Source organism: Gastrolobium bilobum, unplaced genomic scaffold (genome assembly GCF_033153095.1).
Source record: "Gastrolobium bilobum isolate Gb01-03AN ecotype WA unplaced genomic scaffold, APGP_CSIRO_Gbil_v1 utg19044, whole genome shotgun sequence".
NCBI lineage: Eukaryota > Viridiplantae > Streptophyta > Magnoliopsida > Fabales > Fabaceae > Gastrolobium > Gastrolobium bilobum.
The window spans coordinates 117264-189352 of NW_026896951.1; positions in this window are offsets into that span (position 1 = coordinate 117264).

Here is a 72089-nt window from a genome sequence, read left to right on the forward strand (position 1 = left end):
AGGGTTAGTACATACATAATGGCTTTGTGCCCAAATTAATAAATCCATACATCATGTCTATATGTCCTCATCATATGCATCTAACATAACTTGTAACAATTACATACATAATCCAAAAGCTTAATCAATAACAATCCTGAGCATTATTACATACAGCACATAGTCTCAAAATAAACTAACTAGGCATGTCAAAACACTACACACGCCACATAACAATGTAACACATAAAATAAACAGCAGTCACAATCCAATAATCCGTAGTTGGGCCCTTTCCCTTAGACTGCACACTGCTACCATGGGTACTTGAAATGATGTCCCCAAAAAGGGGTGAGATAACAACATCTCAGTAAGCTCAAGATTCATAGAGGATCCTCTAACCCCTGAGCTCACTTCCTGCATGACAAGTCAGATATAAAGCATATAATACAGACATACAGCATAAACATAACATCATCATATCATCCTTGTGTAACCCCAGAGTCAAAGCTATAGACGGTTACACATGTGTGACTTCCAGGGTCAAGCCATAGACAGTCAACACAACCTCAGTATGAAATAGCTCCCAGAGTCAAGTCATAGGCAACCTACATACCATGATCACTGGCCAGGATTCTCATAACATATATCATCAGTGCATCATCATAACATCAAGAATCATATAACATCTATATGAATGTGAATGAATGCACATATACGTCATACCACATACTTTCATACAATACAATCATAATGTCCCCCATCATAGTGGGGCTACAAGAGAGAAGATGCAACTAGAACTAGGAGCTTACCTCAGGGAGCTTAGCACAAGCCCACACTCCAATATAATACGTATGCTCTAACAAAATCCTCAAGTGCACGGTTCTCTAGGCACACCTAGAGTAGGAACCATTCACATCATTAATTACATATTAATTAATCAAGTCAAATTCACGAATTAATCATTTAATGATTCCACTTTTCATACTCATATACCAATAATATGCCAATTACAAGTCTAGACCAATTATTACTTATTACATATTTTAGTGCATTATTACAAGCCACCTAAATCTTCAATTACTTACATAGATTAGAATCACATGCAAGGCTCACATAGGTAAATTAGATTATTTTCAACCCATCCAAGTCATATATATGATTATTATAAGTTACTAAGGGTTCCCCTAAGCCCACTTAGCTTAAATATCACTTTTACGGTTTTTCCATTATTGTACATGCTTCTTTTTTTCCAGTCACTGAGCGCAACTCACTTGTTATAAAATTCTCATCTTTTATTATGTTAATCTAGACTCAATTACCTTTCCAACAAGGTATCATATGCCTCATTTGGAGTTTCCTAGCTCCGGTTATCATCATTTGAAGTGGGACAAACAAAGTTGTTTGCCAACTCCGAACAGAGCCCTAAACATCCTTTACCATTTATGCAATTCTGGAAAATCTACTAGACCAATTGCTCTCAAATTTTAATGCAGACAACTAGACACATTTAGATTTAATTAAACATATTATGAGACTAATTTAAATAATAATTGAGGGAGAAACAATTCGTGGAAGTTGCAGCCATGTACAGCCCTTGCACATGGCTTCCCTGGACATTCCTCACTAAAACGAACATACAGAATGGAATACATCTTCAATTGGTACCAAATTTTGACACCACATAGCTAACATCTCAATCTTCAATTTGATATAAGGAAAAACCCTATATGATATCAGTGGAGTGAGATATGCTCTCCCCAATTTTGCCTAAAAACTGATTATATAGCCCTAAATGTGTTTACTTAACAAACCTTAATTATTTTTTATTATAAATCCTAATTCACTTTAATTCTTGGATTTTTCTATTATTAAGTCACATTATGAAATCTTCTTAGTCCCATTATGTCATGATACTTAAATTTTATCACTTACTTAATTAGTGTACCTAAACCCTACTTTAGTCCAATTTTAGAGTTAAATCTTTAATTACTTTTGTTAATTAATTCCTACCCTTAATTAATCCCATAATTCATCATCTCCTTAATTTTAACACAACTAAACCTTTATATGCTTTATGGGGCAGATTTGATGAGCTATTTTTATTAGGGTTTTTAGCCATTATTAATCATGATTAGTGAACTTTACTTAGAGTTAACTCACTTAGTTAATCTTTCTAATCATTTTTCCACACTTAACAACTTAAACACATTTTTTTTGTCATCAAACCCTATCCATCCTTGACTTGGCTAAATCATACAAAGTCCATATTGGGGTTCATAGTCATCTTTTTACATGAACATTACTCAAAGGTTCAAAGGTGGCACCTTTAGCCATCCAATCCATCATTCCATGGTTCACAACACACACACACTTAAGGATCACCATCAAACCATGACATAAATTTTTTTTTTAAACAATATTCCTTAATAACATCACAAAACCGTGGCACACTTAGGCATAAAAGGGAAGACTTTTGAGTTGTTTTGCTCCATGGAAGCTTGCATCTTCAAGGGTCCTCTTTTAGCTCAAGGCTTCACCTTTTTCCACCAAGAACCCTCCTTTGAGCAAGGACAAACCTTCATGAACATGCTCATGAGTTAGGCTCAAGAACACAAGAAGAAAGATGAGGTTTTTCATAAAAAAAAATAATCAAGAGAACTTACCCACAAATCACAAGAATCAAGCAACCAAATGTGATTCTTCAAGAGAGCTTAAGAACACAACTCTATGGCCTTCAATCCACTCAAAAATGTGGTTGTAACAAGGGTTAAGGACCACGAAATTTTGGCTTCACACCATAAAAATGATATGGTTGTGAAGAGGAGAGTGAGGGGAGTAAGTTTGATGAAGGTGGTTTAGTGTTTTGGAGGTGTTTAGGTGATGGAATCTTAGAGAGAAGTGAGAGAGTTTTCAAAATTTGAAACTTAGAGAGAGGAGGGAGGTGAGGAGGCGCTGGTTTCTGGTCAGCTAAGGGGAAGGGTGGTGCCCTAATGTGGGGTGCCATGTCACTTAAGAGACATTCGTCCTTTAGTGAGACCCGATATAATTTTTATCTGAACCGTCGTCAAATTTTTACACGGAAACCTCCAAGACTCTAACTTTAAGTACTTAACATTAATTTTGTCTGATAATCATGTTCATAACTTAAAAATTTAATTAGTAGATCACAGATCCACTAACAGTTGTTTAATTGCACTGTACTCTTTATCGGTGTTCTTATCTGTACCCGGATTTCATAATCTTCTTAACTTTAACATTTTTGGTTTAATTATGACTTGTTACGCATATATTGGTCTTTATTTCCATTTTCTCATCTTTTTCCCGTTTCGGGATTCTACCGGCTGCTGCTACAGCAGTACAAAATACCCGGCAGAAGTGACTTTTCAAAAATACCTCAATATGGGTATCAATCTTCATCAAGTTATATCCTAACGTCATTCATGATGTTTATATCATTAGATTAGCTCTCTAACTATAATTTGCTAACTTGGAGCTATTTTACTGACTGTTATTACGTCAGCAGTCAAATTTAACATATGAAAATTCATCTGTGCATAATACCCTCAATAAGGGTATCAAAATTCTTAAAATTTCATCCTCATTCCATTTATGACCATAAGGTCCTCATTATAATCCTCTAATTTAAAAGTCATATAATTAGGGTTATTATAAGTAGCGAGCCAAAAAATGGTCCACATGGCTTAACCTACTTAGGTTGATGAGTTAAACAAATTATTCCACCAAAAATACTGCTTGTGGATTGAAATGGAATAATTGAGTAGGGTTGTTTAGTGAAAAAATACTAGACTTATTAGTTTAAAGTGGATCAATTTAAATAAGGTTGTTTAAAGTAAACTAACTTGGTACAACTTACTTTAATAGTGAATCAAGAAATAATGAACCCAAATCAACTTACTTAATTTTGTGTGTTAAATGGATTAATCCATTACAACTCAGTGTTGGAGGTAATGAGTTTGAGAGAGAAGGGTTTTGAGGTACTTGACGTATTACACCAAGAGATATCAAATTTGGAATGCTCAATAATGTTACCTCCAACTTAGAAAATCCTAGAGATAATGCAAGCTTTTGGGCTCCAGCTTATATGGATCCAAATGACCATGTTTCACTTATTGGGCTTGTATGTGAACATATTATTGGATTATATTATTAATATATCCAACAGTCTCCTCGTATATTCACCATACAACACAATCCAATAGAGTGACCAGTATAATATTCAAACAAATATGAATCATTCACATCCAGTCCAAGATAATCAACTTGGATCAGTGAAAGAGTTTTAATAGTAAGATATTAAACTCAATCATCATTTGCAATCTAAATAAATAAATCATCATTATTATGAATCTGTTCTGAGACTAACATACCAAAATAAATATTTAGAGTTTTAGATTCATTCTAAACTCATCCAAATCTCAACATCCAAAATAAGTCTCAAAATTAGTTCACAAACAACAATGTTCATAAAATAAAGATAGAAAAATGTAAGTCTCAAATAAATGGACTCCATACAAATGGGCAGTAACAGGTGAACTATCAAGTCCTCACACACTCTAAATGATATATTCATTCATCAAAGAGGTGATCTTGGTCAAGATCCCTCTTATTAAGCTCTCTTCCATCTCTACCTTCCCCTGTAGAATATCAAATATGAATTTCATATTATCATGAATTCAATCAATTGAATAATCTACAAAAGATGTCTAGTTCTACTAAAAGAACTTAACATCATATCATCAGACAAAGAAGAACATATATTAATATCATAAAGCATCATAATATTATGTTCATAAGCATCAAGCCAGTTTCAAAAATTATGAACAAGGCTTAAACAGTTTGATTTGCAAAGAGCTATCAACTTAAGTTTATTTGTAAGATAATAATCATTGTTTAGTTTCAATGAATAGGTCCAATAGTTAAGTCATTTACAATAACCTAGTCATGTGATGTCAAGTTTCAATTAAGAACAAAACCCATAGGCTTCTTATACAAACAATTATTTCAATATTTCAATTTGGAATGTCACAATTACTAATTACTCAAAGTCAAATAATCTAGCATCAAGTTTGGAATAAGATCATTTAACCAAAAGCATGGTCCAACCTAGTTGGATTGTACCATCAAGTTCGAAATGACACAAGTTTCCTAGGTAGAACCTTTGAATTAGGTTCAAGTTATCTTCATCAAGTTTGGAACGAGACAACTTACCCTTTTCAAATTAATCGGCAACCATGAACATCGATGAAACATATAAACTGTGATTATCATTTTGGCCAACAAAAGGAAGATTCGATAATTCAAAACATACAATTAGAAGGTAAGTAAATGGTAATTAAGGCTGGTCTACATAGTATTTAACCCAATTTTCCCCACTGTTTTGAATAATCGATCTTTAGGCATACCTTTTATGAGAGCATTGATTAAGTTATCCTTAAACCTCACATTGATCAAGGTGATAACTCCTTGTTCAATCAGGTAATTTAAAAACATATGTCTCAGTCTCACATGTCTTCTCTTTGAATTAAAGAAAGCATTTTTAATAACTTGGACAACGGCTTGATTATCACAGAACAGGCATAAAGAATTAATTTTTAGCCAAGTCAAAGGAATAGCCATAATCAGATTCTTTATCCACTTTGCCTCTGTAACACCCCGTTACCAGACTGGTGTGCTAAAATTGATTATGATATTAAGTGCAGTTACAATCACAACAGTTTATTTAAAAATACAGAAAAACTTTTTCTTTTTATTACGTATGCGATTAAAACAATTGTAAAACACAATGATACAAACTGTGATCGCAACTAAAATCTAAATGCGAAAGTAATATTCTAAATGCCTAATTATCATACAACACTTATTTTAAGTTACTAAGAGGTTTCCATAAACCAACTTAGCACAAAACTCATTTTTCCAACTTTACCAAAATAGAGTGTGCTTTGTTTTTCTCAAAACTGGGCATGATCTACTCATAAATAAATTCCCATATTTTATTATGTTAAACTAGACTCTTCAACCTTTCCAAAAGATATCACACGCCTCATTTGGAGTTCTCTAGCTTAAGTTATAGTCATTTGAAGTCAGATAAGCAAAACTGCCAACTGAACTCAAACAGGGCACCTAACATCCCTCTCCGTTTTTCCAATTCCCAACGTTCTACTTAACCAAATACTCTCAAATTTTTATACAGAATATTAGACACCTAGATCTTCAATTTGATATGTCAAAATCCTAATTTTAGTAAGAATTGAGGGAGATATATTTTTTGGAATTTGATACCCGAAGCAGTCATTACACAGGCCTACACTGGGCATTCCTTACTCATTTTAACCTACAGGATGCTAAATAACTCTAAATATCACCCAATTTTGGGATAGTATAGTTGACATACTAAGATTTAGAATGAAATATAGAATGCCTCATTTGGACATCTGTAGGGGGCGATATGGTCTCCCAAAGTTGGTCCAAAAACTGATCATTTTCTTAAAAATTTTGACAACATATCCTTTGTTTTATTAACTAATCCCACTTGCTCCAAGTGTGTTCTAATCCTCCAAATTGTACCTAATTGAACAAGGTTGGAACACAAGGTTCAACGTACCTTGGTGCTCTTACAACAACATTTGCTCAATTTCTTATTTAACTCATAAGTGCCACTCACCATTTACTTTTGTACAATTAATAAACAATTCAATCACATGATCCATTTACATGCATTCTCATAATTAAACAACATCATAACCTAAAATGGGCCTATTGCCCTTCCATCACATACATTGATAAATAATTATACAAGATCCTTAATCCATCAATTACATTTAATCCACTAACAAATAAACTATTACAACATGATGTCCAAAATAATATTACATACATCATCACTAGACTTAGCCCCAAAATGCTACATAAACAACAAGGCATGGTATACATCACTCATGCAATCCAACATGTTAATGTACCAAGTCTAGATGTCAAATGAAATCCCAAAATGCAAAAGATGCCAAATGTCATGGTATACTCCAATGCCTCTACTCCTCCTTATCTAGTGGGCCTCTTGCCCAACAGTCCTGCACTGCTACATGAACCTGAAACATAGCCCCATAACGCGGGGTGAGATATATGAATATATCTCAATAACCCAAAGGTTCTGGAGGATCACTTCCCTCAATGACTCACTCTGATGTACAATGACAATAATACAGTATAAGTAGAACATGCAAAGACATCCCTACCCCAATGGCCTACAACATACGATATACGGCAATCTCAATTGGGTCCACATCCAAGAATATACCCCAGGATATAATTCAAGGCACCCACAACTATAACTCCCGAGATATTCCTAGAGTGCTTCTCAATGGATAACAACTCTATGGCTCCCGGCCAGCTGAAACTCCCTACGGAGGCCTCTCCAATATAAGTCCCTTACGGCAAATACTATAATCTATCTATTGGCCAGAGATACAGGTATAAACTCATATATACCAATCAACATACACATGCATGATCATGTTATAACACATACTATTACACCCAACAACTTCCAACTACTACCCCACTGGGAATGGTAGAGCACTCACATGGATTAACCCCAGTACCGAGAGATTACCTCTTTGAAGCTCCCAATCTAGGTAGTTTCAACCACAAGTTACCTCAAGCTTCAACTTGCACAAGAAATGCTACAACAAACGGTCATTTCAACAATCATTATATGCAAAATGATAACTCAATTGGTTATCCATACACTCACACCACCAAATGATTCAACACTTACCAAAATCCTTTTGGTCAAGAACCAAAGACAATCCACAAGCTCCAAGCTTTAATCTTCTATGATTGTGTCCGAAGGAGGCAACCTACAATTATCACACACACATGATCATCAATCAACTTGTCCAGCAAGTCAGAATTTAAGACAACACAATCCCCCCACCCACATGTTCATTAATGCTTCGACCATTAAGGCCATTATTACACAATCTTGTTGTTAATTTTATTCAACCATCCTTATGGTTTCCTTAGCCATGCACAACACCATATCAACTCACAATTGCATCCAATCCTAACTTTGCATAATTCCCCCCCAATACCCTATATGGTCGAATGTATAGCATCAAAGGGGCTAGGAATTTTTCTTGCCTTTTCAATGTCAAGGTGCATACTTAGGTTCACATTAGTTGATTCAAACACCCACTACATCAATTCATCAAACCAAACACAAACTTGCATAATTTTCTTCAAAAACTCCCTATATGGCCGAACCTATGTCATCATGAGATCAAGTGATTTTTCTCTCAATCCACATGCATTAAACTCTCATACAACCTAATTATCAATGATTCAAGTCCCCAACAACTCAATTAGACAATTTTGCACAATTGTACTCATAGTTCCCCTACATGGCTGAACCTATGTCTTCCAATGGCCAAGGGATTTTCAATTGATTTTCAAGCGTCCAATACATCATTCATCGTGTGATTAACTACTCTTACTAATTCCCAACTCAATTTTAACTTCCACATTCATGAGTTCATTTAATTTTCTACACAATTTCACCTAAAATTTTCACTTTGTGTTATGACATTATGCGTTAAATTATTAATGGGTCAATCATCATTTGCCCTCCTAAGCATTTAATTCCAAAGGACATATACCATTTAAGGCTCACAACCACATCAACCAACCACACACATGCCTTAGGTCATAAATTTCGATCCAAACATAAATCCAAGAGAAGGTGAGAAAGCTTACCACAAACTAGTTCCAAGGCTTCCCAATAGTGGTTTTCAAGACATGGATGGTTCAAAACTGCCACCAACAACCCTTGTTGGCACCAAAACCATAATCAAACGGGGGAGGAGAATATGCTCTTACACTTGCTTCCAAGGCAAACTCAAGAAAGGAAAGATGTTCACAAGATGATTTGGAATAACTTTGATGTTTTACTTTTTGTGATTTGGTGTCTTGAATGGAAGGAATCAAGATTTCAATTCGTTGCCTTTGTTTCCCATGGAGGCTGCAAGTGTGGCTGTGCAAGCGGGGAAGAAAAAGGCTTTCACACTAATTGGGACATGTGCTCTTTTGTTTACTTAAGTGAGGTGGGCCCCACAAATGCCACCTCAACTTAAACTCACTCGTTTAACCCACTAATCTCTAATTAACTCATGAACTATCCATTAAATCAAACATTTAACATTCACCAAAATATTTTAATTACCCTTGAACAAATGAATCCAGAGCTTCCCAGTAATTCAGTGACATTACTGTTTTACCCCTATTTGTGCATCGTAGGCACGTTTCCCCAAAAATCCATCAAATTGTACCAATAATCATATTTCTTGCTTCTAAGTACCTTTTCCAACATATATTCAATCCTAGAGCACTAATCTCAGTTTGCACATTTTTCGGTACAACTGTACCACAATATTTCATCCGATAAAAACATTATTCATTAATTTTCTAGTAGAAACTTGCCTAACCACTAAATTTTTCGTTCTGAATTCAATTTCGGTATTATTTATTTCATTTGAGGCCTAATTCTATCATTTTACAATTTTGGGTTACATATTTGTTGATTTACCATTTTACCCTTCATATGTATTTTGACCCATAACTTAGTATTTTTACTAAACATCCTCTCTAACCCTTAATTTCATTATTAATGTGTGTTTTAAATATATGAGGTGTTATATCCTCTTAGCCGGCTGAGGTTAAAGCAAAAAGTTCTGATTCCATATACAACAATGCAATACAAATTTATTTTTTGGATTTTCAAGTAATAGCAGCTCCACAGTGAATACATATCCACTAGTGGACTTACTATTTTCTATTTCTGAGCATCATGATGCATCTAAATATCCATCCACAATTGAAGGATAACCGGAGTAGTGTAGAGCATAATCTTTAGTACCTTTGAGGTATTTCATCAGCCTATCGAGGGCATCCAATGCTCTTTAATAGGATTACTAATGAAATGACTCAGCATGCCAACTATAAAGACTATGTTAGGTCTAGTGCAACTTTCAGCATACAAGAGACTACCAATCAGTTTTGAATACTTTAACTGATCCACATTGGTCTCTTCATGAGGACTTAGTCTTTTATTATATTCACATGGTGTCTCACTCAGTTTGCATTCACTATATCCACAGGAAGAAAATAGCTGCTCAATATAATGAGTCTCGCTAAGGGAGATTACTTGCCTTTCAAAGCTTACTTTCATACCAAGAATAATATTAGCAATACCAAGATCTTTCATGTCAAATTCTTTAGCTAAATTAGCTTTCAGGTCACTCACTACATAATGATTGGAGCTAAGAATTAACATGTCATCCACCTACAAGCAAATGATGACTATCTTATTTGACACAAAGTGATGGTAAAGGCATTTATCTGAGAAACTAGACAAAAATTCATAACTATCTACCACTTTTTCAAATTTAAGATGCTACATCTTAGGTGTTTGCTTAAGACTATACAAGGATTTGTTTAATTTATAAACTTTGTCCTCAAGACCTTTTATGAAAAACCCTTCTGGTTGTTCCATGTATATTTCTTTATTTAACTCTCCATTTAGGAAAATCGTCTTTACATCCATTTGATGCACTACATAATGTTCAATAGATGGCAAAGCAAGAAGAATTCTTATAGTTGATAGATGACACACAGGTGAGTAGACATCAAAATAGTCTACTCCACTTTATTTTTTATAGCCTTTAGCTACTAAACATGCTTTGTATCTAGCTATCAATCCATCACTGTTCAATTTCTTCTTTAGTATCCACTTATATCCTATAACCTTAGCCCCTTTTGGCAAATTGACTAGCTGCCAAGTATGATTCTACAACAGAGAGTTCATTTCATCATCTATGGCATCTGCCCATAGTAGAGATTCCCTAGATCTCATTGCTTCCTGAGATCTCATTGCTTCCTGATAGAAGAATGGATCATCCTCTAGATGGTAAGTGACAAAGTCCTCACCAAAGTCTTTGGAAACTTTCTCTCTCTTTCTCTCGTAGATACTTTAACTGGAACTAATTCAATAGTCAATTATGTGGGGTTAGTGTCAAGAGGGCTTGCTTCAAATTCTATAAGATATTCTAAAATCATCTGTAGATCCAGAAACACTCAAGCCATGATCTTTGAGAAACTTATTCTCAAAGAATTATGCATCTCTAGATTCTATCACCATATTTGTAGATAGTTCCAAAAATCTATTTGCAACATTGTCTTCTGCACTTCCTAGATATACACAAGTAATGGTTCTAGGTCCCTCCTTAGGTCTCTTAAGATCTTGTATTCTTATATAAGAAATACATCCCTAAGTCTTAAGAGTATCATATCTATAAGAATGTTTATACCATATCTCATAAGGTATCATTGAAAACTTAGAGTGCGACAAACTGTTTAGGATGAGATTGGTAGTTAGAACTGCTTCTCCCCAATAGGAGAAAGGCATGCCAGCTATAAGTAACATAGAGTTTAACATTTCAATTAATGTCTTATTCTTACTCTTATCAACACCATTTGATTGGGGTGAGTAAGGAGCAGTGGTTTCAAGTATTATGCCATCTAAAGCGCAGAATTCTCCTCCTCTGTCACTCCTAAACCTCTTAATTTTTAAGTTGAGTTGATTTTTTACTCTTGACTTGAAAATTTTAAAATCTTCGTCTTTCGATTTCAACAAATAAACATGATAATATCTGGAAAAATCGTCTATGAATATTATTAAATACTTTTCACCACCTTTAGTAACACAATTTCTAAAGTCATAAAGGTCAGAATATATTAGCTCAAGATGTTGTATATTATTAAATACTTTTGTGCACATACTTCATATTTTCAAATCGAATAGAGGCATCCAATGGAATATCGTGAGTTTAAGCTAGATGTTGTATTTCTCCTGTAGTTCATTCGTTCAAATCTATCATGTAACAACTTTGGATCAATCAAAGGTGAACTCACATGGTTTATGCTTTCAGTATCTAAACTCAACCCACACATACCATTAACCATGAATGCACATCCAAAATAACATGAGTTAACATATAAAGTTACTCTACCGTTTATAATTGAGAAAAACATACTAGCTTTATCAAGTAAACTCATAGATATCAAATTCTTTTTGAGTAAAGGTACTACTGTAACATATTTTAAAGTTAGTAATTTACCTGAAGAAAGTATCAAGTTTGCAGTTCCAGCATGAGTGATATTCCCATATCTCCTTCTCCATTTTATACTCACTAAAAGTCATATCTTGACAAGGATTTAAAGAATTTAGCAAGTAATCCCTATAAAAATCTTCATCCTTTTTTCATTGATATTCATCCACATCTTCAATTGTAGATGGAAAATCACTTAATATAGTATAGAATATTTAACGTTCTTTAATACCGAATTGGACATGTAATTTCCAACCATGAAACTCAGTAACATCAAATGATTGCAACTTTATAATATTATAGGACCTACGTTTAGCCATTTTTTATCAGAGCTAAGATTTAGAAAGAGTGCACTTTATAGCCCACAGACTTCAAAGACCTTAATTTTGTTCAAACCGCTGCGTAGAGTTGGAATTTTCCCAAACAGATCCCAAAAACATATTAGGAGTGCCCAAAAACCTTAAGATCGGCTACCTCTTCTGCCAGAAACTCACCGAAATATTTACCGATTATTAAAAATCACAGGAAAATGTATCTAAAAACTTCAGATTGCCATATCTCCTTCGTCTGATCTCTGTTTAAGATGAATGACCACTCAAAACAATCATCTCGACGAGTAAAACAAAGCCTAGAAGGTTTCACTTCCTGAAACTGGCTAAAATTTCTGGATATGGACTGAAAGGTTGCGGCAACGGTATCTTCAAACTGAGATCCCGACAAATCCTTCCGTCAAATCGCGAAAGTAATTTAAAATATGAGTTCCTCTCGATTAAATCTTCGAATAGACACCTTATTTGCTCAAATCTGAAACACGAAACTAATACTTCAAGATTGTTGGAGGTTATAGATTTGTGTGTGAAGTATTACACCAAGAGACATCAAATTTGAAATGTTCAACAATATTACCTCCAGCTTAGGAAATCCAAGAGATAATATTGAGCTTGTATGTGAACATATTATTGGATTATATTATTAATAATCTAACACCCAGTGCTTTGCTAGTTGCAATGGCTCAACCAATTTCTTCGTTACTCGCAAATAACTTAGCCTGATTTGTAAGTGGCTTGGCCTAGAAGTGTAAGGAGTTTTCTCAAGTCTCAAATGTGAGATTCTCTATGTCACTTGCTAGCATGCACAATTTTAAAATTTCATGTTCGAGTCTTATTAAAAAAAGTTAGGTTAATAACTTAATTATACAACAAGAAGTTATGAGTTGAGTCTTATCAACTCAGAATTTTAATAAATTAATTAAAAAGTTAATCACTTTACCATTCTAGCAATATGAACTCGATTGGCTCACGAGTAAAAATTCACATTTTTGGTTATGGACTATGAGATAAACTATTTGTTAAAGAGATATAATATAAAATCATTTATGGATCTTAATTTAATAGCTTAAATTGTTGGGATGAATTGGTTGATCTATATAATATCTGATCTTATATGTTCAAGTGATCATTAGTTCGATCATCACGGTATCATTTTATTAAAAATAATAATAAATTAAACAATTCTTTACCCTCTCAACTACGAAAATTTGCCAAATGAGAAGAAATATGACCCGTTATTATTTGTATTTTTTTCTAATGAATTAATGATAGAGAATATTATTCTCATGTTACATGAGAAAAAATTCTCTTATGCACTCACAAATCAAAGGTGAGGAGGCTCACTCAATATTTTTTTATCTCTCATCTATTCTCTCTCTTCTTTCCTCTACTTTGTGAGTGTAATGAAATAATTTTTCTCTCATGTAATATGAGAGTAATATTTCTCATTAATGATTCCTATAATATATATATACATATATATATATAAATATATAAAAGAGAAAAAAAAAAGAGAAATCAAGGGGCCATCTTTATCCTCCAAAATGACTTTGTGCTTATCTAAAACATTTAATAGCCGACTCTCGTTTAAAACCAATGATGATTGGCTACTTAAAAATTTTCATGTGTCCAAATCATTACAAAAATCAAGACTCCACTTTGTTAATTACTTTCTCTTTAAAGAATACGTATTATATTTTTTAAAATTAATTGGAAAAAAATATATTTACTACCATGTAAGTTTACTATCTCTTACTGTTTTTATTTTTTTTATACAAATAAAAATTAAATACATAACTTAATATAACTTACTCAAATTGCTCACCACTAAACCAAACTTACTGGCTTAATATTATCTTGTTTATATAACTTTTGGATAGTGTTAAGGAAAACATGATTAAAAGAGGAAAGTGAGAGAGAGGAAGTGATTGAAGAGAGAGGAAAAAATTATATCAAATGATATCGATTGATTTAATTTCATCCAACGGTTACAAAAGAGATAATAAGAGTTAATAAACTTACTTGGTAATAAGTATAACACATCCCAATTATAATAGTAAAAATTACAGATTAAATAAAAAATTATAAAATCATAAAAGTCACATACTATAAAAGAGAAAAAAATATCTGATGTTACTTTAGATAATTTTGTCTAATATTCACCGAAATGACATCGTTTTGAGATGAAAAATTAAAAAATTAGAATGATAAAAGACTATTATAGTCCTGAAATAAATTAAAATTACAAATATATTATGATTTCTGCATCAAAACGACATTATTTTAGTGAACATTAGATAAAGTTGTCGAAAGTAATTTTTTAAAAAAAGAACCCACTATAAAAATTATAAACATTTAAAATTTAGTCTGTAACTTTTTTTTTACTTAATTTATATATAATTTAATACATTAGTATAATACTCATTTTTTTTTTAAAAAAGTACCAAAACTAAATCATATATATTCCAAATGACCACGCTTTCTTTTCTTCTGTGATCATCGCCTCTCTTGATAAAATAATATTTTTCAGCTGTCAGTTTATAATTGGTCCAATTCCGCGAGCTTCAAGAAGGGAGACACAATTATTGGACAGGTATTCCTACAATTTGCGGTGTAAATAGGTTGGTCTAGATTAGATTTTAGTTTATATATGTTAAATAAGCGTAAAATATTTTAAACATGGCATTATTTGTTAGCCTATGTATGTTCAATTTATAAGTTTGGCATAATTTATATTTAAAAAGTAAAAGTCTTAGTGTATGTCTATTATCTTGTTTAAATTTATTAGACATTCAATAATAATAAAAATAATTATATTTTATTATTTTATTGTTCAAAACTATTAAAATAATAATTTATTTATTTTATTTAAAATAAATAATATAATATAAGTCGGCCGCCTGACATGTAAAAAAAAAGTTAGACCTATATTTTATATAGACTTTTTTGAAGCAAGAATTTGTTTGATTTAACTGCATACAATAGGTCGAGCCATAGAATCTTATTAAGCTTACTGACCCATGTACACGTGAGTCTTCCGTATTGGATGAGCACACAAACAGAAAATTAATTGACCCTTGATAGTTTTTTTTTTTTATAAAAAAAATTGCGCAGTTAGTATTTATATCAAGTTATTGATGATGGAGCATGAAAATTTTATGAGAGTGGATAAGGAAAACAAAATTCACATTAAAACTTAAATTGGGCGATACATAATCAGATATTAAGATCTCACCAAATTTTCTTCATACACAAGGAATAATAAGGATGAAGGGAGCAAATTATATTGCATTATCCCTGACTACCGCGACAATTTACGAAGAGAAAGATCGGGAATGAAAACTTCTACAAAAATGATAAATCAGTTATGCTTTTTCTGAATTTTATTTCTTTGTTTGGTTTTATTTTTCTTATAAACAATAAATTAATGATGAAGTTAGTTTTATTTTTTCAATTTCTTTTTCCCTTTTTGGATTGTAAAGCGGGTTTCCCTTTCTATTTTATTTTCTAGTTACAACTTTCTCTCCCTTTTTTATTAGACTTTGCTGTGTGGTTCATTATATTGTACCAATACCGGCACAAGATACGATATATGATATGACACGATATTCCGACACATTAATTATAAAAAATTATATTTTGATATGTTAGGTCATGTTTTGATATTAAATAATATTTTTAATTTATGTAGTGTATATTATATTTAATATTTAATAATTTAACAAAAAAAATAAAACTAAACTTATAATACGCTTCAATTTTGCAAAGAAACATAAGATATAAATACTTACTATTATATTTTTAAATTGAAAATTTCTTATACGCTCTAATGAGATTTATTCGATATCCATTTTTAATTTTTATCATATCAATTTGGTAAAACATCGATCAATTTTTTTATGATATGTAATTAAATTTTAAATATTATAAACATAGGAGCATGTCAGAATATCGGGGGTCAGGCAAGTTTTTTGAAGTGTCAGCATGGGTGATTCTTCATCATTAGAATTATGTCCAAGAGATTCAAAGAGTCAATAAATTAAATCTCTTCCTAAGAATTTATAAATAAATGTCTCAACTGAATGAATAGTTTATCGACCCATGAAATTGGACATGAAATGCGTGTACGGATAAAATATTCTTCTTCAAATTAATGGATGGGTCGTGCTGGTTGACAACGTAAAAAGTCAGCCATTAAATGCCTTGAGGGTGTGTTTGGTACAAGAGAAATTTTTTGGTGACCGGGAATCATGATTAACGGGAATTCAATAGAAATTGAGTTTACTTGGAATCTTACGAAAGATGTGTTTGGTTCGCCAAAATATTACCGGGAATATTGGGTAAAAATTACTGATTTCATATTTGGTTTAGAACGAAATATGACTTGGAATATGAGGTTATTTTACAAAAATAACCCCAAACTATTTTTACTTTTGTAATTGATAGATTGGGTCTAGATTTTTATGTGTATTGGGGTATTTTTGTCTCAAAATTTATTGTTGTGCTTTCCCTTTACTTGGTATTCTGATTGGTATTCCGAATTACCATATTTTTTTTGGTAATCTGAATAGTGACTTTTCTTTATAAATCAAATTACCGATAATCCTTGGATATCCGGGAATCGTAATTTATTCCTTCTACCAAACGTGGTAATTATATTTACCAAAGAAGGATTACCGGTAATCCTCTCCAAAAACTTGAACCAAACACCCCAAAGAGAAAAATAACACCGATTTATATAACAAATGAAAAGTCGGGTCATGAAGTGCCTCCGGCGTCGGATTGAGCTATTTGAAAAATTCACATGCATGTGATCTTTTATATTTTTTTCCTGCCAGAAATAAGAAATATATATAGAAATATGAACATTTAAAAATCACTTATGAGAAGTTTCAATAAGGCAAATAATACGCATTAAGTTGTAGTACTGAACAAAACAATATGAACATCGCAACTTTCAACACTGATTTATAGTTAAATTTACTAATCAAGAAAATAGATGGTAGCAAAAGTCAAACTTAAACCTTACTTAAATTGTTGGATCCTAACCACCAATCGATTTACCCCATTCGGAGTATATATAAAACATTTCTTAAGTTACTAGACGTCTAATTAATAATTCTGATAGTTAATTTTCATTTATTTTTCATATTTAATATTTTTATTTATTTTTATATGATTATAATTCTTAATTGGACGTCCAACAACTTGGAAAGAGTATTATATCGTTTACAATCTCTGGTTAAGATTTGATTATAAGATATTGTAAATTTATCATTCATATATATATATAAAACAGATTTTCGACTATTTGAAAACTAACTAATTAAACTAATTGACCACCACTTATTTAGTACAATGCAACTAACTGTGATGTGTAATAGGAGGTCCACTCCTTTCAATGTGTAACAAAAACCCCCACCTAAATCTTTCATAGACTTTCGACATATCAAATTTAACTTTTTATTATTTCTCATTTTATAGCATTTTGTGACGAATGCAGTGACGATATAACGCGACTTTGGTAGCTGATGGTTTCAAAGGCACTGTTCATTTGGGAAAAAAAAATTGCACAAGATATTGTTCATATACGAAATGCATACGGAAAGAATGCAAAATGGCTCAATTCTTTCTGCCTACGAACGGAGACAAAACAATTTAAATATTGTTTTTTAATAAAAAAAAATTATGATAATGTAGTCATTTTAAATGTATTTATAAATATATTGCACTCAAACACGCTTTATGCGGACGTGATCTGATGGAGAGAGACAGGCTTCATGAGGGCGTGTTTTAGGAGAGACATGCCCCAAAGGGGCGTGTTTCACCAGATGCTGACACGTGGCACAAAAAGTCAACAATTTACCTATAAAACTTTGGAAGCCCAAAATTTTGACTCGGCCGTCTGAATTAGGTAAAAAAAATTTTTGATTCCACACAATTTTTCGAGATCTACATAATGACACATCATTTGACATATTTTGTTTCTCACAAAAAAAAGTTTGAATTTATAATAATGATACTATAAGAACGCTTAAACCCAGATTAATAAAGAGAAAACTACTATCATGATTAGAAACATTCATAGTAAAGATCCTTATGATTATGGTACCATTGTTGCAAATTGAAATTCTTAGCTGCTTTTATTTTTTCTCTTCACAATTTTTACTTTTCTCCATCACGTAAGAAGAAAAAAAATTAGATAAAAAAGAGAATAAAGAAAGAAAAAAAAAACATGGTCGTGTTTCTTATATTCCTATCTTTTCTGTGCTTATAGATAGATGCACATGGTGTCCTCTATCGTTACCCGCGAAAGGAATATCGTCAACTACACACTATAAATCGAAATAGAAACAGATCTTTATGACATTTTATTTGAGGAATTAATAAGATAATTTTTGATGCGGCCAATAGCTAAAATATTGCTTATTGTAAAATTGAAAGTTCTACTTAAGTTGACTAATTGTATTCTAGATATCTAACATCGTCAGTTCAATGCAAAAAAAATTACAAAAAAGATTAATTATTTAACTATGGGTGATAATCGCCGGGGTAGTTTTCTCATAATTGATGGCTACATATTGAGAGAGAAAAATGGAGATGAATTTAGAAGCATTAGAAATAGATTAATTAATTAACATATGTGTGTGTATATTATAAAATTTAAAAAATATATGAAGAACATGCATCGTTAATTTAGGAATTTAATTAATTAATTATGAGATTAATGAGATAATTCCGTAATTGACCCTAATAATTATGATAAGGCTTAAATAAGTATGGTAAGTGATTAATAATGATGAAAGTCGCTTTTCTGACGAAAAGTGCAGATATCGGTTCTGCCTCACTGTATAAATGCGTACTGATGAAGTATCTCGAAAAATTATGAAAAGTGTGTATATGTCACTAGAATAATATATAGGACTAGCTTAACAAGTTTCAGGTCAAAATAATGAGAACGGGTGCCAGAACTGATACTGGCTACATAAAAGCGCGTATCGAAAAAGTGCTGCAAAAAATAAAATAAAAATGTGACAAATCCTAGAAAAATGGCTAGGTTCAGAATCTCAAGTTTGAGATTAAAATGATAAGCGTAGCTATTAGTGCTAATACAGTGTGATTAAACTTAAGTGATCTATAAATAGCAACTTGCACAATAACCTAGGTCAGATTTTTTGATGTGCCTACCTAGAGGTTTCTGATGCATTTGGCTGCCATCCTCTCCTTCACCCTTCCATAGCCTTATTCTCCATAGAAAACCTTCTAGAGGTCACCTTTACTCTTGATTTTTTCATAAAGGCTTCATATTTGAGTGTGCTTAAGCATTGAGAGATTGAAAGGTGCTCCATTTCTGAGTTTAGCTTCTGAGTTTGAGAGGTTGTGTGGGCTGAGTTGGTGGTTCTCTTGGAGGAAGCCACTTACTTGTCTTTGGAGGCCTCAAGGAGCCATTTTGATGGTGAAAGGTCCCATCTTGTGATGCATTTTCGTAGTCCTTGAAGGTCAGAACCATCATAGTGTTGTGTAGAAGACTCCTATTCTGTCTCACTTTCTTAGTTTTGAGCATTTGAGGTATACCATGATCACCTCTTGGGTATTTGCATGACTTTAGCTTGTTTAATCCATTAAAAAGTGAAACTTGGACCATTTGAGCTAAAGGCTGGTAATCTAAGTCTAAAACATGTTAATGAACATCTGTTGATAGAGTTATTGGATTCCAAATCACGTTTGGACCCTTAAAAATGGAATTATGCAGATGGTAGTTCGAATTTCTGCATTCTGTTTGGTAAGTATTCGAATCCTTTTCGTGTAGTATTCGAATACTTATCCTTCAGTATTGGAATACTCCTTGGAGGAGTATTGGAATACTTTTCTGGGAAGAAAAGTATTTGGATACCGTTGAATAAGTATTCGAATACTGGGTAGTATTCGAATACTGTAGTATTTGAATTCGGATACCTGATGGTATTGGGATACTGGGGGAAAAGTATTCGGATACCTTGTGGTATTCGAATACTTAAGTGAAAGTATTCAGATACTTTCTGGAGACATGGAGTATTCGAATACTCATCAAGGAGTATTCGAATACCTCCTGCAGAAATTGCATGAAATGACTTAAAATGAGTTGGAAAGCCTTAATCACTTAATGGAATCTTGAGCAATGATTATTGATGATTAATTATTGTATAAACAGATTGTGATTGTGCTGTTTGTGGGCATTGAGCTAGTGTGAGCTTGGCTTGGATGGTTAGCTTGCAAGGTAAGCTTTCATGTCCTCGGTTTAGCCATTGTTGGTTCCACCATATCCCGTGGGGGAATGGTTTATATGCATGATGTGTTTTCAGGTATTGATTTATTGAAATGCTTTTGAGCTGTTAAGTGCAAATGCCCTATGATATGTATGTGATATTTCGCCTAGACGGGATTATGATCCTGTGGACAGGTACGACATTGGCGTGTACTATTGTGGGTTGTAGATGTACGTACATCCTGCATTCCTCTGGCTAGTAGAATAGTTGACACACATGACATGATTATATGCTGCATTGCACTGATTTTGGAACTTATATTATATTACTGCTTTTGAACTTATATTGCACATGTAAGTGAGCTTGGGGTGGAGAAATCCTTAAGGACCCCTTGCCTTACTGAGATTTCTGTTTAGAGATCTCACCCCACGTTTTGGGGCACATATTTCAGGTTCAGGTAACTCGGGGGTTGAGATCTCGGGCGGCAGGAGGCCGAAGCTGAGTTAGATATCTGATGTTTATGATGATGTGCTTGGTTGATGACCTACTTATATTTATTATCCTGTTATTTGATGTGAGACTCTGTTGGGCTTTGTTGCCTTATTTGGTGAGCATGGGGGTTGTCCATGCCACATTGATTGACTATGTCTTATTTTAGACCCGAGTTGTATTAATGTATCAGAATTAATGTCCGGACTACGTGTTGTAGATCCGTGGCTTAGATACTCACATATTCTATATTATGAGGTTATTCAGTGTAGATAGCTGTTTATTTGCAATTACATACAAGTAATATTTTGAAAGTGATTTAAGTAATCAACTTGTTAATTGATAATAACGTCATAATTGAAAAGAAAAAGTTATTCTGCATTTTTAATTAAGCGTGTCTTAATACGTTGACATGATAACAAACCGGGTATACACGGGGTGTTACAATATGCAAAATGGAGCACAAGGAAGCATTTTTTGGAAAATATTTTTGACAGACTTGCCAACACATTCGTTTCGAAAAGTTATGCAGAATTTGAAGTTTTGTCTTCTAAAAATATAATTTCAATTTGTAAAAATGGTACCATTAGTCATAAGGATCTTTACTATGAATGTTTCTAATCATGACAGTGATTTTTTCTTTATTAATCTGGTTTTAAACCTTCTTATAGTATCATTGTTGTAAATTCAATCTTTTTTGTGAGAGACAAAATATGTCAAATGAGGTGTCATTGCGAAGATCTCCAAAAATTATTTGGAATCAAAAGTTATGGACTTTCAAAGTTTTATGAGTAAACTGTTGACTTTTTATGCCACGTGACACCATCTGGTGAAACACGTCCCCTTGGGGCGTGTCTCTCTCCTAAAACACGCCCTAATAGGACGTGTCTCTCTCCATCATGTCACGCCATATGAGGGCGTGTTTGAGTGCTATATATATGTAAATATATTCAAAACGACTACATTTCCGTAATTTTTTATTAAAAAAATAATATTTAAATTTTTTTGCCTATGAATACAAGCAATTTTCTCTTTGTATTGCATCCCAAAACTGAGAAGTATATTACTCAATGTATTTGAGTGATATTTTGAGTGAGGCGTATTCTCCTAATATTAGAGAAAGTGATATTATTCTCTCCTTATATTTTAGAGAGAGGTCGTAACTTATTCCGCTTAGTGAAATCTTTTATACTTTTGCCCATGGTTTTTTCCAATTGAATTTTCCATGTAAATCTTGTGTGTCACTTCAATTGGTGTATTTGTATGTGTTGACTTCTTGAATTAAGATAAAGTTGACTTATATCTTTGGTGTATAAGAAAGTAGCTCAAATTTAGTTGTTATTTAATTAGACATTGTTGCATAACATGAAGAGACTTCTGGATTTATACATACTTGGCCAATTGGTGTGGTTAATATAGTGTCTTGAAATTCATGTTTTCTCTCAATTTTATTTTAGTTGTATGAAACTTGGTCACCTATCGGTGGTATCAGAGCTCATCGGTTATGTCGCGACCGACGACGTGATGACGAAAGAATTAAAAGTTTAAAAACAATGGAGTCGCCACCAAAGTTTATTTGGGAAAACATTGGAAAAATCCTTTTTGTTTGAAAATTGGTCTTTGAAAAAATAAATGGATTCGGAAGTCGATTACGGGTAAGAAAGGTGTTAGCACCCTACCACGCCCATTTAAAAAATGAGTTACCTTATATAAATTGTGCAATTTAGTGATAAAATTTTAAATATTTATTTCACCCAAAAAATTAAACAAAATTGATCAAAGAAAAGAAAACTATTTTTTCGAAATTTTATTTTGTGTTTGTATGTTTATTGATTTAATTTTTTTTAAAAAAAATATAATTCACTTGGAAGCTCCAGATTTGAAGGTTTCAGATTATCAAGCTGTCGTAGCTAAAATAACCTGAAATGATAATTTTAGGATTAACAAGTTGTCTAACCTCAGCTAATCCTTTTAAAAATTAATTCAATTTTATTCTTATTATTTTAAATTTTACAATAAATTTTGAAGCACCAAGCCGTCACGTCACGGCTAAAATGACTCAAAAGATTACAGGATTAACAAGTTGTCTAAACTCAGCTAATCTTTTTAAAATATATTTGATGTTATTATTTTCATTATCTATTCTACTAGAAAATAAATAAATTATAGAATGACAATGTATAAAGAAAAATAAGTATGAAAATAAAATAAATGTAAACCATGTTTAATGTTTTCTTCAACATCATATTTTCTATTATTTTATTTATTTATTTTCAACAATACTTATTTAATTTTTTTGTCATTTTTATCTTTAGAATATTTGGTCACAATAAATAATCCCCTCCTTTTTAAAAAAAGAAACATGACCAGCCCAATTAATGGGCTTGATTCTTCAAGCCCAACGAAATATACTAACTACATAAACCAAATCCATTTTTTCATTTTTTGTAACCTAACAGCAAATGTTAACAGCTAATGATATATAGTTGACTCAGAAAGGTTTATTCATTAAAACTTGCAACAAGAACGATGAAGAAAGGAGTGGGTTGGCAAGGCGGCATGCAATAGTGAAGTGGCGTTCACAGCGCGCGTGTAGGTGGATCTTGCAGTGGTCCAGTGATGGCGCGACGCGGCGTTTGGCTGCGCGTGTGCGATGGAAACAACTCAGTGAGCTATTGCTGCGCGAAAGAGATGAAACAAGGAGCTCGTGGTGGATCTGCGGTGGTGCGACGCGGAAGTCCAGCAACGGTGTGGTGGTTCATAGGATTGCTGTTTTGTATTTGAAAGTTTGAGTTTTTGGGTTTGTGGGTGTTTTTTTTCAAAGAGACATGAGGTTTCTCTCTAATTCTCCTTCCTCTTCTTCTCTTTTTTTAGGGTTTTTTTTTCCTTTTCTTCTTTTTCTCAAGAGTAACCAAAAGCCAAAATAAATAAATAATAAGAGTCCCCTTGTTGTGTTATGTGCTCTGATTTTTATAGAAGAAGAAAAAAACAGAGAGAAGCTTTCCTCCTTTACATGGTGGATAATAGGTAAAAATGAATTCTTCAGTGTATTGCAATGGTACCACCATCAGACCACATGAATATCCTTTCAAACTTCCATTTTTGTTCTCTATTTTTGTTTTACCGAGTGGGCTACGAGACTTGCAGTGGCGGTGCGTTGTTCAAATTAAAAATCTTTCCTTGCAGAAGTTAGGAACACATGATTGATAGGGTTGGGAAGCAAGGCTCGATGCCTTCCCCATAGCCTCTGCACTTGTTTGTTTCTTTTCAATCTTTTTTAATTTTTTTAATATAGTAAAATTATATTAAAAGGATAGGACAAAAAGTGGTATTCACGGCTGTCCCTCTTTACTTATATTTTTACTAAAGAATATGAATACCTGTAGTTTTCCTATTGTCGTTGTAATAATAAGTAAAGATAAGAGTTCCAATTTTGTCCTAGAAAAGGTAAACTAATGTGGGTTACGGATTCAAGAAAGATAAAGAATGATGAGTGTGGGGCTTGAAAGTTAAATAACGACAACCGTGGGAGCTCTAATAGCAACCAACGACGGACACAAGGGCCTAAAAACTTAAAACGAATAGCTTGGGAGCTCTAACAACTATCAACGGCGAACACGAGGTCCAAAAGTTAAAGGTACAGGAGAATGACCTGACTTATGCTGGAAAAGTAAAGGTGCGGGAGAGTGCACTCGACTTGAGCTGGAAATGGATGGTGCAGGCTATTTGGACCCAGATTGAGATGAAAAATAAATGGTGCGGTCTATGGACCTCTCGTGGGTAGAAATTTAAAGGTGCGGGGGAATGGACCCGTCTTGGCAGAAATTTAAAGGTGCTGGAGAATGGTCTCGTCTTAGCAAAAATTTAAACGTGAGGGGGAATGAACCCGTCTTGACAAAAATTTAAAGGTGCAAGAGATAAAGGTGCGGGGGAATGGACCCGTCTTGGGCAGAAATTTAAAGGTGCTGGATGGACCCGTCTTGGCAGAAATTTAAAGATGCGGGGAAATGGACCCGTCTTGGCAGAAATTTAAAGGTGTGGAGGAATAGACCCGTCTTGGTATAAATTTAATGGTGTAGGAGAATGGACCCGTCTTAACAGAAAATTAACAGTGCGGGGGAATAAACCCGTCTTGGCAGAAATTTAAAGGTATGGGCTTTAACCCGTCTTGAGCTAGTGTGGGCATGAATGCCCTGAGAGAAAAAAACCAAAGTATTTGTCACTTTTCTTTTTGATTTTTATGAAATGTGAAGATGATGTAGTATGCAATGCATGTCACAAAATGCATAAACTCTCAAAATTCTGAAATATGAATATTTTCTCTTTCCTTTGCTTCCACGCAACCTTTAGTTTTGCCGCCTTTTAAATTTAATTTCCTTTTAACTCAAGAATGAACTGAAACGAGTTCTTAGTTTTTGCTTTGCAATGTATCCAGACTGTGGTGTTGGTCCTTTGAACTACACTCTTGATATCTGTCACTTATTGTACCATGCTTGCGGGAGATTTATCGTGCTTACCATGATCTTTTAAAGAAATTATAGTAACTCTCTATGCTCATATGATAACATCACACATTTCTTATTCAGTATAATCTTATCATCGTAAATGATTATGCAATCGACAATGGAAGTGAAGAAAGAAAGAAATGCCATTATATGAAAAAGGTGTAGTACAAATGAGTCATAAAACACGATATAAAAATACAAAGAAATTCAAAAGATAATGGTAAAAGAGAGGGCTCCAACTCATCCAGTGATAATCTTTCTAATGACCAATGCTAGGTTCCCATGCTTATCATCTTGAATATGCCTTAATCAACTTCTATGGATATTAGTCGCCCCAACCTCTTCTGCCTCAAATGTTTGATTTGCCCCAGTCTGGGAGATCTTTTGATGCTAGATTGAAATATCAAGAGCGATACTTCATTTTTTACCTTAACTTTTGCCTAGGTTGCTCTTTCGAGTTTTCAACCTACCAAGTCGCTCTAATTTTTGCCTAGGCTACCTTTTCAGGTTTTCAACCTAGCGAGCAACTTCTTCTTCTTCTTCTTCTTCTTTTTTAAGCATAATATTTCTTGACTGCATTTGAATTGACCGGGAGTGGTAGATCTTCACCATCCATCTTTGTGAGTATTAGGGCCCCTCCAAAGAAGGCTTTCTTCACAACATAGGGCCCTTGATAATTGGGAGTCCACTTTCCTCGGTGATCTTTTTGAATGAGAAGAATCTTTTTAAGCACTAAATCTCCTTCTTGAAATTGCTGAGGTCGTATTTTCTTCATCCTCGTTTGATGCAATTGGCCATGACAAAGAGCATTTAATCTTTTTCCTTAAATAAGATTCAATTGACCAAGTCGAGATTGGACCCACTTTGCTTCCTCCAATTATGTCTCCATCAGGACTCTCAACAAGGGAATCTCTACTTCAATAGGAAGTACTGCTTCCATTCCGTACACCAAAGAGAATAGGGTGGCACCTGTTGAGGTACGAATGGAGGTGCGATATCCGTGCACGACAAAAGGAAGCATTTAACTCTAGCCTCTGTATGTTATCACAATCTTTTGAATGATCTTCTTATTTGCCGCTTCCACTGCTCCATTCATCTCTGGTCGATAAGGGGAGGAGTTCTGATGTTGTATCTTGAAACTCTCGCACAATTACTTCGTCATCTTGTTATTCAAGTTGGTTGCATTGTTAGTAATGATTTTGTTCAGCAAGCCATGCTAATAGATCAACTCTTTCTTAATAAACTTGAAAACTACACTTCTGGTTACATTGGCATAAGAAGCAGCTTCAGCCCATGTGGTGAAATATTCAATTGCGACCAGAATGAAACGATGCCCATTTGAGTCTTTTGGTTCAATTTCCCCAATGACGTTCATCCCCCACATTGAAAATGGCCAAGGTGTTGTGAAAACATTCAAAGGCATTGGTGGTGCATGAACATTATCAGCATATCTTTAACATTTATGGAACTTCTTCACATAGTTGAAACAATCAGTTTCCATAGTCAACCACTAATAGCCTACCCTCAAGATTTTCCTTGTCATTGCATGCCCGTTTGCATGAGTCCCAAAAGAACCTTCATGAACATCTCTGATAATCTTCTCTGCTTCTGCTATATCAACACATCTGAGAAGCACCATGTCATGATTCTTCTTGTAGAGTACATCTTCATTCAAAACAAAATCCCATTGCTAGTCTTCTAAAGGTTCTCTTGTCATTCTCTGAGGCAACAGGAGGATATTTTCTACTCTTAATGTAGCATTTGATATCATGATACCACGGCTTCCCGTCAAGTTCCTCTTCCACTATTTGCCAATACGCAGGCTTAAACGAGTTTCCATCCATACTAGTGGCATATCTCTATCATAGCTTATTTTGAACATTGATGATAAAGTGGCTAAAGCATCGGCTAACTTGGATTCCCATGACACATGCCTCATATTCCACTATATTATTTGTACAATCAAAGCACAACCTGGCTGTGATTGGAATATAACTGTTCTTTGGGGAAATTAGAATGGAAGTTAAATTGACCTTGAAGGCCGAAGCATGTGAGGGGAAAAAACAAAATTTTTCATGCGGAATCACACATGCAGTCAAGACTCATGCTTTAAGACAACATGATGTTACCTTTGTTTGTGATTCAAACACCAAGGAGATCAGTGTAAGGTTTGAAGGGTTCAAACCCTCTAACGTTGATCCACACCACCCACGTCAAGATGCAAGAACTCTTCTTGAAAAGCCACTAATTGATCACCACAAAAGCTTGCTAGGCGTCCAATGTGTGAAGGAGGAGGCTAGGTTAAGGTGTTTAGAAGAGTGAAATTTTCAGCTTAAAACTCCACAAAAGTGGCGCATGGATTTGATGATATATGGCTAGGTTATTTTTCAAAACCTCTTAAGAAAAACCTAACAAAAGGATGACCAAAGGAGATGAGAGAACTATCAATATTGGATCAGATTTTTCTCTAAAAATCTGACCATAAGTAGCGCACAATAGAGAGAAAAAATGGAGTTGTTGCAAAATCAAATCTTGCCAACAACCTCCTATCATATCCTCATGATATCAAGTCAATATCTTAACAAAAATTTGACTTAACAAACATCATATGGCAAGCCATATGGTGCGCCCAATTCAGCCCCAAAAATAGTCTAGATACGTTGTGTAGTTGCATTCAAATTTGAACCAACTAGCTCACTGATTCTCTCAACAAACCAAATCTGATTTGGAGCTTATTTGGTTGACAAGATGACACTCACAACAACCAAAGTGGCGCCCCAAATTCAGCCTTGGATATGATCAAAGATCTCCTCTTGATACTATGGATTTGTTCCAACAAGATCTTATCTTATCCTTTTGTTATGAAACAACTTTTCATAGCCAATTCAAATTCGAATTCAAACATCTAAATTCAAACATTCAAACATTTAAATTCAAAATTCAAAATTCAAATTTCAAAATTCAAATTCAAAATTCAAATTTCAAAATTCAAAATTCAAATTCAAAATTCAAAATTCAAAATTCAAATTTCAAATTTCAAATTTCAAATTTCAAATTCAAAATTCGAATTTCAAAATTCAAATTCAAATTTCAAAATTCAAAATTCAAATTCAAATTCAAAATTTAAATATTTGATAATAAATTTAACTAATTAAATTAATTAGTAATGTCTTGGACCATCCAAGCCCATTACATGATCCATGCGCCCTTTTCCCTTTTACGTGGGCTTCCAAACTTCTTTTTGGGCTAACAACCATTATTAGGCCCAATAACTTTAATGCTATATCATCATGACAATAAGGTGTTAGTGTGTGACCCATTAGGCCCAACATAGCCACTGACATAAATGGGCTTGTGCCCAACAAGCCCACAACCCATCTAATGACAACACAAAGCACTAGCAATGCATTGTTGCCCCAGAGCTAGTTAGGTTAATGGCATAATCATCCTATTATACATATTTGGTTACCGTATGTATTTCCTTTCGTCTCGGTTACCTTCATATTAAACCTAAGGCAAGGAAACGTATCAACCCTTGCAGTTTAGGGTAAGCTTTATTCGAAATAGGGAATCTTCAATTTACTGACTCTAAAGGCAGAACATCTCATGATCTCTTTTACTATGCATAGATTCCCGAGTCTTGTAAATCTCATCCCGATTTCTCCAGTTTACAGATAATCTAATCCCTTACAGAGATTTGACGAATTCCTTCAACTTATCACCCTAGGCCTGTGCTCTTTCAGGACATGCCCAAAAGTATACCTATGAGTCTCCATGTTTCAGGAAGACGAGGTATACAATCAAAACATGCCTTCTAGAACACAGTCTAGGTGACAACTTATGGTCTAAGGAAAGACATACCCAAATATTAAGAGACTACTCTAATGATACTTTTGTAAGATTTCCTCATAGAGTCTCTTTGTGGGTCTGTTCAGTGCGAGCTATATTCTTATAGGTCCACCCACGACTTTAGCTAAGACATCTCCATATCTGTAGCTCATGAGGTCTTTACCTTGCATCCGAATACAAGTAGATAAGTCGTGCTAGTCTTACCCGAGATCACTGATCCTCATTCTCAGTGTCTCTAGACTAAGAACATAAAATTAGGAATAAACATCCAGTATCCTTGAATCCTCATGATCGTGATCTCATCACAGATACTTAAGAGATACCTATTTTATTCCAAGGGGTTCATCCAGTTACTCATATAAAATATTAACTATAATATTGAGACAAAATATGAAACAGGATAAAGAGTGCTTTTTATTTATTTGCGACAATATAAAAGGTCCACATATGTCCTAATCTAATCAAAAGATTGTCTCTAGGACATCCATATACTAACAAGCTCCCACTTGGCCTAGAGCCAATCTGACCTAAGTCGTATACCTAAAGCCTCATTATGATTATCATGTTTTCTTTGAGAAACAGCCTTTGTCAGAGAATTGACTAGGTTTTTATCTGTGGGAACATAATCCATCTTTACATCTATCCTATCAATGATTACTCTAATCAGGTGATATCTGCGGAGCACGTGTTTAGATCTTTGATGAGACCTATGTTCCTTTGACTGCGCAATGGCTCCAGTGTTGTTGCAAAACAACTGTATGGGCTCATCCACGCTTGGAATCACCCTTAGTTCATATATGAACTTCTTGATCCACACGGCCTCCTCAGCCGCTTCTGAAGCAGCTATGTATTCAGCTTCTGTCGTTGAATCTGCTGTTGTCTCCTGCTTGGAACTATTCCAAGATACTGCCCTACCATTTAAGGTGAATACGAACCCTGATTGTGACTTGCAATCATCTTTGTCACTTGGAAAGCTGACATCAGTGACTCCTTTCACTGAAAGCTCATCAACCCCACCATAGACCAGAAACGCATCCTTAGTTCTTCTCAAGTACTTAAGGATGGTCTTGACTGTTGTCCAGTGACCCTCTCCAGGGTCATACTGGTATCTGCTCGTAATTCTTAAAGCATATGAGACATCTGGTCTCATACATATCATGGCATACATGATGGATCCAATAGCCGAAGCGTATTGTATTCCACTCATGCGATCCTTCTCAGGCTGTGACTTAGGACACATAGCCTTGGAAAGATGTACCCCATGATTGACAGGAAGAAAACCCATTTTTGACCCTTCCATGCTAAACCTCTTTAGCATCTTGTTAACATACGTGGATTGAGATAAACCCAGCAGCCTCTTGGATCTATCTCTATAGATTTTTATACCAAGTATAAACGCCGCTTCTCCCAAATCCTTCGTGGTGAAGCTTTTTGAAAGCCAGTCTTTCGTTGTTTGTAATGTGGGGATGTCATTTCCTATAAGTAATATGTCATCTACATAAAGTACCAAGAAAACGACATTACTCCCACTAGCCTTCTTGTAAACACAAGGTTCATCCTCATTCTTGATGAAACCGTTACTCTTAACGACTTCATCAAAACGAATATTCCAACTCCTTGATGCTTGCAATAGCAGCATATCACGATCCTAATAGATTTGATCATGGAAACTGGTGAGAAAGTCTTATCATAGTCAACTCCTTGTCTTTGACGATATCCTTTCGCAGCCAACCTAGCTTTGTAGGTTTGAACGTTGCCATTTGCATTAGTCTTTCTTTTAAAGACCCATTTATTACCGATAGGAACTATTCCTTGTGGTTTAGGAACCAAGGTCCATACCTTGTTTTGATGCATCGAATCTATTTCAGATTCCATGGCTTCAAGCCATTTAGAGGAGTCAACATCCTTGACCGCCTCCTCATAGTTACTAGGTTCATCATCCTCGACGGTTTGTTGATTCTCAATCACAAACCCATACCTCTCAGGTGGATGGATGGCCCTAGTAGACATACAGAGTTGTGTGTTTACTTCTCCATTGGAGAACGTCGCCTGCGGAGCAGACTCGGGTTCCTCAATCTGTTCTTGTGGTCCTTGAACTTCTTCAAGATCAATCTTACTCCCACTGGATCCTTGAGAGATCAAATCCTTCTCAAGGAACTCAGCACTCTTGGACACAAACACCTTGTGATCATTGACACGAGCTGTCGAACTCGTGCAAATTAATTAAATTAGGTTTATTAAAAATTTGTAGTAAAGCGTCAACCTAAGTCGTCTCTCAAGGAGTTTGCAAGGATCTTAATCGCTCAGTTATAAAAATAAAATGAAAACCAAATGAAAATGAAAACTAAATGAAAAGAGAAAATAAGGAGAAACAGAAACTAAAGAAAAACAGAAAATAAAATGGGAGAGGGGGTTTAATATGATTGTAAATTTAAACGGAAATAAAATAAAATAAAAAGTAATCAAATTAAAAGAAATCAACCCAAGAATTAGGATTCCAAGGATATCCATCATTGGACAAATAATTACTAAATCACGATTGATCTCAATTGAATCAGAATCCTTATTTCCAATTGAGAACCCTCTCTAAGCGATCGCTTAGCGTTTGGTCGAATACGGCTCGTCTACTAGCGCAATCGCAGACTATAAACCCGTTCGACTTGAGTTCATTGGCTTAATCAACCTAACCATTAAATCTAATGGTTAATCTCTTTCCTAAGAATGCAATCGCGTATCTCAGATTGAACACCCACAATCGCGCGATGCCAAACCGAGTGGGAAAGAGAAACGAATTTGGTTCAAAATGAGGAGCAGGTCCTCAGGATTCAACCATGGAATCCTCAACCCTTGGGTTGATTAAAGAAAAGAGGAGAGAAAAAAGACGAAAATTATATTAATTTCAAAACTTTAAAATTCAAACTCAAATGAAAGATGTTCCACAAGGTCCCTTGTAAGAATCCGCACCGTTAATTAAGGTATTTAACTAATTAATTATGCAAAAATAGGAAATGATTCTATAATTGACCCTAATAATTATTTATGAGGCTTAATAATCATAATAAGTGATTAAGAATGCTGAAAGTCGCTTTTCGGAAGAAAAGTGCAGATACCGGTTCTGCTAGTCGGTATAAATGCGTGCCGAAAAAGTATCCCGAAAAATTAAAGTAAGTGCATGATAATTACTAGAATAATATTTAGGACTTGTAAAACGAGTTTCAAGTCCAAATAATGAGAACTGGTGCTAGAAACCAGTACTGGCTATGAAAAACGCGTACCAGAAAGGTGCTCAGAAAAATATAATAAAAATATGATAATTCTTGGGAAAATGTGTAGTTATAGAATCCAAAGTTTGGGTTTAAAATGCTAAGCGTAGCAATTAAAGTTAATACTGTGTGTTTAAGTGTGTTTGGGCTATAAATACTCCCATTATGGGCACAAAACCCTAGGATCAGAATTCTATACGTGACTTGGTGGCTGAGTGCACCTTGGCACTGTTCCATTGCTGTGTTCTTCTTCCTTGAGAGTCTAGGAGCCATTTCTTCCTTGTTCTTTATGGTTTCTTCTTCTTAAACACTTGTGTGCGGGAGAGTCACCTTTGGGAAGGGGTTTGTGGTGTTGTTTCTGAGTTGTGAAGTCTGTGTGAGGGAGGTTTGGTTGCTGACTTGTTGGTTTTGGGTTGAGAGAAGCTTGGTTTTGGTTTTTGGAGGTCCAAGTGGTGACCTTTGTGTTAAAGAACCAACCTTTGTGAAGCCATTTTCGTGCATCTTCCTTGAGTCAGACTTGAGGGGCTGTGTTGAGCTCCAAGAGCATCTCCATTCTGTGTTTTGAACCTTGGTATGTTGTACCAACCTTTAACTTGAGTTTTAAGGCTTAAAAATGGTACCTTGATGCATCTAATGACTAAAAGATGATAACTTGTTGCTGGGTAATGTTGAACATGCCTAGAAATGCATGATTAGGTGTTTAAAATTGGTATAAAGGGAGCCTTTAAGGGATATCTTCACGAAAATGCAGAAACTGCATTCTGTCGTGAAATATCCGGATATTTGTCGAACAGATATCCGGATATTGGATATCCGGATATGTGGTTTTGGGATATCCGGATATTAGATATCCGGATATGTGAAGCTGTATATCCGGATATTGCATATCCGGATATGGACAGTGAGATATCCGGATATTGCATATCCGGATATGGTCCCGAGGAATATCTGGATATTCTGGGATTTCGCAGAACAGTAGCTGTGATGTGTGTACAGTAGGCTATTGGGGGTTTGTGGACCCTAGTTTGATGAAGTTGAACTTCTGTATTTAATGGACTAAGCCAGAATCATGAGATTGAGGGCTTGTAGCTTTGTTAGAAGCTTTAAGACTTGAAAACGTAATGAAAAGGCGTTGTCTTTAATTTGTATGCATGTGGTACATGTTTATTGATTTATATTTGGTCCATATCAGATTGTGATCTGCTGTGATTGGACTTTGAGCTTGTGGCATTGGATAGCTAGCTTAGAGGTAAGCTTTCGTGTCCTCGGTTTACCCATGTTGTGGTTCCACCATGTCCCATGGGGGATATGGTATATGCATGCTGTGTTACATGCTTTTGATGTTTTGGAAATGCTATTGAGCTATTGTATGTTAGTGCCTTGTTGATATGCATGGAGGTGTTCCACCTATATGGTAAGCCTGAGTATGTAGAACATACAAGAGGGTGAGGCTGTGGGTGAGGTGCAAGCGGTGTTCCTTGTACTACATGTAGGGAATAAATGTATTCCTACATTTCTCTGGCCAGTAGATGGTGATTACACACATGCCATAGATATCTGTTGCACTACATAGTTTTGGAACTGATAATGATATAAATGCTTTTAGAACTTATATTGCACATGTAAGTGAGCTTGGGGTGGAAGATCCTTGAGGACCCCTTGTCTTACTGAGATTTCTTGTTTAGAGATCTCACCCCACGTTTAGGGAATGCTTATTTCAGGGTCAGGTAATGTTGAGACCTCAAGCGACAGGAGGCCGGAGCTGAGTTAGATTGTTGTTATATTATGCTGCCATGATTGGATGCTGGATTTGCATGCTGTTTATATGCTTATAGCTTCAGTTATGTTTATGGAGTTTTATGTTGAGACTGGTTGTTGACTATGTCTATTTCGTGAGCATGGGGATTGTCCATGACACATAGTATTGTTATGTCTTGTTTATGTCTTGAGTCTTTTGGAGTTGTAATAATGTATCAGGATATTGTTCGGATTACGTGACGTAATGCCGTGATTTAGATACACACTTTATTTATATATTGAGGTATTTCAGTAGATGTCTTATTGCAATTTATATACAGGCGTTATTTTATGAAATTGATTAAGTAATCAAGTTGGTAATTGATAATGACGTCATAATTGAAAAGAAAAAGAATATTCCGCATTTTTAATTAAGCACCGCTTAATACGATGTAATGTTAATATTCCGAGTATACACGGGGTGTTACATCCCTACTCTCGCCCTTTTAACCCCTAATCAAGCTGGGCTTCGGGCTCTACAAATTCAACCCAAAATAAAAGGAAACAAAACAGAATTAATGGCTCTCGGCTTCATGTACATTGGGTTCAAAATTATAACTTAAGTCTAAACGTCAAAATAAATTTCCAGCAAAACACGTCCATCTTGGGCTCAGGTTTCGACCATCTTTCCGTCCGAATTGGACTTCAGTAGCAGAAGTAGAGATTGTAGCCCTATCTGTTATCTGAAAAACGCAACAAGAACGGAGTCAATTGGACATCTGTAGAGTGAGATGTGGTCAAAATAAGAAAGCAGTGTAAATCTGAAAAATTATGACGAAAATCAATTAAACCCAATTAAAATCTATAATTCTGATTTGACCCAAAAGACCTTTATTTAATTCAAATACAACCTAAAAATACCAACCAAGAGTAATAAATAAGTGTAACAAAATATGTGTTATCATTCATCCATGGAGTAAAAGTAATATCCCTTATTACCTTTGGGATACCCCACAAATAGACATTTAGTACTCTCAACACTAAGCTTGTCTGATGCCAACGCTTTGACATATGCTGGCGATCCCCATACCCTAAGGTAACTCAGGTTGGGTCTCTTACCATTCCATATCTTATATGGTGTGGTCTGAACAGATTTAGACGGTACCCTTTTTAGAAGGTATGCTGTTGTGTTTAAGGCATATCCCCAAAACGATTTTGGAAGTTGAGTCTCACTCATCATAGACCTGACCATGTCTAACAAGGTCCTGTGTCTCCTTTTGGAGACACCATTTTGGTGTGGTGTGTAAGGTGCAGTAAACTGCGAGAGAATTCCATTTTCTCTCAGATAATCCTGAAACTCATGGCTCAGATATTCACCACCACGATCTGGTCGCAATGTCTTAATCATCTTGCCACGCTGTTTCTCTACTTCATTCCTAAACTCTTTGAATCTTTCAAAAGCTTCGGATTTATATCTCATTAGGTACACGTACCCAAATCTCGATTTATCATCAGTAAAGGTAATGAAATAAGAGTATCCTCCCCTAGCCTCTATAGACATTGAGCCACAAACATCAGAGTGAATGAGTTCTAGTAACTCACTAGCCCTATGACTCTCAAGCCCTTTGGGCTTGTGACGAGTCATTTTCCCAGCTAGACAAGATTCACATTGTCCATAGGATTCTATATCCATGGAATCTAGGTATCCATTTGCATGCATCATAAACAATCTTGTTTCGTTTATGTGCCCTAGTCTATAGTGCCAAAGATAAGATTGATTATCTGTCTTAGGTCGTTTCACATCTACATTGAGCACTTCAGTTCCCATTTCCAAAACATATAAGCCATTTATTAAAGAAGCAGTACCAAAAAGATTATCATTCAAAATGATAGATAATGTACCATCCTTAATAGCGAAAGCAAAACTATCTTGTTCTAAACAAGAAATAGAAATAGTGTTTCTAGAAATGTTGGGAACATAAAGACAATTATTCAAATGCAATAAGAGGCCCGCAGGTAAAATGAGATCGGTATCTCCAACAGCATGAGCAGCAACTTTTTCTCCATCACCAACGCGGAGGTCCACCTTGTTCTTCTCCAATCTTCTAGGGCTCCTAAGCACCTGCAACACATTGCAGATTATGAGAACCACAACCGGTATCCAATAACCATGAAGTCAGATTAGCACAAGAATAATTTATCTCAATCATGTAAATGCTTGAGGTAGAAGCATCACCATGCTTCTTTTCCTTCACACTCTTCAGGTAGTCTGGACAATTCCTCTTCCAATGGCCTTTCTTGCCACATTGGAAGCACTCAGTATCGCTTTTGTCCTTGGATGCATTCTTACCCTTCTTTTTGCCTTTCTTCTTCTTGGGTTTTCCTTTGGGCTTAAGGGAGTCGCCTTTCGCAGGCTCCTTGCCCTTACCCTTGGCCTTGCTAGGCCGACCAATCAATAGAGTTGTTGCAAAATCAAATCTTGCCAACAACCTCCTATCATATCCTCAGGATATCAAGTCAATATCTTAACAAAAATATGACTTAACAAACATCATATGGCAAGCCATATGGTGCGCCCAATTCAGCCCCACAAACAGTCCAGATACGTTGTGTAGTTGCATTCAAATTTGAATCAACTAGCTCACTGATTCTCTCAACAAACGAAATCTGATTTGGAGCTTATTTGGTTGACAAGATGACACTCACAACAACCAAAGTGGCGCCCCAAATTCAGCCTTGGATGTGATCAAAGATCTCCTCTTGATACTATGGATTTGTTCCAACAAGATCTTATCTTATCCTTTTGGTATGAAACAACTTTTCATAGCCAATTCAAATTTGAATTCAAACATCTAAATTCAAATGTTCAAACATTCAAATTTCAAAATTCAAATTCAAAATTCAAAATTCAAAATTCAAATTTCAAATTTCAAATTCAAAATTCGAATTTCAAAATTCAAATTCAAATTTCAAAATTCAAAATTCAAATTTCAAATTCAAAATTTAAATATTTGATAATTAATTTAACTAATTAAATTGATTAGTAATGTCTTGGACCATCCAAGCCCATTACATGATCCATGCGCCCTTTTCCCTTTTACGTGGGCTTCTAAACTTCTTTTTGGGCTAACAACCATTATTAGCCCCCAATACCTTTAATGCTATGTCATCATGACAATAAGGTGTTAATGTGTGACCCATTAGGCCCAACATAGCACTGACATAAATGGGCTTGGGCCCAACAAGCCCACAACCCATCTAATGACAACACAGAGCACTAGCAATGCTTTGTTGCCCCAGAGCTAGTTAGGTTAATCACATAATCATCCTATTATACATATTTGGTTACCGTATGTATTTTCTTTTGTCTCGGTTACCTTCCCATTAAACCTAGGGCAAGGAAACGTATCAACCCTTGCGGTTTAGGGTAAGCTTTATTCGAAATAGGGAATCTTCAATTTACTGACTTTAAAGGCAGATCATCTCATGATTTCTTTTACTATGCATAGATGCCCGAGTCTTGTAAATGTCATCCCGATTTCTCCGGTTTACAGATAACCTAATCCTTTACAGAGATTTGACGAATTCCTTCAGCTTATCACCTTAGGCCTGTACTCTTTCAGGACATGCCCAAAAGTATACCTATGAGTCTCCATGTTTCAGGAAGACGAGGTATACAATCAAAACATACCTTCTAGAACACAGGCTAGGTGACAACTTATAGTCTAAGGAAAGACATACCCAAATATTAAAAGACTGCTCTAATGATACTTTTGTAAGATTTCCCCATAGAGTCTCTTTGTGAGTCTGTTCAGTGCGAGCTATACCCTTATAGATCCACCCATGACTTTAGCTAAGACATCTCCATATCTGTAGCTCATGAGGTCTTTACCTTGCATCCGAATACAAGTAGATAAGTCGTGCTAGTCTTACCTGAGATTACTGATCCCCATTCTCAGTGTCTCTAGACTAGGAACATAAAATTAGGAATAAACATCCAGTATCCTTGAATCCTCATGATCGTGATCTCATCACAGATACTCAAGAGATACCTATTTTATTCCAAGGGGTTCATCCAGTTACTCATATAAAATATTAACTATAATATTGATACAAAATATGAAACAGGATAAAGAGTGTTTTTTATTTATTTGCGACAATATAAAAGGTCCACATATGTCCTAATCTAATCAAAAGATTGTCTCTAGGACATCCATATACTAACATAGAATAGCTCCGATTCCATGCCCCAGTGCATTAGATGCTCCATCAAATAATAAAGTCCATTCTTCCTTTTGCGAAGACTCTTCTTCTCCTTCAAATAAAGTCATCATATCTTCATGTCATATTTTGAGTGACATAATCTATGTCATATTCTGATAACAGAACTTGCCAGCGAGCTATTCTCCCAGTAAAAGCCAATTTCTCAAAATATACTTGATCGGGTCCATCTTTGACATTAACCAAGTAGTATAACACTACATATACTGCCTCAAGCGACAAGCAACCATTGCCATAGCACAACACGTCCGTTCCAACAATGAATAATTGCTTCGCAACTGGTAAACTTCTTGCTCAAGTAGTAAATGGCATGCTCTTTTCTACCAGATTCATCATGCTGCCCCAATACACAACCCATAGATTCATCATGCTGCCAAAAGTGCATTTAGCTGACTTCAACCTGAGCTTAAACTTTCTCAACCGCTCAAAAAACTTTTGTAGGTTGACTATGTGGTCCTCTTCTGTTTGAGACTTTGTGATAATGTCATCTATATAAACCTCTATCTATTTATGCTTTATGTCATGAAATAAGGTCACCATCATTCTTTGATATGTTGCCCCTGTATTTTTCAAACTAAACGATATTACTTTGTAGCAAAATGTTCCCCATAACGTGATGAATGTGGTCTTCTTTATGTCTTCAGTAGCCATTTTGATTTGGTTATAACCTGAGAAACCATTCATGAAGGAGAAAAATGAGTGTTGAGCAGCATTATCCATCAGAACATCGATGCAAGGAATCAGAAAGTCATCTTTGGGAACTAGCTTTATTCAAATCTCGATAATCAACACACATTCGAACCTTCCCATCTTTCTTTGGGATTGGAACAATGTTAGCAACCCATTGAGGGTACTTAGAAACTGCAAGAAAACCAGCATCGAACAATTTTTTTGACTTCTTTTCTAATTTTCAATAGCATCTCTGCCTTCATTCGTCTAAACTTTTGCTTAACTGGGGGACATTCGGGCTTCAAGGGAAATTTGTGCTCAACTATGCTAGCATCTAGCCCGGGCATATCTTGGTATGACCATGAAAAGATATTATTGTAATCGTACAAGATCTTAATCAACTTGCTACACTCACTTTCTTTCATACAGATGCCAATTTTAATTTCCCTTTTATCATGTTCAGTCCCCAAATTGATAATTTCAATTAACTCTTCATGGAGTTGAATCTCTTTGGCTTCTTGTTCTATTAATCTCATTAATTCAGGGGAAGGCTCCCAACTTTCTTCACCATCCTCGTCAATATGATTAATAGGGTGATCAAAATCATATGATGAGATTCTAACAAGGTCATTTACAAGAGAATCACTTTCAGATCTGCATTTATTGGTGTTAACACAAGAAAAGAAGGAAAATGAATAAAGATTAATGCAATGACTAAGTTAAAGATAAAGAAAGCAAGGATAGCTGAAGAAAATGCATTTATTGATAACAAATACTGGAAATGAAACATGTGAGCCCATATTAAAAAAGTACTCCTAAAACCTTGGGTAGAGCAATAAGATTAGCATTACAAATTACTTTGAATTTAAGATCACGAGAAACTCGACTATCTCCCAATTGCCAAACTCTGTATCCAGAGAGCATGGGTACACCAATTTAATATGTTGGTTGAGAAGATGATCATCTTCAATGCTAGCCACTTGATCTGAGAACACCAATCCAGCGCTTCTGAAGCTTTGTCGAATATCACATATGGGAAACCCCTCAGTTTTTGGCTTACGACCTTCCAAACATGCCTATAACAACCGAGTTCGCGACCGGTTAGTTAACATGCGTATGGTACAGAAATGCTGCATAATTAAATGCTTAAGCGGAAGAGTAAACCTATAAAAGTATCACCATTATTCGCATAACTAAGTGATTTAATTTTTTTTCTTTTAGTTATCTTTACGTATTACCATGCATATTTTGTTTTCCAAATTACTTTATTATAATTACAGTTATTATCTGTACAATCCCATACCTGCACAGAACTCCTAATTATTTTTCGGTTATTGTCTTTGACAGTTAAAATACTATCCAAATATAATATCTTATACCATTCCGAACTATGTCTTACGAACAACATAACGGCTGTAAACTGAACTTTACCAGGGATTAATTCCCACAATTATCTTGTAACTGAAATACAGAAAAGTCTAGACCATCTATAGATATCCCAAACTGCCCCACATAGTGGACTAAAATTGGCTCCGTGCCAACAAGGTCATCATCTACATACAGATACTACATACCTCATAACCTAAGGCTACACATGCCTTTCAAAATAATAAAAACTATACAAATGCATGATTACTATTCATGCCTCAAAACACACAAATACAACAATCCAGAACTACTATATCTCTACTCCAGCTGATTGTCTAGCCATCTTTTACAGGTCTCTTGCCCTAAGAGGAATCTCTTGCTACTGCTGGAACACCTTAAATATATCCCCATAACAGGGGGTGAGTAATAAATATCGTAAACTCAAGGTTTGTGGAGTAGTCTCCACCTGTGAGTTCACTTCCAGCATGTAAGGTGAGATACATATAGCATAACATACATCATATAAGCTTATTAATTTATCATGTTATCTCAGATATCCAATCACATGTCATCACCTATATGAATGCAACTACACTAAGTATCTAACAAAATCCAATAGACAAACACACAGATATTACAACCATGATCCTTTTAGACCCTGGTGGAACAACACAGAGGAAAATCCTCCCAAACCATTGAAGTTCCTATAGCGCTCTAACTTGAAACACAAGTAACTATGTCAAATCCTCAGAACACTGATCAGAAATCATTGTATCCTGATTCACGCTTGTTATCCAAATATTTATCAGATTTGACTTTCACACTTCCAATTGTATCACAAGACTTTTATCTTATCGACTTCACATTTCATTCTTAACAATTCATGCCCATACCACAAGTCAGACCTAAACATTCATTCTTTGACATTAGGTTAAGTCTATATTCAAACACCATTACTTTATTGTTTCTTTAAGTGTCAATTTACCTTCAGAAATTCAAACACTTAAACCAATCATTCAATTACACTTCAATATACACCAAATACACACAACATCATTCAAAATAAATTAAACAACATGGATACCCAATTAAACTCATTTGGCCGAAACATAAATAATGAATTTTCATGACTTTTATGCATTCAAACTTTAATCCAAAGACATCAAACACTTAGTTAATCATTAAATTCATGCTTCACACACTCAATTAATCAATCAACATACAAATCCTAATTTAATTATAAATGGCCGAATTGAATGTACACAAATGGCCTATGTAATTCTTTATATTTTCATCACTTAAATCATCAACAAATCATCACAAAATCCTAATTCCATCATCATTCATATACAAATACATCATTATCATACACGTAGCATGCATAGTCAAAATTACAACTTGAACATCAACACTTTGCATGCATTTTTCTTAACATATAAACCATTAATTAAACATTTAATCATGAATTAAATATCACACCACAACAATTAACATGTACACAACATCAAACCATATCAAACCGTAATTTACTATTCATGGCCGAATTTGAATGTTAGGGTTAGGTTTGATTCTTGCAATTTTTCAAGAATTCAAGATGTTATCTTTGATTTACCAGATTAAACAACAATCTCCAAAATAAAACCACTTGAAAATTCATCATTAACATACTTAGAAATTCATGTTGAACACAAGAACACAAATATTCACAAATCATCATCAAATCAACAAAGTTGTTAGCAATTACCTTGTATAGCTTCTTTCAGGTAAGCTTAAGCTTTTCCAACACAAAAACTAAGCAAATACTCATCCAAAACCTTCAAGGGTAGCACCTATACTCAAACTTTAAGAGATGATATTTCACTCAAAACAAAGCCTTGAGGTGTATGGTTTTAGGGTTTTCGCTCACAAGGAATCTTTTTCATGTTGAAACTTTCTTAAAATAATGGCTAGAAATCAAAGTTCTCAAAAGTTCTCTCACCCTTGAAGCTCATGACCATGGAAGGAGAAGAAAAGATGAAGGTGTAATGCGTTTTGAGAGAAAAAAAGAAAAGATGACAAGTTGTTTGAAATTCAAAGGCTTTTTGGTTAAATTTTCATTACTTTTTCACTTTTTAACTTACATATTTTTATCCAACTTTAACCAAGCTTCCACGACAAGACTCCCACTCTTCGCATCAGATTTTTTTGCGTGGAAATTCATCCAAGAAGAGTGAAAACCGAATTGGTCTTGCAAGGATAGGATAGTGTAAGAACCCGCACCGTTAATTTAGGAAATTATTTAAATAAATATGAGAATTTGGAAATAATTCCATAATTGACCCTAATAATTATGGGAAGGCCTGAATAATTATAGAAAGTAATTAGTAATGCTGAAAGTCGCTTTTCTGACGAAAAGTGCAGATACCGGTTCTGCTCCTCGGTATAAATGCGTACCGATGAATTATCTCGGAAACTTATAATAAGTGTGAGAATATTCCTAGAATAATATATAGGACTAGTAAAACAAGTTTCAAGTCAAAATAATAAGAACTGGTGCCAGAACTAATACTGGCAATGTAAAAGGACGTACCGGAAAGGTGCTGCGAAAAATAAAATAAAAATATGACAAATCTTAGAAAAATGAGTAGGTTCTGAATCCTAAGTTTGGGATTAAAATGCTAAGCGTAGCAATTAGTGCTAATACAATGTGATTAAATGTAATCCGCCAATAAATACTAAGGGGCACAGACTTCTAGGTCATTTCTCTCATGCTACGTGCCTCCGTTTTTCTGAAACATCTCCAGCCACCTTGCCACCCCTTCTTCTCCACTTGGTAAGCCAAAGTGAGCACCTTCGCTCTTAGTTTCTCCACCAAATCTCCTTGTGCGAGTGTGCATTGGACTTGAGAGGGTTTAAGGTGCTCCCTTTTCTGAGTTTGGGTTCTGTTTGGTGAGGTTCTTGAGGCTGAGTTTGGAGTTTGGGTTGAGAGCTACCTTGTCATGGTTTTTTAAGCTTCAAGAAGCAACCTTTGGGAAGAAAGGACCTTTCTTGTGGAGTATTTTCGTACTCCCTTAAAGTCAGAACTTGAGGAGCTGTGTTGAGAGCTCCAAGAGCCATTGTAGCTCTGTTTTGAAGCCTTGGGTAAGTTGTTGACCTTTAATCATGAGATTCATTGGTTAAAAAAGGAGTCTTGGCATGTTAATGAGTTAAACAAGTAACCAACCTGAACATGAACCTATAAGGGTATAAAAATGCATGCTTGGACGTAGTAATGGGTTAAAAACCCAACATTGGAAGTGATATCTCGCGAAATGCAGAAACTGCATTCTGTCACGAAATATTCGGATATGATATCCGGATATTGATATCCGGATATGATATCCGGATATTGATATCCGGATATGGGGTCTTGTGATATCCAGATATGGATATCCGGATATGCCCCCGATAAATATCTGGATATTCTGGGGATTCCGAAACTGTAACGGTACTGTTCATACAGAATGCTAATTTGGGTTTGTGGACCCATGATTAGTTGATGTAGACTTCTGTAATAAATAATCTAAGTCAGAATCTAAGTGATTAAGGGCTTATGGCTTTGTGAGAAGCCTAAAGACATGAAACATAAAGGGAAGGCGTTGTCTTTATGTCATATGCTTGTAGAGTATGATTATTGATATGATTATTGGTCCAAACAGATTGTGATTCTGCTGTGTGTGGACTTTGAGAGGGTGTGGACCTTGGATTGGTTCGATTGCTTAGAGGTAAGCTTTCGTATCCTCGGTTTAGCCATAGTTGGTTCCACCGTACCCCATGGGGGGATGGTTTATATGCATGATGTTGTTTTCATGTATTGATTTGTTGAAATGCTATTGAGCTGTTATGTGCGAGCGCTTTATGATATGCATGTGGTGTTCCACCCATACGGTAAGCCTGAGTATGTGGGGACATACAAGATGGTGAGGATGTGGGTGAGGTGCAAGCGGTGTTCCTTGTACTATTGTGGGTTGTAAAAGAATGTACATCCTGCATATCTCTTGCCAGTAGAATAGTATACACACATGGCATGATTATCTGCTGCACTGCATTGAGTTTGGAACTTATATTGTTAAACTATTTTTGGAACTTATATTGTACATGTAAGTGAGCTTGGGGTGGAAGATCCTTGAGGACCCCTTGTCTTACTGAGATTTCTGTTTAGAGATCTCACCCCACGTTTGGGGCATCATTTCAGGTTCAGGTAATGCGGGGGTTGAGACCTCTGGCGGCAGGAGGCCGGAGCTTAGCTGAGATATATGTTGTTTATGATGATATGTTTTGGATGCTGACATGCTTTATATTAGTGTTATGTTATTTGATTTGTGACTATGTGGGGCCTTGTTGCCTTATTTGGTGAGCATGGGGATTGTCCATGCCACATTTACTTGACTTTATGTTTTAGCTTGAGTTGTATAAGCCATCAGGGCTTGTCCGGCCTACGTGTTGTAGTGCCGTGACTAGAGACTCAACTAATTATTTATATATGAGATTATGCAGTGTAGATAGCTGTCTTTTGTAATTTATATACAAGCAATGTTTTGGAAATAAATTAAGTAATTCAACTTGATAATGATAATAACATCATAATTGAAAGTAAAAAGTTATTCCGCAATTTTAATTAAGTGTGGCTTAATACGATGACATGTTAACAAACCGGGTGTGACACCCTCCCCTGTATGCATCCAAAAGAGTTGTCTGCTAAGCAGATTAGAGTCGTAATATTAGCGGATAAGTTCGGAAAATTTGTTTTTCGTCTCATTAAAATTTCGTTTTCAAATCTGGTCAAAAGAGATTAAACAGTGTGAAAACATAGTGAAATATATGGCTTGCTGAAATAATCATTTTCCTGAAAAATTTGTCTTCGTGCAAAAATCATCATAAATCGTGCTTTTAGAATTTCATTGTAAAATTTATATACTCAGAAACTAGACACGTGGGGCTTCGCGCGTATATAAATTATAAGTAATTCGGAGGTCTGTAACCCCACTAAATATAACTCGCAAAGTGCTCGCAAAACAGTTTATAAGAGTTGCATCCAAAACCTTAAGAAATAGTTTTCGCAAAACGTTTTCAGAATTTTTCCAAAGTGCAAACCGACTATAAAAATCATAAAACAGAAGCTAAATCATGCTTCCAACAGTAATCCAAGCTTCCCATAATATTACAATAATACAGTCATCAACAGACAAATAGGCAACAACAGAAAAGTCCAAACAGCAGCAGTAAACAACAAATATCCAATTTTTTATCAACGTCATCATATACTTTTTCGTCCTCCTGTAATTTTATAAAAATTGAGCCCCATAGGGGTGAGAAAAATCCCAGTAGTGTGATAGCAAAACCAATAATGCAACAGTACTAACTAGATACAGAATCACAAAGCAGTCGCATCATCAAGTTAAATCCGACAGATACTAAGTATTATCATATTGCGTATATAACGCCAAGAGTACGTTCATAGCACTAATGTGCACGTACTAACAAGCACAGTGGAGGTCCCATAGTGGCTCCTCAAGAGGGTTCCAACTACAACTTAAGCGGACGGAAGCCAAGTGTCCCATACCCTGGTACCGAAGGGATGCCTATATGATGCGTGCTCAAGCGTATGCTTACTTTTCATATTTATTTTCAGATATCAGCATGAAAGTTATGCATGAATGCTATGTCATGGTTCACACCCGAACAAACAATTAAAATCATGAAAGTGTATACATGACTAGATAATAATCCAGATAACATATATCTCATGGATTCCAATATCAAGACGCCGAAAAATAATTAATTCTCAAAACAAAATATCCAGCATTTCAAGTCCATGAGCAGAAACCAAGTAACTTATACAAAATCCGAACGCAAGACACATGAGAGCAACGTTCACAATCCATGTACTAGCTAGCAGTCACAAAAGGTAATGCCACCAGACACTTACCTCGCGTGCTTACAACCTTTTCTCAAATATCACCAAACAACCCACTTATTTAGGGCCTTGCGCACCTAAACAAACATATACACCAAATCAGAATTTATTACATCTATTCCTATATATTATAAAGTTTTTTCCATTCTCTTAAATCCTTGGTTCATCATTTGTTTCATGGTTCTTAATTAAATTAATATACTGACTTAAGGTTTAGCTTTACAAAATAAACATTAAACTTCATACAGATTCAGTTTTCATGGTTTTCTTAAAGGATTAATTTTCTGATTCCATACTACTTCTTCTAACTTATGATAATAGAAAAATCCTAGATTTCCCTATATATACCCACTCGATCTCAACATGCTTTTTATTCTAACAATTTCTGACTTCCAATAATTTATTCACTTGTTAATAGCAATAAAATTCCAAGGTCCCTATGGATATCAATTCGGTTTTCTCATATAAAGAGCTCATGACATTTATTCACAATTTTAACTTTACATGGCCATGGGTGCGTTAAGGAGGACCTAATAACATGTTGTCCCACTAAGTTTGATACATGCAAAGTCTAATTAATTTAGTTAGTTCAAAGAATAGTAAGAAAGATGTTTCCTAAGTTCACAACAAACAATACTAGCTTGCATGCCTCGAATCCTAGGGCTGTTAGGATGGGTAGAGTTAAGGAAAGTGAAGCACCAAAATAGTATTCTTCTTAGGTCATGCCTAGAGATCGAAACAGCGGTGACAAGGAGAGGATTAATGGTTTGGTTCTTACCTCTTACACACACCTACAGCACCCAAGTTCACTAATGGAAAACGGTCACCAAGTGAGTAGCACACATTCAGCTTCCGATGCTCCAAAATTTTAGATTATTGCTACATGCAAACAGAGGAATGGTTCCATCAAAACCGAGTGGGGTGTAGAGACAAAAGGTAAGATGAACACCTTACCTTGTTAAGGGGTGCGGTTTGGCCAACAAGGAAAAGATGGAGAATAACGCTTAGGTATTTTGCTCCCTGCACATGTAGTTCACGGCTTGAAGAAGTGAGGATGAGGTACACTTCCTTGGTGTTCTCTTCCAAGTAGGTTTACGGTCAAAGGGAAGGAGAAACTATGTTCAAGTGTCTTGCTTTCTATCCAAGAAGTTCACGGTTTCAAGGGAGGAGGACATGAGAGAAATGGTGTTTTTGTTTCTTGGCTCCTTGCACAGTCATGGCCTTGAAGATGGTGGGGGGAAAAGAAGGGGGTGTTGGGTTTTATTTTGCAAAGGATGATCAGCTCCCTTCCTCCTTATATGCGCACAAGAAATGGAGAGAGAAGAAGTTGGAGTGCAGAACCACAATGACACAATTCAGATTTCTTTTTGTTTGTATAGGTTGCATGGTTGGTCAAAAGCTGAAGGACTTAGATGTTTTGACAAGAATTCAGTTTGCTTTCTACACACTCTATGCGCATGCAAGGAGTGGTGGAAGATTGTGTTTGCCACATGGCGAACATGCAAGGCTGAAATGGAAATGTTGTTACTAGAACATGTGATCAGATTTCTTCTACCCTTAGCGCATGTAATGAGGCACAAGGAGGGATGGTTCTAGGGCTGATTGATTTATAATTCTTAAAGTATAAGATCAGAATTTTAACACATCTTATGCGCACATGTGGCTGAGTAATAAGATGAAGGTCGCCATGTGTTGATCACTAACCAATCAAGGGCTTCCTTGTGGGATTCTTAGGATGAGATTAGGATGATACTAGATTGGGCTGAATCTTAAACACCCCTTAAGGCCCTAAGCATTCGGCCATAACAAGAAGGGGACCAAAAATACAATAGCCCAATGGTGTTACTAGTTTATGTACTAACCCATAAAATTATAAGTTCCCAAGTCTTTTAAGTATTTTTAATCTTGCTGTATGTTCCAATTAATTTATTCCTATACCTTTTAACTAAAGTTTTACATGCCTAAAATGAATACTCACTTACCATGGTCATTCAAATAATTCTCTGACTTGAATTAATTCCACTCTAGGAAAATAGCTATATAATTCACAAACAATACATACATTAACAAAATTTCGAATTCCACTCATGCATCCATATCCCTTATAGCACTTTATGTATTTTTCCTAATTACGTGGGATGTTACACCGGGTATACACGGGGTGTTACATTTTATGGTATCAGAGCACTTTCTAGGGAAAAACCTGTATGTATTGCAATAACTTAGGATATTTTGTTGCGAGTCTGTCTTATGTGTTTCCTCTGTTGGGTTCTACTATGATGATGCATGTGTGACCACATGGCGTGGGCCTGATCAACTCATTCTTTGTGTAACTTGTGCAAAGTCATGGTAATGCCTAGGAGATACTGAGAGACGAACGAGGATCAACCGGATCCTGTCCTGACTGCAGTAGCTGAGATGCAGGCGGATAGACTAGCCGATCTAGAGGCCGCTAGATTGGCCAACTTGGAAATGATGGACGTTGTTCGAGAGGCGAACCGAAAGGCCATGGAAGATGTTCTTGAGGCAAACAGGCTGGCGAACATGACCATGATGAGGGTCATGTTGGAGGAGATGCGGTCTGGCCGCAATGAGGGTCAGTTCACACTGCCACCACCGCCTCCACCTAGTCTGCAGGACGATAGTCAGAGTCACGTTGAGGGCACTGGTCACCTTACTGGGGTGATGGAACCCTACGTGAAGCCTGTTGAGGACCGTGATGTGACAGACCGCCAGCTTAATGCTTTTCACAAGTATAAGCCACCTTCCTTTGATGGGTCGTATGATCCTATTGCTGCGGCGAGATGACTTCAGGCATTGGATAAGATTTTCCGAGTCATGCAGTGTACTGACCCGCAGAAGTTGATGTTCGCCACATATATGCTAGAGGGCGATGTATATGAGTGGTGGATGAACATCTCTCACGCTTATGAGATGTAGGGTCATGTCATGACATGGCCATTCTTCGAGGACTGCTTTCTGGGCAGATACTTTCCTTATGATGCTCAGGAGAGGAAGCAGGGAGAGTTTGACAGACTGGTGCAGGGCTCGTTGTCGGTTAACGAGTACTTGGCTAAGTTCAATGAACTGGTTAAGTTTGCACATTTTGGGATGGCTATGCCTACTCCGACGTTCTTGGCTGCTAAGTTCCGTAGGGGAGTTAACGAGGAGATAGCTGATAGCCTTGCTGGAGTGGCTTCGAGAGACTTTGGGACACTAGTGCAGCAGTGTCAGGACATCGAGGATGTCTGTATTATGAGTAAGGCCAAGAGGGCCAAGATTGCTGATGTGAAGGGAACTGGTAGTTCTACTTCCTGGAGAGACAGGAAGTTTGCTGGTAAGGGCAAAGGAAAGCAGTTGGCGGCTAGGCAAGCGCCAAATCAGTTTAAGAGGACTTCCAGTCAGGGGAGTACGGCGAGACCTTCTGCTCCCAGATGTTCGGGTTGTGGGAAATTCCATATTGGGTCGTGTGCTATCGACTAGTTGATTTGTTTCCAGTATGGCAAGGAGGGCCACTACTCTAGAGATTGTCCGTCATCGACGACAAGACAGCAGTTCAGGAAATTCCACTTCAGATGGTTCCCCTACCACCTACAGCGGCACCTGTTGTGCCACCAGCCACTGGCCGAGTTTACACCTTGGATCGACAGCAGTCGGACCGAGCTTCGAACCTTGTCAGAGGTACTGTTTCCATTGGTGGGTCTACGGTTGATGTTTTGTTTGACTCCGGGGCTACGCATTCCTTCATTGCTTCCCCGATTGCTGTGGGGCTTGAGTTGCCCATGTCTGTGCTTTCTCCATCGTTGCGGGTGACCACCGCCACCGAAGAAAAGTGTGATGCTACCACTGTTCATCGAGATGTCGTGTTTCAGTGGGATGGCCGTGACTGCTCTGTAGATCTGATAGGACTGCCGATGGCTAATTTAGAAATCATTCTGGGCATGGATTGGTTGTCCAGAAATTGTGTGATGATTGATTGTTGTGCTAAGAGAATGGTTATGTCTCTGTGTGACTCCACAGCCAGTTCCTCGCCTTATATTTCATTGCTGCAGGCTAGGAGAGCCTTGAGAGTAGGGGCATTTGGATATGTCATGTTGGGAGGTTTGGTGAAGGAGTATATCACTGGCATTCCTGTGGTGAGGGAATTCCTCGAAGTGTTTCCAGAGGAGATTCCTGAGTTTCCACCACAGAGGGAGATAGAGTTCTCCATAGACTTGTTGCCTGGTGTGGGACCTATTTCATTAGCTCCATATCGGATGTCGCCACCAGAGTTGGCGGAGCTGAAGAAGCATATTGAAGATCTTTCGGCGAAAGACTTCATTTGACTGAGCGTGTCTCCATGGGGAGCACCGGTCATCTTTGTGAAAAAGAAAGATGAGACTATGCGATTGTGCACCGATTACAGACAGCTGAACAAAGTGACAATCATGAACAAGTATCCCCTTCCGTGTATTGATGATCTGTTGGATCAGCTGAAGGGCGCTTGTGTGTACTCCAAGATTGATCTCCGGTCCGGATTCCATCAGATTCGGGTGAAGCCGGAGGATGTCCCAAAGACCGTGTTTCGTTCGAGATACGATCACTTTGAGTATTTGGTGATTCCTTTTGGACTCACGAATGCACCCGCAGTGTTCATGGATTACATGAACATAATTTTCCAGCCGTACCTGGATCAGTTTATGATCGTCTTCATTGATGATATCTTGATTTACTCCAAGACGGAGGAGGAACATCCTGAGCACTTGAGGATTGTGTTGCAAGTGTTGAAGGAGAAAAAGCTTTATGCTAAGCCTTCGAAATTTGAGTTTTGGCTCAAGTCTCTGAAGTTTCTTGGGCATGTGATTTATGTTGAGGGAGTAGCAGTGGATCCGAACAAGATTGAGGCTGTGTTAGATTAGGAGAGGCCCAAGACGGTTACTGAAGTGAAGAGTTTTCTGGGTTTGACAGGTTACTACCGGAGGTTCATTAAGGGATTCTCCATGTTGGTTCTACCATTGACTCGCCTTACCCGGAAGTAAACTACGTTTGTGTGGACTCACGAGTGTGAGTAATATTTTCAGGAGTTGAAAGAGAAACTGACGACTGCACTTGTGTTGGTCCTTCCTGATCCTGCTAAGGAAGTTGAGCTTACACTGACGCCTCCGGAAAGGGGCTGGGCTGTATGTTGATGCAGTTGGGCAAAGTGATTGCCTATGCTTCGAGGCAGTTGAAGCCTCATAAGGAGAACTACCCGACTCTTGACTTGGAGTTGGCTGCTATTGTGTTTGCTTTCAAGATTTGGAGGCATTATCTCTATGGCATGAAGTTTGCCATGTTCAGTGATCACAAAAGTTTCAAGTATCTGTTCGATCAGAAGGAGATGAACAAGAGACAGAGGAGATGGATGGAGTATCTGAAGGACTACGACTTTGAGTTGAAGTACCATCCTGGCAAGGCCAATGTGGTAGCTGATGCTTTGAGTCGGAAATCCATGAGTCTATTCAGTTTGACCATGGGTGACTATGATATTATTGAGCAGTTTCGATATCTGACGGTGACCTCTTTCTTTGGGGGTGCACTTCTCAAAATGGAAACCGTGCAAGTTGAGAACGAGCTCATGGAAAAGATTAAAGAGGCGCAAGTGCAGAGAGAGTGCCTAGACTATGTGAAGAACCAGGACGGTGTGTCTTGGAATGAGGATGGATTGTTGACCTTCCAGAAGAGGATTATGGTTCCTCGAGGTCCTTTGACTGTTGAGGTGATGACAGAGGCTTATAAGGGCCAGTTTACTGTCCACCCTGGTGCTACAAAGATGTATCAGGACTTGAAGAGAAATTATTGGTGGCTGGGTATGAAGAAGGACATAGCTGTGTTGTGTCCAAGTGCCTGATTTGCCAGAAGGTGAAGAAGATAGAACACCAGAAACTGTATGGTAAGCTTCAACCTCTTGAGATTCCGGAATGGAAATGGGAGAGCATTTCCATGGATTTCGTGATGGGATTACCGAAGACTCAGGCTGGTTGTGGCTCTATCTGGGTCGTTGTGGACAGATTGACAAAATCTGCCCATTTTCTTCCAGTGAAGGTGAGCTTCACTACTGAGCAGTTGGCCAGACTTTATGTTCACGAGATTGTGAGGCTTCACGGGGTGCCCGAGAGTATCATTAGTGATAGGGACCCGAAGTTCACATCTCGGTTCTGAGAGGCGCTGTAAGAAGCTTTTGGTACTCAGTTGAGGTTGAGTACAACCTATCACCCTCAGACTGACGGACAGTCTGAGCGGACCATCCAGACCTTGGAGGACATGTTGAGGGCTTGCCCTTTGGAGTAGGGTTCAGCATAGGATAGGTACCTTCCATTGGTGGAGTTTTCGTACAACAACAGCTTCCATGCTAGCCTGGGCATGGCACCCTACGAGGCGTTGTATGGTAGGAGGTGTCGGACTCCTACCTGCTGGTCTGAGATTGGAGATAAGGAGTTGTTTGGCTTGGAATTTGTCCAAGATACTACCAAGCAGATCCAGTTGATCAGAGAGAAGATGAAGCAAGCGCAGAGTTCATACCAGATTCATAGGGCCATACCAGATTCTTGGTAGAGTAGGACCTATTGCCTACCGGCTTGCCTTGCCTCCGAACTTGGCCAACATTCACAACGTGTTTCACGTGTCTCAACTTCGCAAGTATGTACGGGATCCTTCGCACGTGGTGCAACTGGATGATGTGGAAGTTCGGGAGAACCTAAAGACTCCTGTCGCACCACTCAAGATTCTCGATTGTGGCGAGAAGCAACCGAGGAGCAAGATCATTCCGATAGTCAAAGTGCAATGGACAGGAAGAACTCCCGAGGAGTGTACTTGGGAGTGAGAGGACGAGCTTCTCCGGCAGTACCCCGACTTCCGAGACAGGTATGTTTCTGATTTTGAGGACAAAATCCTAAAAAGGTGGGGTGAATGTAAGAACCCGCACCGTTAATTTAGGAAATTATTTAAATAAATATAAGAATTAGGAAATAATTCCATAATGGACCCTAATAATTATGAAAAGCCTGAATAATTATAGAAAGTAATTAATAATGCTGAAAGTCGCTTTTATGACAAAAAGTGAAGATACCGGTTCTGCTCCTCGGTATAAATGCGTACAGATGAAGTATCCTAAAAAATTATAATAAGTGTGGGAATATTCCTAGAATAATATATAGGACTAGTAAAACAAGTTTCAAGATAAAATGATAAGAACTGGTGGCAGAACTGATACTGGCTATGTAAAAGCGCGTACCGAAAGGTGCTGCGAAACAAATCTTAGAAAAATGAGTAGGTTCTGAATCCTAAGTTTGGGATTAAAATGTTAAGCGTAGCTATTAGTGCTAATACAGTGTGATTAAATGTAATCCGCCTATAAATACTAAGGGGTACAGACTTCTAGGTCATTTCCTCTCATGCTACGTGCCTCCATTTTTCTGAAACACCTCCAGCCACCTTGCCACCCCTTTTTCTCCACTTGATGAGCCAAAGTGAGCACCTTTGCTCTTAGTTTCTCCACCAAATCTCCTTGTGTGAGTGTGCATTGGACTTTAGAGGGTTTAAGGTGCTCCTTTTTCTGAGTTTGGGTTCTGTTTGGTAAGGTTCTTGAGGCTGAGTTTGGAGTTTGGGTTGAGAGCTACCTTGTCATGGTTTTTTAAGCTTCAAGAAGCAACCTTTGGGAAGAAAGGACCTTGCTTGTGGAGTATTTTCGTACTCCCTTAAAGTCAGAACTTGAGGAGCTGTGATGAGAGCTCCAAGAGCCATTGTAGCTTTGTTTTGAAGCCTTGGGTAAGTTGTTGACCTTTAATCATGAGATTCATTGGTTAAAAAAGGAGTCTTGGCATGTTAATGACTTAAACAAGTAACCAACCTGAACATGAACCTATAAGGGTATAAAAATGCATGCTTGGACGTAGTAATGGGTTAAAAACCCAACATTGGAAGTGATATCTCGCGAAATGCAGAAACTGCATTCTGTCGCGAAATATCCGGATATGATATCCGGATATGGGGTCTTGTGATATCCGCATATGGATATTCAGATAAGACATCCGGATATGCATATCCAGATATGATATCTGAATATGGATATCCGGATATGCCCCCGATAAATATCTGAATATTCTGGGGATTCCGAAACAGTAACGGTACTGTTCATGCATAATGCTAATTTGGGTTTGTGGAACCATGATTAGTTGATGTGGACTTCTGTAATAAATAATCTAAGTCAGAATCTAAGTGATTAAGGGCTTATGGCTTTGTGAGAAGCCTAAAGACATGAAACGTAAAGGGAAGGCGTTGTCTTTATGTCATATGCTTGTAGAGTATGATTATTGATATGATTATTGGTCCAAACAGATTGTAATTGTGCTGTGTGTGGACTTTGAACGGGTGTGGACCTTGGATTGGTTCCATTGCTTAGAGGTAAGATTTCGTGTCCTTGGTTTAGCCATTGTTGGTTCCACCATACCCCATGGGGGGATGGTTTATATGCATGATGTTGTTTTCATGTATTGATTTGTTGCAATGCTATTGAGCTGTTATGTGCGAGTGTTTTATGATATGCATGTAGTATTCCACCTATACGGTAAGCCTGAGTATGTGGGGACATACAAGATGGTGAGGCTGTGGGTGAGGTGCAAGCGGTGTTCCTTGTACTATTGTGGGTTGTAAACGTATGTACATCTTGCATTTCTCTGGCCAGTAGAATAGTATACACACATAGCATGATTATCTGCTGCACTGCATTGATTTTGGAAGTTATATTGTTAAACTATTTTTGGAACTTATATTTCACATGTAAGTGAGGTTGGGGTGGAAGATCCTTGAGGACCCCTTGTCTTACTGAGATTTTTGTTTAGAGATCTAACCTCACGTTTGGGGCACCATTTCAGGTTCAGGTAATGCGGGGGTTGAGACCACTGGCGGTAGGATGCCGGAGCTTAGCTGAGATATATGCTGTTTATGATGATATGTTTTGGATGCTGACAAGCTTTATATTAGTGTTATGTTATTTGATTTGTGACTATGTTGGGCCTTGTTTCCTTATTTGGTGAGCATGGGGATTGTCCATGCCACATTGACTTGACTTTATGTTTTAGCTTGAGTTGTATAAACCATCAGGGCTTGTCCGGCCTACGTGTTGTAATGTCGTGACTAGAGACTCAGTTAATTATTTATATATGAGATTATTCAGTGTAGATAGCTGTCTTTTGCAATTTACATACAAGCAATGTTTTGGAAATAAATTAAGTAATTCAACTTGGTAATGATAATGACGTCATAATTGAAAGTAAAAATTTATTCCGCAATTTTAATTAAGTGTGACTTAATACGATGAAATGTTAACAAACCGTGTATACACGGGGTGTTACAGATAGCACACCATTTTTGACTTTTTACGTGTATAAAGCAACTTAATTCTCATTGGTTTTCACTTTACACGTCATACACTTTAACTTTTGACCAACCAATCATGCAATAATAGAGTTACATGTCACAAATAGCAAACAAAGCAAGACATTCATCTTTGACTAAAGATTATGCCTAGGTGTAAAGTTAAAAGCTTACTTTTATCTTAGTTGACTTTTTAATTAATTAATCTTTGACCTAATTATTTAAATGTTTCTACACATCATTTAATTAAATTAAACACATATATAACCCTTAGAATTTATCAGAGAATTTAACTAGACTTTCAGAACTCAGTTCAGACCTAGTTTGCAAAATTACCAAAATACCTCTGTTACACAATTTTTGCATTTTTGTCTCTAAACACAACTTATGTTCTTTTTAGGTCCTAATTGAATTGTTAGGCATAAATTGTATCCCTTTATTCATTATCATGACAGCTTCATGATTCAATTATTAGAATTCTCTTAACAGTCGTAAAATTCACACACTGTCTCACTTAACTCTCAATTTCACATAGTTTGAGAATTAACGTTGTTATAGTGCTAATCTTCTTTCCTTCTTCTCTTCTATGACTTTTCTTTTATTCACTCTAGTGGGTCTGTATCCCAACCCAAATCTGTTTTAATTTTCACACAGTTGTAGCAGTTCAGCAATGCCTTCTCTATTCTTCCCTAGCCCCTGTCAATACAAATATCCTCCCTTAAGCATAAGTTTAGCCACCACTAAGGATGCATTAGATGGTGTTGGCTTTAAAACTTGGGCTCCTTCCTCTACATAGGTAGTGTTGGCAATCTCAATTGCTTGGAAAGCAGTTTCAAGGGCTTCTTCTGTAGCTTCAATATAGGGGGTTGATGATGTTTTGCTCACCAACAAATCTTCTTCACTTGAGATAATTACCAACTTGTTGTCCACTACAAACTTCAACTTTTGGTGTAGTGTGGAGGGCACAACTCTCGCAGAGTGAATCCAAGGTCGCCCCAAGAGACAACTATAAGCTGACATGATGTCCATCACTTGGAAGGTGATTTCAAAAGTACATGGGCTGATCTGGATCGAAATGTCAATTTCCCCAATCACTTCTCTTCTAGTACCATCGAAAGCTCTCACTATCATAGTACTTGGTCTCACGTATGACATATCAAAAGGCAATTTTGACAGTGTTGATAGTGGCATTACATTCAAATATGAGCCATTGTCAACAAGTACTCTAGCCATAGCATGATCCTGACACTTCACAAAAATGTGCAAGGCTTTATTATGCCCCATTACCTCGACAGGTATTTCATTATCAGTAAAACCAATATAATTATCAGTAACAATATTACCAACAATGCCATCAAACTTGTCCACAATAATGTCATGGGCAACATGAGCTTCATGCAACACCTTCATTAACACCATCGTGTGTGGCTCAAAATTCAACAATAAGGACAGGAGAGATATTTTTTCCGGAATAGGATTCAATTGTTCCACCACTCTATATTCGTTTTGTCTTATGAACTTCAAAAATTCACAGTCTTCCTCATTAGTCACTGTTTTCTTGCACCCTTCTTGACTGATTTTCCCTCCAACAACCTTCCCTTCCTTGTTTTCCCTTTTGTCTTCGGGGGTATAAATGCGACCACTTTGGGTCATCCCACCAATTCTAGAAACATTTGGGACAATAGAAAAGCCTGAAATAGAAGACGCTGCCAATTGATCATTATGAAGGTTGCTAGTAAGTACCTGCACATCATACTTCCATGGCACAACTTTGGTGTCCTTGTAGGAAAAAAAGGTTGGTACTTGAATGGTAATTGGCTTTGGGCTGCATGCTGTCTGCATGGATGAGTTTGTGTAATGAACTACTAGTGATTTTTGGATAGAGGCGGTATGCTCAATAGTTGGTGGGATCACCATCGGAACTTGGGTACTCACGCCCACCTAATCTTCTTGCTCCTTAACCATATTTACGTCACTACCTCATATTGGCAGCCAATTTGCACAAATTGCATGTCTATCAAATCCTGAATAATCTACTTAAATTCGTTACAATCTTCAATGGAATGCCCCACATTTGGATGGATTCCAGACATCGTCCCTTAATCATGGATTCCCTCTTCTTTAACTTGGTCTTGTATCATCCCATACATACAAGGCTCTTCGAAAATTATTTTTAGAGGAGTTTTGATATCTACCACCTTTCTCACAAGATGCTAATTTGAAAACTCTTCAATAGCATTGGCCCCCGAACTTCCATGATTAGGCAAAGGGTTATTGCCAACATTAGGAGCATCTTCCTTAAAGTTCAACCACTTGGCGTCCATTAAACTTTGCACCTTAAACTTCAAGACATTACAACTTTTAGTAGAATGGCCCACAACTCCTGCATGATAATTACATTTAGCATTTGCGTTGAATCCTCTAGGGTAAGGAGGATCAAGTGGTTTCATTGGACATGACACAACAAGTGAACTTTGGATGAGGTGTGGTAAAAGCTCGGTGTACGAAATGGGAATCGGGTCAAATTTAACATGTTTTTTCTCATGGTTATTTAGGGGTCTTCTTGGATTTGAATTTTGAGCCCATTACTGAGGTGGTCGTGATGGTACGATTGGAAATGTTTATGGCTGGGAATGTGGTGGTGGTTGATAGGGCATCACTGGGTGATAAGGTTGGGGATATAAGGTATTTGAAGTATTGGCAACATAAGGGTAAGATATGAAAGGGGTTTGAAAACTTGGTTAACGATTGGAATATGTGGGGCCAGGTTTGCCTTGGGCAAATCTTTGCTGGTTGAAAGACACAGTATGGGGTTTTTCCTTCTTTTTTCTTCCCCATCCAAATTGAAGGTTTCTTCATTCAAACAACCTCTAGAAGTTGTGAGTGATTTTGCCACTCCTCATCCCACCTTCTACTCTTTCTCCTATAATGAAAATATCAGAGAAGTTCGATGACATGCTTCCAATCATCCGATCAGGGAATGGTGATTGGAGGGTATCAAAGAACATAGCAGCCATTTCCTTTTCTAACAGTGGGGGTTCTACTTGCACAACTAGTTTCCTCCATCGTTGAACATATTATTTAAAAGACTCAGCATCCTTCTTTGCTATATTTTGCAGTTGCAATCTATCTAGAGCCATATCAATATTGAACTTATATTGCTTAAGGAAAGCATCAACTAAATCTTTCCAACAACGTATATGTGCTTGCTCAATGTGTGTGTACCAACTCAAAGCGACCCCAGTCAAGCTATCCTGAAAGAAATGGATCAATAAATTCTCATCTTGGGCATATGCAGCTAATTTTCAGTAATACATTGTCAGTTGACTCTTTGAGCAAGTGGTCCCTTTATACTTGTCAAAATCGGGTACTTTAAATTTTGGGGGGATAATGACATTAGGAACAAGACAAAGTTCAAAGGCATTTTCAAGGCCATAATTGCTTCCTCCTTCTATAGCTCTCAATCTTTCTTCTAAAACTTCTAAAGGGTGGTGTCATGTTTACAGGATTGGAGTGTGGGGTTGGTGGATTCCCATTTGAAATAAAGGGAAATACTTGGGGTTGGGATACATTTTGTGAATTTGAAACATGTGGAATCATTGATACACCACCAACAGGGAAGGGTAGTTGTGTTTGTGGGTTTTCAATAGCGTTTAGGTGAGGAACTTGCGGTTGAGTATGGTTTGGAGTGGGTGTTGGCATGGTACCATCTAGAGGGTTAGTGGCTTGTGGTGGTACAAATCCTGGAGGTAGTCCATATAGAGGGAATGATGGTACATGGACTTCTTGTGGATTAGTGATTGGTGGATGCGGGCATAAGTACTCCTTGAGGGTTGGAACTTCGGAGCTGCATGGGAATTGGGGAAAATCTCGGTGGGTGAGATGGTGTACCTGCCTGCCCGTCATTTACCACTGAAGGGGTCCCGTCTGTGTTCCTTTTTTTCCAACAATTGCAGAATCTCCAGCATTTGAGTCATCTGTGTTTTCAAGTTATTCACATCTTCTCTGAAATTCCCTTGTTCTAGTTCATCCATGATCCTGGCTTGAGAGCGAGTCCTATAAGGGTGCCGCATAAATAACTTGGCTTTCTTGTCAATTATTCTCTCATTGACAAAAATAGAATATGAGTATGCAATGCTAAAATAAAATATGTATGTTATGGATGCTGAAGATAAAATATCTTCAAGATTTTATGTTATGTAAATGGTATTGAAATTAGAAAACAAAGGGATTCTTTATTGATGAAAATGCATGAATAAAATTCACTGGATTATGAACCTATAAGGCGAAATAGGACATGATTATGATGCCTAGTATCAAAAGTGTAATAATACTTTGGCCTGCTACTCAAACTTCGGGCAGAGAAAGACCTCCTGAGTGCATGACATTGAATGCTTATGGTTATGCTCAGATGTTGCAACATAAAAAAAAAGTAGGAGAGGGATATAGAGAGAAAGCATGCTCCTATTGTCCTAAATTAGGAAAGCCTAAGGGATTGGGCGTATGTCTTTCTAATTCGTGAAATCTCTCATTGGGTGGCACTAATATTCTACATTGGTCTCTAGAGCTAAGATCTCATTTCAAAAAGATAGTCAAACAGGACATACATCCAAAATGGCTACAATCCTGAAAGAGTCACGCTCTAGATGAGGATTTCATGATAACCAAATAGGATGCACATCCAAAATGGATACCACTACAAAACCTCTTTTCTATCTTATGTTCACTTAGACCCAAGTATAAGGCTTACTTATAAACGTGTGTGAGTTGTGTGAGTGTAGTGTGTGAAAAGAGCATATGAACTTGTACATTCTAAAATAACTAAAATCCCAAAGTTGTAAAACAAAGACAAAGAAGAACATATACTGAGGTTGTTTACCCTAAGATTAAAACCAAAGAGGATACATATTTATTAATTAGTTATAAATATACCAGCAATACATGACAAACATAGATGTATAAACATAATGTTTAACAACAATATTTACACGCGAAAAAATAAAGCAAATAAAAGATGGATGAAACAAATAAAATAAAAATTTAGGAATAATTTGCACAACTAATAAAACAGACTTGACTCTCTAAATATCCCTAGTGGAGATGCCAGCTGTCACAACCAAATCGCGACGTGACAGCGACAGAATTGAAAGTTTAAAAACAATTGAGTCGCCATCAAAGTTTATTTGGAAAAACATTGGAAAAACCCTTTTTGTTTGAAAATTGGTCTTTGAAAACAGAAATGGATTTAGAAGTCGATTACGGGTAAGGAAGGTGTTAGCACCTTACAACATCCGTTTTAAAAAAACCGTTACCTCACATTTATTGTGTAATAATGATAAAATTTTAAATATTTATTTCTCCCAAAGAATTAAACAAAATTGATTAAAGAAAAGAAACTATTTTTTTGAAAATTTATTTTGTGCTTGACGGGAATGGGTCCCGCTCTGACGTATCCTGCGGTACAATGGGGAACTCAAAGCTACGTCGTTCTGTAGAAAATGTTTTTAAGTTGATTGATTTTAATTTTTTTTAAAAAAATATAATTCTATTAGAACTTCCATATTTGAAGGTTTCGGATTATCAAGCTGTCACAACTAAAATAACCTAATGATAATTTTAGGATTAACAATGTCTCAACTTAGCTAATCCTTTTAAAAATTAGTTCAATTTTATTTTCATTATTTTAAATTTTACAATAAATTTTAAATCACCAAGCCGTCACGGCTAAGATGACTCAAAAGATTGCGGGATTAACCATTTATCTCAACTCAGCTAATCCTTTTAAAATAGACTTGATGTTATTATTTTCATTTCCTATTCTACTAGAAAATAAATAAAGTATAGAATGACAATACATAAAGAAAAATAAGTATGAAAATAAAATAAAAGTAAACCATGTTTGATATTTTCTTCAATATCATATTTTCTATTATTTTATTTATTTATTTTCAGCATTACTTATTTATTTTTTTGTCATTTTTATCTTTAGAATATTTGGTCACAATAAATAATCCACTCCTTTTTTAAAAAAAGAAACATGACCAGCCCAACGAAATATACTAACTACATAACCCAAATCAAACTTTTCATTTTTTGTAACCTAACAACAAATGTTAACAGCTAATGACATATAGTTGACTCAGAAAGGTTTATTCGGGAAAATCTACAACAAGAACGATGAAGGAGGGAGTGGGTTGGCATGGAAGCGCGCAATAGTCAAGTGGCGTGCATAGCGCGCGTGTAGGTGGATCTTGCAGTGGTCCGGTGATGGTGCGACACGGCGTTTGACTGCTGTTGTGCGATGGGAACAGTTCGGTGAGCTATTGATGCGCGAAGGAGATGAAACAACAAAGCTTGAGGTGGATTTGTGGTGGTGCTACACGGCAGTCCAGCAACAGTGTGGTGGTTCACGAGATTGCTGTTTTGTATTTGAAAGTTTGAGTATTTGGGTTTGTGGGTGTTTTTGTTCAAAGAGACATGAGGCTTCTCTCCGATTCTCCTTCCTCTTCTTCTCTTTTTTTTGTTCCTTTTCTTCTTTTTCTCAAGAGTAACCAAAAGGCAAAATAATAATAATAAGAGTCCCTTTTGTTGTGTTATAGCTCTGATTTCTATAGAAGAAGAAAAAAAAGAGCTTTCCTCCTTTACATGGTTGATAATAGGTAAAAATGAATTCTTCAGTCTATTGCAATGGTACCACGTTCAGACCACATGATCATCCTTTCAAACTTCCATATTTGTTCTTTGTTTTTGTTCTACCGAGTGGGCAACGTGACTTGCAGTGGCGGTGCCTTTTTCAAATTAAAAATCCTTCATTGCAGAAGTTAGGAACACATGATTGATAGGGATGGGAGCAAGGCTCGATGCCTTCCCCATAGCCTATGCACACATTTGTTTCTTTTCAATGTTTTTAATTTTTAATTTTTTAATTTTTTAATATATTAAAATTATAATAAAAGGATAAGACAAAAAATGATATTCATAGGTTACTAGATATTATTCACGTTGCAGTGTTGTTCACGGTTACTATTCTACGTGTGATTGTATTATTTATGGTATTGTTGATGTATAATGGATTTGTTTTAATATATGGTACGATTTCTATATACGAGACTATTTGCGTATACGATACTATTCACCATGAAATATATAACATGGTATAATTAATAAACAGAGTATTATCAATAATATGGCGGCAAAATTTGAGATTGAGAAGTTTAATGGGAATAATTTATCCTTATGGAAGTTGAAGATAAGGAAATTCTAAGGAATGATAATTGTTTAGCTACAATTGAAGGTAGACACATAAAAGTAATAGAAGAAAAATGGAAAGAAATGGATAACAATGTTATTCTTAATATGCACCTAGTAATGACAGATTTAGTCTTGTAGAAAAGAAGACGGCAAAGGAAATTCGGGATGTACTCACCAAATTGTACGATGTCAAATCTGTTCACAGTAAGATATTCTTGAAGAGGAGACTATATATTCTTTGATGAGTGAGTTCACAACAATAAAAGACCACATCAACATTCTTGATATGTTGTTTTCTTAACTTACATCATTAGAATACAATGAAGTAGAGAGTGAACTTACTGAGCATCTACTCCAAAGTATACTTGATTCAAATGATCAACTCATCATCAACATAACAAATAAAGGGTTATTCAACAAAATGTTATTCTATGATACTATTGATGTGATTCTTGAAGAACAATCTAGACTGAAGAATAAAGAGGACAAAATGGAAATTTTAAAGCAAGCAGAGGCTTTGTCGATGACGAGAGGAAGATCAATTGAATGTGGCTCGAGTGGGAGTCAAAATCAAAGTAGATCAAAGTCAAGAAAAACGAATAATCTAAAATGCCACCAATGTGGAAAGAAATGGCACTTTAAGAAAGATTGTTGGAAAAATACGAAGAAGTCTCGTGAAACAACTACTTCTCAAGGATGTTTTGCTAATACCTTTGGTGAAGGAGAAATCTTATACAACAAAGCGACAATAAGTTTTAAAGGTGAAAATAGCTCATTGATGTTTGGATAGTGGATTCGGGAACAACATGACACATGACTCCACAACGAGACTGATTTTTCACTTACGAACCTATCTTTAGAAGGATCTGTATTCATAGGGGTACGATATGTGGAAGGCTTAAAGAAGATTTAATATCTATTGGACAATTAGATTACCTTGGGTGCAAGATGCATATTAAATAAGGGACTTTGAAGGTTGTGAAATGCGCTCTTGTGATGATGAAAGCATAGATTGTTGCGTCAAATCTCTACATACTTATGGCAGATACATTATGAGAAGCACACACTTTAGTAGCTTCAGGCAATCAAGAAGAATTAACAACAATGTGACATCTCAAACTAGGCCACATGTCAATACAAGACTTGAAGATTCCTGAAGAACATAATATTCTTCACGAGCTCAAGTCGATAAACTTACTTTTCTGTGAGAACTATGTTATGAGTAAGCATAGTAGATTAAAATTTTCTATGTCAGCTGTTGGGAGCAAACACATATTAGTCTTGATCTATTTTGATGTGTGGGAGTCACTAAAAATGTCCCTAAGAGGAGCAAAATATTTTGTATCATTCACTGATGACTACTCCAGGAGATTATCTTGTGCCCAATCAAGAAGTTAAATGTGTTCCAAACTTTCAAAGACTTCAGAGAACAGGTTGAACTTGAAACTGGGAAAAAGATCAAGTGCTTAAGGACATATAACGTAGGAGAATACACAAATGGTGAATTTCTTTCATTTTGCAAGTATAAGGGTATTAAAAGAAAATTTACAACTGCATATACCCCTTAGAAAAACGGTGTAGAGAAGTGGATAAACAGAACTTTGATAGAAAGAACAAGAGCTATGTTAAAAACTATAGGTTTAGCCAAGTATTTTTGGATAGAAGCAATCAGGACTACTTGTTGCGTGATAAATCGGTCGCCGTCAACAATAATTGGATTAAAGACACCAATGGAGATGTGGTATGGTAAATCACCAAATTATTCTTCTCTACATGTATTCATATGTCCTACATATATGATATACAACTCCCAAGATAGAACCAAATTGGATCTGAAATGAAGGAAACATATATTATTGGGCTATGCTGATGGTGTTAAGGGGTATCGCCTCCGGGATCCCACTGCTTTCAAGGTCATTGTCACCCGATATGTATTATTTGCGAAAAAATGAACTGCATAGAAAATAAGAAAATGACAATATTTCTAAAGAGATTACTATTGTTCAGATAAAACAGAATTGTTAGTATCTGCATTGACCTAGAGTCAATTTTGAGCATACTTTATCTATTTTATATTATATAATATCTCATATTTCTAAATCATATAATTATATCTAAATATGGATTAAAGGGGTAGGATTAGTGAAAATCCTGAATTCGGGATCAAAATACATAAGAAGTGTAAAATGGTAATTGGCCAAACACGTAACCCTAGGAAAGAAAAATTGAGTAGAAGGTCTCAAATGGAAAAACTAACACTCTAAATGTATTCAGAATGAAAAATTGAGTGATTAGGCAAGTTTTTGGAAATTTGGTGAATAGTATTTTTACCAGGTAAAAATACCACAGTACAGTTGCACCGTAAAGTGTGCCGAATGGATTTTGAGCTCTAGGTTTGGAATTGAGTTATAAATGATACAAAGGACTAGGAAATATAATTTCTGGTGAAAATTCATGGAAATTAGGGTTTTTGAGGAAGCATGTCCACAACGCGCATAACAGCTTAAAACTGTGATTTCTCTGAACGATCGGAAAACTCCGGATTCATCTGATCAAGGAAAATTAAAGGACAATGGTTAATGTTAAAAATTGTAGTTTCTAAATAGTTTATGAATTTATGGACGTTTAGTGGAATAAGCGGGAGATTTGAATGAATTTGAATCGCGTGAGGTGGCGGTGGGATCCACCCTACTTAAGTATAACATGACACCTATGATCGGAACACTATTCATGTTCTTCTTCACGCATCTCTCTCTCCAAAAACCAAGCCCCCTTCATTGTTGTGCAACTTTGTGTTCAAATTTTCCTTTGCTCCAAAATCACTCAGATCTACACCAAAACACTATTTCCACTACATTAAACTTTAAGTAAATGGCATTCTAGACACAACCATGGTAGTTTTAACCCTTGAAACCCACTAAATTGAGAGATATTCCACACCCAAGCCCTTGTCCAAGTGAGAGTTTTTGAGGTTCTTGGAGTTGATTGATCCTCCAATGCTTTGGTATGGTGTGGAGGAGTCCTAGGACTTGCTTGTGAGTAAGTTTCCACACTTTTAATTGGTTGAATTAGTAGATTCAAATTTCAAAACCTAAAGCTATTGCGTATGGATTGATATGATTAGAGAGCTCAAATTGAAAATGTGTATTAGATAAAAGTGACTTAAATGATGTTTTATAGTGATTGAACTCATAAAAATTATAGAGGATTTGAGTGGTAACTTAGGCAAATTTTGATGTGTAAATTCAATACTTTGTGAATTGGTATGATTGTAGGATTGTATATTGAGTTGTGAAGTGTTTGTATGAGTTAATTATAGAATTGTATGGTGTGTGGAAGTGTTGAAATGAATCAAAAATCCTTTGGTGCATATGCATGTAAGTTTCGGCTAATGAGGGGTTATAAGGTTGGATGTTGTAAAAATTATGTAATGAATGTGGTGTGATGGTGAATTGTGTTTAAATAGGTTGTATGTTGGTGTGACGTAGTTGAATTGGAAACAAAACCATTGGGTGATGTATGTGTGCATTTCGGCCATTTAGGGAAAATTAGGGGGAAATGGTGCTATGATGGTATGACATGGAATTAAGGACTTGAAACGATGTTGTGATAAGCTTAGGAAGCTAGTAGAAACTTGAAATGAAATTAAGAACATGGTGTGATAAATTTAGGCCATGTGGCCGAATCTATACATGAGGGGGGATGGACTTTGCTTTGTAATCTAGTTGGTTGCACCTTGTGTTGATGATCCTTGTGTGATCATTGTAGGTTTCCTCCCATGGACGTAGACTTGGAGCTTTGAGCTTGGTGGGTTTCCTTTGGTCCTTGACCAAAGGGATTGTGGTATTTCTTGTTGGACCAAGCTCGATGGTGTATTAAATTGGAGCTACCAAGAGAGGGAGCTTCCATCAAGTAATCCTTTGGTACCGGGGTTAGTCCCGGTGTGTGCTCCACCATGCCCCTTGAGGGTAATGGTTGGAGGTGCATGTTGATAATATATTATAACATTCTCATGTATATATGTATGTATAGTGGGTACATAGGATGTACCATGTCTCTAGCCAGTAGACTGTTGCCTTCGGGCGTTACGGACTTCCACTGGATAGGTCTCCGTGAGGGAGTTTCAGTTGACCTGGGGTCATGGGGTGTCATCCATTGAGGAGAACTTTAGGAATGTCTCGGGTGTATATGGATGGAGGGTACCTTGGTTGATGTTCTGAGAATACTTCCTTGCATGAGAACCCATGGGCTATATGCCGAAGCCAATAGGCCGGATGTTGCGTGGCTTTGGCATCGACCATTCTAGCTTCATCATATTTTTACTCCCTACACATCCCTACTTCACTAAATCCCTTGCTTTATCCCTTTTTGGTTGTTGTAATATGTTATTGATTTATATCTGAGTGAGCCATTGGGCGGAGTAATCTCCAGAACCTCTGGGTTACTGAGATATATTCGTATATCTCACCCCATTTTGGGGACTTTATTTCAGGTAGTGGCAGTGGCATAGGAGCTGTGGGCAAGAGGCCCATAGGATGAGCATTGGAGATCTATGCATCTTTTGCATTTTGAGAGCATTTTGGCATATGCTAGACTTAGGGAATGAACATTGCATACGGATTTAGATTTATGAATGTTGTCATATTTGTTCATGTCATCTTTTTGCCTAAGTCTAGTGATATATGCATAATGATGTAATTTGAGATTCATTTTATTGTATTTGGAGAAAGTGTTGTACTATGCTCAAGTGGAGAATTGTAAATTGTAATATTTGGATCTTGTGTAATATTAAAGCATGCTATATGATGAAAGGGCAATAGCCTATTCTAGGATATAATTTATGTTTTATGTCTAAAGAATGCATGCAAATGAATCAAAGTGATTGAAATGATTTAAATTTTGATAATGTAATTAATGAGAGGTAAACTAAGTAAATTGATATAAATTGTGATGGGTTGTAAGAGCACCAAGGTATTTCTGGTCCTTGAGTTCCACCCTTGAATATTAGGTACCCTTGATGATAGATAACACACTTTTGATAAAGTGGGATAGGTTGAATAAACAAAGGAGGTGCTGTCAAATTTTCTATAAAACGACACATTTCGGGTGAACTTTAGGAGAGCATATCTCCCTCCATAGATGTCCAATAGGGACGTGCCATACATCATTTTAAATCTTGAGATGTCAAATACCTTGTATCAAAATTTGGTAGCCATTGGAGTTGTACGCAGACCTGTAGAGTCGTTTTAGTAGAGACTGTCTGGAAGTGTCTGCACATGGCGCTGTTGGGTGCAGTTTTTGAAAGAATTATTTCTGCCTCAATTCTTGGTCAAATTAGACCCGTGATATGTAAAATTTAAACTTGAGGTGTCTAGTTTACTATATAAAAATTTGAGAGTAATTGGTGGTGTAGTTTGTTCAGAATCCTTGAAAGAGTAAAGGCTATTTGGAGCCTTGTTTGAGGTTGGCTGGCAGCTTTGCTTGTCCAACTTCAAACGGTGATAACTGGAGAAAACGAGAACTTTATGGAGAGTGTGATAGCTTGTTGGAAAGATAATTAAGTCTAGCATAACATATTAAAATATGGGATGTTCGTAGCATGGGAATCTCTCACAATATCCAGGATTACTGAACCATGTTCAGTTATGTAAAAACTATAAAAGTGAGATTTGTGCTAAGTGGGTTTATGGGAACGCTTTAGTGACTTGAGAGAAGTATTATATGATAGTTAGGCATTATTTATAATTATTTCACGTTTAGTTTTCAGTTATGATCACAACTTTTATTCATTACGCTTTGTTATTATTTTAAATGCTCGCGTAATGAAAAGGAAAAAGTTTACTCTCATTTTTATAAATGATCTGCTATGATTGTAACTGCGCTTAATATCATAATCAATATTAACAATACCGGTGTACAAAGGGCTGTTACATATTACCTGTTTCTTTTATAATATGTAATGGATAAAGTCCTTTGGAGAGTGCCAGTGTGCCTTGAGGATCTATGATGAGATCGTGATCATAAGGATATAAGCTCACTACACGACTTTGACCTAATATCATTCATAGTTTGAAGTCACCAATGAAGGGCATTGGTCATCCTAATTAGACTAGTACAATAGTAGGTTACTTATATAGAGATGTAAGAAATAGACCTCATGAGTGCAGGCATAGAGATTCCTTAACCTATGTCGTCGCTGGATACATAATGGACCAAGTCACATCGAACTGACCCGCTAAAAGACTCAACAAGGAAATTTATAACAATATCATTGGATCAATAATGTCTCTATTCATTTAGTTATGCGAATCATCCTCAAACTTGATGTTGTTGTTGTGCATATTATCTAAATGTTATACTTTGGGATACAACTCTATCATCCCGAAACAAGGGGAGAACAATGTACTTACAGGTATGATTGGAAGGTCAGAGTCTAGATGAACAGGCAGAAAGAAGTCATCATCTTTTATAAAAGATTAGTTACAGGACTAGTAGGGCTTGGATGATTTCCTTAAAACGTAGAAATCTATGCACAATAAGATATAATGAAAGAGTTCATGGATCTTTCTTATAGTTTATGGAAGAAGATTCTCTATCCAAGCAAAGCTACTCTTAGTCAATAAAGAGTTGATACTACTTCCTTTCTCTTGGCCTAAGAGGTGGACAAACGAGATGAAAAGATAGATCCCACGGTAAGTAAATTAGAAAATGAAGATCTCACGATCAAACTTGATTAGTTCTGCGGCCATAAATCATTGCTAGTGCTCTGTGTGGTCATTGAATGGATTGGGCTTTGTAAAAGAGTTTATGAAGGTTCCAATGCCATCCATGATAAGGATTAATTGTGCCTAATGGGTGACACACCAATATTACCTCGTTAGCAATACCTATCATACGTTTGGATCTTATAAGATAAGATCAAGAAAGAAAGCTTTCAATTTTAGCTCATGGGCCTGACTGGTCCAGCTCAATGGGTTGGCCCGTGGGCTAGGTCATTGGTCCGATAGGTCAAACCCTTGGACCTCATGGGTCGCACATGTAAGCAAGAGTGCTAGGCCTACACTTCTATCATCACATAAGACTTGGATATTATCCAAGTCTGTTAAATGAAATGCTAAATGTAAAAGAGAGTCGTTGGGCCTAAGTGAGGAGTCACTTAGGTCATGGATTCAAGAATGTGGATTCACTAAGACCAAGGACGTGGGTCAAGGTTTGAGGAACCCTTTTGCACACCTAGCCTTGGGCGCAACAGTTGAAGGAGAATGCAGGGAGAGCATATGGGCTCAGTAATGGTCACTTGAGCTAAAGGGCCAAGTGGATAGTGATCTATATAAGCCAAAGTGGGGCAACTAGGGATAAGACATATGCTAATTGATGCTCTCCGGCAAGTATACCGATCGCACAAGTAATATAGAAAGTAAGTAGAGTATCGTCTCCACAGGGATTGTGATCGTATATCAATTAATTGTTCCTTTTAAGAATGGAAGAGTTCAAATGGTTTGTGACAAATATTGTCGATTTGTGTAAAAGTGAGAACTAAAAATAAAGACTTGTTTTTGTAATTTTGTTTATAAGAAATAGAACAATAAACTGAGAATTGATTTTAGTAAATGTGAGAAAAGCTTTGTAGCTAGAGCGCACTCACCTTATGATCCCCACTTCTTACTTTGGATTGATTTAAAAATACTTATTTATATAAATACTCAGATAATTATCATCTAGAATTAATTAGTTAAATTTCAATCCCTTGGCAATTTAACCATTTAATCTCAATTGGAATCCTAATCCCTTAGTAACCCCTCATGAGAATTAAGCAATGAACACAATAATTCAAGCATCTGCAATTCAATACACATCTATTCCTAGCATGCATACGAACCGTTATCCTACCCCCTTTCAGGATGAAAACCCCAATATTTCTATCTAGGGTTTTAACCCTCAAACTATCCTCAACTATCAGATTGATCAATTCTATTAAAGAGAATATAAATACGCACAGGATAGAGATAAAGACAATTTATGTAAACGAGTAAAAATAAACCAATCCGTCGTAACAAGGGTTCACATAGGGTTTGTGACCCTAACTACAAAAAAAAATTAAACTAGCCAACCATAATCATGGCTAAAAATCCAATATTCATAAAACCTGGTAAATTAATAGAGAAAGAAGAAGAAAAAGTCGATCTCTGGAATCCTCTCTGAGCACCGCTGTCGTCTCTCTTCAATAGAATAGGTCTGAATCCCTAATTCTATCATAAGGATCCTATTTATAGGCCTCTTTTCTTTCTTCCAAAAATACCCTTCGCGCAGCACGGTAATATTTTCCCGCAACCCGGCGCCAGTTGGCGCTACTTCGGGCCGCGCTTGTGCCCAAAATTGCAAAGTCGGACCTGATTGCACGTAAACTGGTGCCAGTTGGTGCCATCCTTCTACTTTTTGGGCGCCACTTTTCCTTCACTTTGGGCGCCCTTTGGCGCCATGTTTCCTCTTGGTTGGGCGCCTGTTGGCGCCATATATTTGCCATGGATTTGGCGCTAGTTGGCGCCACTAGGCGCCATATGCAATTGTCCGCTTCACAGTTCGTAAACTGGCGCGGGTCTGCGCCAGTGTGGT